The 72,089-nt window shown below is 41.3% G+C and overlaps 6 protein-coding genes across 7 annotated transcripts; 5 read left to right on the top strand and 1 right to left on the bottom strand.

Annotated features, from left to right (window-relative positions):
• Positions 1-3,223: 3,223 nt before the first annotated feature.
• On the top strand, positions 3,224-6,300 carry cUnh3orf38 (chromosome Un C3orf38 homolog; the record flags this gene model as incomplete). Its single annotated transcript, XM_083773220.1, has 2 exons — positions 3,224-4,105; positions 6,055-6,300. 2 exons carry the CDS (start codon positions 3,224-3,226, stop codon positions 6,298-6,300), a joined length of 1,128 nt encoding a protein of 375 aa, XP_083629346.1.
• Positions 6,301-6,313: 13 nt separating this feature from the next.
• On the top strand, positions 6,314-11,794 carry guca1c (guanylate cyclase activator 1C; the record flags this gene model as incomplete). Its single annotated transcript, XM_083773219.1, has 4 exons — positions 6,314-6,508; positions 8,528-8,677; positions 10,636-10,723; positions 11,649-11,794. 4 exons carry the CDS (start codon positions 6,314-6,316, stop codon positions 11,792-11,794), a joined length of 579 nt encoding a protein of 192 aa, XP_083629345.1.
• An 8,375-nt stretch (positions 11,795-20,169) lies between these two features.
• thrsp (thyroid hormone responsive) lies at positions 20,170-20,687 on the top strand. Its single transcript, XM_083772741.1, has one exon. The coding sequence runs from the start codon at positions 20,218-20,220 to the stop codon at positions 20,620-20,622; it is 405 nt and encodes a 134-aa protein (XP_083628867.1). The 5' UTR covers positions 20,170-20,217; the 3' UTR covers positions 20,623-20,687.
• A 2,176-nt stretch (positions 20,688-22,863) lies between these two features.
• ndufc2 (NADH:ubiquinone oxidoreductase subunit C2) lies at positions 22,864-25,427 on the bottom strand. The gene is made up of 3 exons (XM_083773502.1): positions 25,189-25,427; positions 24,306-24,449; positions 22,864-23,030 (listed from the first exon to the last, which is right to left on the bottom strand). The coding sequence occupies exons 1-3, from the start codon at positions 25,325-25,327 to the stop codon at positions 22,981-22,983; spliced, it is 333 nt and encodes a 110-aa protein (XP_083629628.1). The 5' UTR covers positions 25,328-25,427; the 3' UTR covers positions 22,864-22,980.
• A 1,818-nt stretch (positions 25,428-27,245) lies between these two features.
• Positions 27,246-42,849, top strand: rab30 (RAB30, member RAS oncogene family). The gene is made up of 5 exons (XM_083773415.1): positions 27,246-27,429; positions 35,660-35,758; positions 37,325-37,408; positions 37,619-37,802; positions 38,135-42,849. The coding sequence occupies exons 2-5, from the start codon at positions 35,666-35,668 to the stop codon at positions 38,383-38,385; spliced, it is 612 nt and encodes a 203-aa protein (XP_083629541.1). The 5' UTR covers positions 27,246-27,429; positions 35,660-35,665; the 3' UTR covers positions 38,386-42,849.
• A 788-nt stretch (positions 42,850-43,637) lies between these two features.
• prcp (prolylcarboxypeptidase (angiotensinase C)) lies at positions 43,638-64,144 on the top strand. Of its 2 annotated transcripts, XM_083773607.1 has the most exons (9): positions 43,638-43,972; positions 51,791-51,931; positions 52,719-52,820; positions 53,779-53,960; positions 54,885-55,042; positions 56,006-56,178; positions 60,896-61,063; positions 61,621-61,808; positions 63,020-64,144. In XM_083773607.1, exons 1-9 carry the CDS (start codon positions 43,751-43,753, stop codon positions 63,279-63,281), a joined length of 1,596 nt encoding a protein of 531 aa, XP_083629733.1. In that variant the 5' UTR covers positions 43,638-43,750; the 3' UTR covers positions 63,282-64,144. The 2 variants fall into 2 exon arrangements, with proteins under 2 accessions (XP_083629733.1, XP_083629734.1); XM_083773608.1 differs by lacking the exons at positions 43,638-43,972; positions 51,791-51,931 and adding an exon at positions 52,498-52,521.
• Positions 64,145-72,089: the final 7,945 nt, after the last annotated feature.

Raw genomic sequence — 72,089 nt, 5'->3', positions numbered from 1 at the left:
CCATTTTCCATTTATAACTATTAACTAAATTGTTTTACATTCTTGAAGGAAATGAAGACCCAAATTGTGTTCGTGCTTCTTGCTCTGTTGGCCATTATTAATGCCGCTGCATTGCAAAATGTGAAAGCTGAGTCAGGTAACCAGTTTCATAACTGTCACTTCATAAGATGTCGTCATGAGGCCATAACTGTCACTTCAAGGCTTGTCATGTGTATTCACACTTTGCACATGGAAGGACAAGAATTTGCATAGAAACATATAAAGGCAAATCAAAGTGTACTATCATGATTACAGTATATTTCACTATTGCAATACTTTTTTTTGTGATTATTTCATTCTGTTTATTTTTTCTACAATGCCATGGAATCAATTAAATCAAACCAAAGGATATTACTCTTGTGTACCAGCATAGGATAAGAAACAAGTACAAATACTGAAACTTGAATCTCACATGACAAGCCATGGTGTGTTTGAAAGCTAAACTGTTAGTCAACGTGTTGTGGCCGAACCTGCCGATCGATGGCTGCTATTTCATGTTGATAGTAGGCCTATATCTTTAATGCATAACAAATAATATATGGAATGAATTGAGAGCCTCTGTAGAGAATCACGTTAAATCATATCCTGTATTAATCTACACTGTAAACTTACTCTATACAATTCTGTTTCTGCTTATTATGCTGCTTTAGCTAACAAGCAGGCAGAAGACCCCCATAAGGCTGAAGAGCACCTCTTGGAACTGGATTCTGTACAGGTTGAAGAGCCTGATATGGAACTGGATTCTGTTAATGCTGAAGAGACACTGGATTCTGTACAGTCTGAAGAGCCTTGTGGAAGATCCGAGGACCTGGATTCTGTTAAGGCTGAAAGGGCACTGGATGCTGTTATGGCTGAAGAGCCTTATGAAAGCTTCATGGAGATGGATTTTGTACAGGCATAGAATTAAATGGTGGAGGATAAATATTGGGGTAAGAAATGGCCACCTGAAGCCAAAAGTGGCTAGTATTGTGTTTTTGTATAAGTTGTTAGAACAATCAATATTTGCCATTGACAATGAAAGGGGAATTGAGGTCAAATATCCGCTAACTCCCACACAGCTCATATTTGCCATCAACAATTAAAGGAGAAATTAGGTCAAATGTCTGCCAAATATGACGTAGATTTGTGGCAACAGGCATTCTGATTGGCCAGTATGAGATGATGCATGATGAAGTACGATGATAAGAGCGCTCCTCACTTCACATGGGTGTGATTTTTTACAAATAGTTTGGCTGCATTCCACTTCATTTTTGTTAAACAAATGTAATCATTGACACAAATTTGTGAGTGAGTAAATTATTTCGCATTTGTTCAGTATTTATGTGTTTATGTGCATTAAAGGACCCAATGTCAGAGTGTAGGTTTTCGATGGTGAAGTAATGACGATATGTTTGAGTGTTGGGAGGATTAAAGGTAATGCTCCTGTGTATACATGTATGTAATCTGGCACCACTGCCGTATCAGGCACAATTTGCTGGGATTTGCTGGGCGGGTTGGCTGGGACGCGTGTACGGCGCAAAGTAACCACAGTATACCACTAATCAACTTACAAATTACATATACATACTGTATATACATATTATATATGTATAGCTCTCAATGATGACGTAAGAAATATGTGGATTAAAGGACCCAATGCCAGAGTGTAATTGGTTTTCGATGGTGACGTAATGACGATATGTTTTAGTCTTGGGAGGCACTGATTATATACGTCACCATCCAAAGTCGTCACTTATGTATTCATTACAACATTATGTTTCTGAAGTGTATAAAAACAATTACCATTGTTTCATTCTGGCACCACTGCCGTATCAGGCACAAGTAGTCATTACTGAGATTTCACAGTTTTTAGCGGTCGAAAGTACTTGCGCGCTCTGCTTGCGCACTAGTAGGCCATTTATGGCCTACTAGTGCGCAACAAGCAAGTATGCACTCGACAGAGTGCAGTTCTAGTTGTATTTATTTTTATTTATTTTTATTTGTCTTTAGTTGACTAAATATCAGTTTGCAGTGGTGGAAAAAGTACTCTACTGTTTTACTTAAGTAAAAGTATCAATAAGGTTTTCAAATAAATGTAGTGGAGTAAGAGTACAATATTTGCCTCTGAGATATAGTGGAATAGAAGTAAATGTCCTGAAAATTGGAAATAGGCCCACTAAAATAAAGTAAAAATATCTCAAACCTTTACTTAAGTACAGTAATTAAGTAAATGTACACAATTATTTCATCCAAGCCTCTGTCAGAGAACTGAGGTCACTCTACTGTATCTATGACAACAGTATGAAGATGCCAATCGTAACATAATTTCCCCGTTTACCATGCCAATGCCCGCTGTATCCGTTGTCATGGTACTAGTGCAGTACCCTTACTTGGAATTGGAGGGCAGTCTGTGATGACAGTACTGTGACATAATATAGATCTCCATATGAGAATTTTAGGAAATTGTGGTTGCGCCGATGCGAGTTGCGGCCTTGGGGCTCCAAATAATCCGTTCTCGTGTGCAGCTAGTATAATAATAACTAGACAATACTGTTCTTGAAGAAACAGTGTGCATGGGCTCCAGTAGCTCGCCAAGTACAGTAAGATGATGATGATGTATTAGCCTCGGGACAGCAGGCGTTTTGTTTAAAAAAAAAAGAAAAAACCTGAGCGAACCCAGTGGCATAGGAGTTGGAGTGAGCCGTGTATTTCGCGAAACCAATCAGAGTGCACAGGGGCGTCGCTCCAAATTTGGTGACGTCAGCGTTCTCTGCTGCGTTCTACCGGGGAGGGGCGGCGGGCTCATAGGTCGGTTTCCAGCGATAGTTTGTTCCGCCCCTCTAGACCAGAAGAGGCCAGACCAGACCAGGCCGAACCTGTTGTCAGAAGTACTTACTCAGTGGAGTAACTCATTATCGTATAGCTTGCCTCCCAGCACTACATCATAAGGATGACGTAGGCATAGAAGTGACGTTATTACTATGGCTGACTTTACCGCACTCAAGACATGCATGCAGGTGAAAAACCTTCAAGTGAGCGTGTGCAAATTGGTATTGTCAGGCCTACATGGCAACGGTTTGCGCTGAGGGTGACATCAAACCACAGCAGTGCTCAGTCTATAAAAGCTGACATTGAGACACGGACATATACGCAGAGCTGTGGAGACAGAAACAGATGTAGTCATTCAGACAGAACTGCTAGCTTCATGTCGGGACTTTCCCATACAGAGCGTAGTGGGTGCGCAGAGATTCTGAAAACATTGACACAAAGTGACTTAGAGTCACTCAGTAGCACAGTTACAAATAACATGATTGCAGTGGAGAATGCCCCAGACGAGGCCATAAATGTAATTCTCTCCTACACTAATGATGCAGAGGAGTTGCTGAAACGTAAGAAGGTGCATCGCGACAGCATATTCAAATACCTCGCGAAGGAGGGCGTTGTGATCGCCCCCAAAAGTGAGAAACACCAGCTAGTGAAAAGGACATTGATGTTTTGGTCATCAGGAAATAGCCACGGCCAAAGACCAGCGTTGCCCGAGCCGCAGTCTCCCGCACAAAGCCTGTCTGTTGCCACAAGGGAGAGCACTGGGGCCGGGTCTGCCGGGTCTGACTCGCTTGCCATGGGCAAGCAATTCTGCCAGTGGTTCTTCCAGATCCTGAACAGCCAGAACCCCTCGCTGGGCCAGCAACCTCAGGCCTGGGGCCCACAGCACTTCTGGCCAGATGTTAAACTAAGTCTCCTGTCTAACACTGACATGCAGTCGAAGGCGGAGGAGTTTCAGGGGGCTGAGCTGGTGAGCCTGCGTTTGTTGGCCCTGGCTAAGGAGGAGCAGCTTCTCCTTAGCCCCAACGTGGCACCCGAGGGCCTGCAGGTGCAGGCCTCCCCGCACGGCCTGCTGCGCGTGGCGGTGGCCGGGTCCATCCACAGAGACGGAGCCTGCCTCGGGGTCTATGAGCAGGTGTCTGGCCTCATCCGCACCCCGCTGGACAACAGCTGGAAGATCAAGTTTGTCAACCTGAAGATCAGTGGCCAGAATGCTCTGCCTGGACGCCCCGGGGGAGCTCCGGGCCTAGAATGGAACCAGGCAACGTCCACTTAGACCAAACGTCTTAGTGGACTCTCAAGGAAACAAGAGCACTGGGCAGTGCATGATTTTCCAAAACACTAAGAAAGTCTAAGACTAAGGAATTAAATAGTAGAAAATGATGCTGCTATTGGATTGCACATCTCACAAAAAAAACAACAGTTGTCTATAGAGCTACCCCTATGTCATGTATTTTCTCTATTATGTCCTACCCACCCTCAAATTTAACAAATTCAGCCACACATGAGCCACAGAGTGGGTCGGAATATCAGGGCAAGCCAATCAGCAGCCATGTCATGGCATGAAGTTCACTTCTATTCACGCCACGGCCTATGCTGCCTTCAAATGCCTTCACAGACACTGTACCAGGTTTGAAGAAAAAGGGGCAATCTGGTCAAATGGGGTTCTGGTTTAATAACATAGTAATGGTCAAATAAAATAAAAATAAATACCTATTAATTTCATTTTATTGCCCTAAATTGTGTTTTGTGTAGTTAAACTTTTATTTAATTTAAGAACGTATATTATGCAAGCCCACATCGCTTAACACCAACATAGTAGAGATTATAAATGTTCATAAGAGCTGCTTATATTTATCTCTGCCAGCAGTGCTACGTACATTTTGTAAAAGAAATATATATAATTAAAGATGCATTTTATATAATTGGCTTCTTTGTGTCACTGTAACCTATACTAGGCTACTTCTTTCTTAATTTGTTCACTGTAACCTAATTTCTTTGTGACACTTCTTTCTTTGTGTCACTGTAACCTATACTTGTGCAGTCAGAAATATCCCTTTAAGCCCTGTCAGTGTCTCCCTTTATGTTACACATGGAGTCATGGAGGCAGAGACGCATAAGTCAATTATGGGAGTAGGTGCATGGTCCTAGACACGCAACCACCTCTGCTAAGGGAGTCCCCCTCTCACAGTCAAGTACATGTATGTAGGCTATACAGTATGTCTTTGGTAGTGGTTGGAAAACATGATGGAAGAGGAATACATTTACACATTATTCACATAGAAAATGGGTTTATGGAAATCAGTGGAACATAGATTAGACTGAAGATAGTAAATCAGGATTATAGAACAAGCTCTTCTCATCTTTACCTCAAACAGAGTTCATTCACCAGCAGGGCTGGCCCTGAGCAATTTGGTGCCCTAGGGCCTAGGCAAGATTTTTCCTGATATATACTTCCTTAATATCAACTAAGTCCACGATCACAACACCAGAGGGAGTTCCACAAACCATGTTCAACCCAGATTCGGCTCAAACAAGGGGTTAAATTAATTTAGCTCCTATGCCACCAAAATGTGGAACACCCTACCAACACCCGTTAAGAAATGTGAATCCCTGGATCCGCTCTCAAACAGCATTTTAATACTGACTTACTTATTGCATCTGCAATTCTCAACTGGCCCCTGTAAAAGTCCCCCCCTCTTTATTACTTGCGCAAGCAGAGCATGCAAGTACTGCGATCCGCTGGGTATGTATGTATGTACAGTATTGTGGCGACTGGTACACAAAACCCAGGAGACAACCACGGTTGCCGAATAACGTGGCGTTTAATCACAACATCAGGTAATAACAGGAATCACTTTTCTTTTATCTTTCAGATTCAACAGCTCAAGGTAGGTGGTTCAACATAAAGTTATTTTCCTTTTTTCCAGGTGGAGTGGAGGAGTGGTCGTTGAATGCAACAGCAGGAGTGGGAGTCACCTGGGCCACGTTGTCGCCGCTACGTCTGTGACCCAAATATATAAAGAAATACATAATAACAGTTAAATAAATAAACATTTGTAAATTGTCAGACAAATACATTTAATTATTTATATATTTGCATTATTTTTTAAATATATATATTGCACTTATTTCTTTATTTCATCTATTCGTTTATTTTATTTTATTATTAATATTGTAGTTTTTGTCCTCCACACTTCCCCCTCCAAGTGGAGGGACCTCCCTTCCCAGTATTCCAGAGATGTCCTGAGATGTCATGGGAGGACCCTGGCTGCCACTTATCCCATTAAAGGGTTATCTCTGCTTATGGCCATCAAGGGTCTGAGAGATTACCAGGTGTGTCAGTGTGGGACCCAGACTGCCACCAGTGTCAAGAGCTGCAGGCAACCCAACCTCCACCGTCCCCCGCCAGTGCTCTGCACGCTCCTGGACCGCGCTTTTTTAGTGAAGCCTTAGTGGAAGCATAACAATGGGTTCCAATGGCTCTACCCTGGATGATATCCTGGAGCAGGACATGCATCACTGGTACACTAAGTTCATGAGGGATTCTCCCTCGGGCCTCATCACTCTGTTTGAGCTCAAGCTCATGCTGCAGATGAACGGGATGTCAGTGGAGGCCAACAGCTATGTGGATCAGATCTTCATCACCTTCGACATGGACGGGGTAGGGCGACACAAACACCTGCATTTCACACCTTGCTGGGATTTGACTAACCCTTGCATTACACGGCCACCCAGTTGGGCTAAGGTGCATGGTTCTTCCCCTGGATTGTCAGGAGGGTCTTGGGCACTGGTTCTCAAACAGTGGGTCGAGACCCATTTGATGGGTCCCTTCATTTTTATGTTTCCCACATTTCGTTTTTAATTGTTTACCTGTTCCTATCCAATTGTGCCTTGTTGTGGCACATAAGGCCTTTCATGGTGTCTCTCCTGTTTTTTCCGGGAGCGGGTTATCAGCCCTCAGCCCAACCCCTGGGGCCAGTGGAATCACTTTGTCTGGTCTCTACGCTTCGACCTGTTCGGCATGGGGGACCCATGTCACCGGCCCAAGCCGAAGGAGTACTCTAACAGTACGTTTTAACAGCGGGCGACAACCCGGCAACTACTGGCGATAGAGGCGATAGCAGGCGAACAGGCGATGGTTGTAAAGTGGGCGGAGAAACGTCGGCCAAAAAGATAAAAATAAGTAGTGAAAATAGTCGATCTACAAGCTCAGAACACAGCGTGAAGCGATGCGAGTTTGTGTCCCAGGCAAACATCTAATCTCTCTTTTGGGTCACGAGCTAAAAAGTTTGGGAACCACCGGTCTAGGGCGCGCCATGGGTGGGTAGAGAGCCTGGATCTTGCGTTTGACCAGATCAAATGTGTAAAAAGAAAATGTTTATGTCAATGATATAACAAATATATGAATTGCATATAGGCCTGCTACATGAGTGAGTGGAATTCCAGCAGGGAGTTAAACTTTGGCACAGCCCCGGCACAATATTACATGTTGAACATACTGATGCTTACTGTATATCCAGAACAGCTTACAGCAAGTGAACAAGTAAATTGAAAATGGAGGACCCAATATAAACAAGTTATATATGGTGCGTTCACACCTCAGAGTATAAGAGACGGCACTGGATTTCTCCTCCCATTCACTTGCATTAAGTTGCTCAAAAGTGCATGAGGCGATTTCACTCCTCCTTCCGGGTAGGAACAGAGTGCATTCTGGAATTGATTGGGCCAAACACATGAACGAGACTATCATTGCACGCATTCAGCTTGCACGTGTCATCATGAAGTGTTAAAGTGTTGCAAACTGAAGTGTTCCTGGCCACCCCGATATTTTAAATGTTTTACTTACAAAATCGTACACTTGAAAAGGGACTAGAGTTAGCCAACCACATAAACCCATGCTGGACACATCATACAGTAATCTGTGATAAGAGACATACCTGAGCATTTTCCAGGCTATTAGACGTCTAATTGGACGTCTAAATCAGGGTTATAACTGGTCTAAAGTGAATGTTTTTTAGCGGACTAGGCTTTGATTAGAAACAGTTAAATTCTTCAGCTCTTCAGCTAATCTGAGTTGCAAAGCTCAGAGCTTACTTTGCAATGTTGCATGTAACTTTTCTAATCTCATCATTGGCCTTAACATTAAAGGCCGTCAGGGTTAGATTTAGTTTATTTTCATATACAACCCCATAACCATGTGCACTGCCTTAGATCATCGAATAGGGCCCTCCTAGTTCCTCCTGCAACGCGTCTGGTCACTCGGGGTGGCCGGGCCTTTGCGGCTCGGGCACCTTTGCTCTGGAACTCCCTGCCCTTGGCTCTTAGATTAGCAGAATCAGTGCCTTCTTTTAAAACGCTTTTAAAAACACACTTGTATGCCAAGTGTTTTTCCTAATATTGTTTTTAATTGTTTTATTGACCTGTTAGTTTCTTCATGTTTTATTGTCTCTGATGTTTTGATGCTTTGTTCATTTTTAGCCTGCAGGGTTCAGTTACCCTATACCTTTTAATGCATTTATTCCCCTTTTTTTCTTTTTTACATTTTGGGCATTTATAGATGACGATGATCTTATCTAGAACAATATACAACATGTGCACCTAAAGAGCAATTCCAAGTATATAGATGTACAACCAAATCTCTCTCTCTCTCTCGCTCTCTCTCTCCCCCTGTTTCTAAAAGGATGGATACATTGACTTTGTGGAGTACATAGCGGCAGTGAGTCTGTTACTCAAAGGTCAAATCAACCAGAAACTCAAGTGGTACTTCAAGTTGTTTGATCAAGATGGGAATGGAAAAATCGACAAGGATGAAATGGAGACCATATTTAAGGTGGGGGTTTAATAGTATGAATATTGCATTATAAGATCACCCTCTGGGGCCTCTTATCAGTAAGACCTGAATTGCAAAGCTTTGCCCTGGATTGTTCCAAGAAAGGCTATAAACTACTAAACATGACATGTGTTTGTGGGCCTGCTTATCTAATCCCAAACACAAACATAGCTTTCACTGCAATCAGAACGTCCCAATGGCCCGCCCAGTAGTATACTGCCTGTGTCATAGTGTCCCTGAGGCCCAGTGTAATTACTTGGGCGTTAGCCCCTCCTATGCCCAGCTGTGTGTGGGCTAGCCCCCCTCAAAAAGTGAGGACAGAAAAGTTCTCATTCCGGCCAATCACTATTGGCCGAAATATGACGATAAGTATGATAAGTATGATGATAAGAGATGTATGATGGCCCGGACGGTTATCTCAACCCAGAGTAATCTAGTAAGAGAGTAATGACACTCCCGTTGACTCTCATTGTAACAATGGAATGCGGAAGTGCTCATTCTATCTCAATGGAATAGTTCCAGCCATAGGAGCAATGTTTGGAACTATCGCCATAGGCACCTGCTTTGCAGCGAGATCAAAGCGTGTCACCACTCTCTTACTAGATTACTCTGGCTCAACCGTCTGGGCACCTAGGCTGCCCAGACGGTTCACACGGGTGTGATCTTTTTTTTCTTTTTTTAAAAACTTTCCTGGGGTATTTACAATTTACAATACTTTTACTTCTACTCCACTATATCTCAGAGGCAAATATACTTTTTCTCCACTGCAATTATTTGTCAACTTTAGTTACTAGTTACTTTGTAGATTTTTATTACAAAACATACTTAAGCACTGCAGTCCTATATAGGCCTACATGTTTGCCGTTGAGACACGTTGTGAGCTTGTAGATCTACAAAGGATTTTTATACATTTCTTTATTTGAAAACTTAAAATGGGACCGTCTGCACAATGAGTACTTTACTTTTGGTATTTTAAGTACATTTTGAAGCCAATACTTTTGTACTTTTATGCAAGTACATTTTAAAATCAAGCCTTTTACTTGTGTATATCTTTTTTTTCTTTTTTTTTATCCATCATTCTAATCAATGATGGATAAACCACCTAACTCCCCAAGTTGGAGTTAGGTGGTTTGACTGACAGTTTGAGGATCCAATGGAGTTAGGACTTACTGTAGGAGGTTTAATCGGAAGTGCTTGTACAAAAAAGATCTATATACCTGTTTGATTTGAGAAACTGACCTTTGCTTCATGAGCTAAATCACAAGATACATTACAAAACATTTCCAAACAGGAACAGGTCTTACCTTGAAAAGAAACTGCATGCAAAAATGCATGATTCAGATGCAACAACACACTTAAAATGTACTCTGTTTCTATCTTTATAATCCCACACCCCGCTAACAGTCTATTATCACCCCTGTTATAGAGTGAACATTAATGATTACTATGAGAATATAGAGGTATTTAACACCTAAAAATAAGCTTTTGTGAAAGCAACGGTGTCATTCTGTAATTGGAAAAAATAGAGTCTGCAACACTGGTATGAAAACTCAGCTCCACTGGTTTATTTGATTCAACGTTTCGATCCCTTAGGATCTTCTTCATTCTGTAATTGGCCTTATTTGAGTGTTAGTGTATTTACATGTCAGTACTGTGCGTAATCCTGTCTGTCTAATTCAGTGTTATGTGCAAACACCATGTTGCTGTAAGTTAATTACACAGGGTCACTGTGTGCTGCTAGTTTCCTATGACCCGGGTCAGAGGTCTAAATTAGTCCCAGATTACACAGTGACCAGAGGACTGCAGTTGAAAGTCATTTCGAAAGGATTTTCAACTGCACTCCAGGTCATATGCAGTGGTGGAAAAAGTACTATTTGTTTTACTTAAGCAAATTGATACTGCAATGTAGAAAGTAAAAGTCCTGTATTAAAAATGTACATATACACTGCTGTCACCAGGCTGTTCAAGACATCACCAGATGTTATGAACCGCCTCCCGAGGACATAGTGACTCTGGTCTATGACAAGATCGATGTCCATGGAGAAGGTAAGGAAGACAACTCTAAGACACAGATCCAGGAACCACCAGCATCCAAATTGACCCTTACAATTCAATTCAATGGGCTTTTTATTGTCAAAGCAAAAAGTAGGACAATACAATCAGGTACAGATCAGTTATTTCACGTGTGTGTGTGTGTGTGTGTGTGTGTGTGTGTGTGTGTGTGTGTGTGTGTGTGTGTGTGTGTGTGTGTGTGTGTGTGTGTGTGTGTGTGTGTGTGTGTGTGTGTGTGTGTGTGTGTGTGTGTGTGTGTGTGTGTGTGTGTGTGTGTGTGTGTGTGTGTGTGTGTGTGTGTGTGCGTGCGTGCGTGCGTGCGTGCGTGCTGTGAGAACTGAGACCCTTCACAATAAAAGCATGCAGCTTTCACAAGATGGCCCATAATAAAGACAAGGAAAAGGATTAAGAATTAGGTGGCATTTCACATTGCATATGAGCTATTTCTTTCCCCAAAATGTATTTAAAAGAAATATATATAATAAGGAATTAATTTGGATAATGGTAATGGAGATATTGTAAAAGTTGTCACTTTATTAATCCCAACACTGTATGTATATGTATATATATATATATATATATATATATATATATATATATAATGTATGTATATGTATATAGATAGGCCTATACACCGTATGGTGTGCCCCGAGATTTTTAGGCTATGAAAAGTGTGCCCTGGAGCAAAAAAGGTTGGGAAACACTGCATTAGACCACATCTTACCCAAATTATTACCTGTCCTGAGTCTACAGAATTTTTTTTAATTACCTAACTGCCACATTTACACACTGATGTGGAGACATAACAATAATAATAATATTTTGAAAATGAAAATGTCAAATGCTGCTCAACTATATGCACACGTCTTGGTTGCCTTGTTGCTCTTTGTAGATGTTTGTCTTTGTTTGTTTCCCTCAGGTGAGCTTACGCTGGAGGAGTTCATTAGCGGTGCAAAGGACCATCCTGACATCATGGAGATGTTGAGCCAAATGATGGATCTCACCAAAGTCCTTGAAATCATCGTACTAGGTCAAAGGCCGATGCCCAAAGCAATCAAGTCTTAGCATCAGAAGCAGTGACGTAGACTCTGTGGGGGCGGCAACCTTGTTGCCTGTGCACTTGTACACCAGCCAAAATTCTCACACGCACAGAATACAAAACTCTGATGCTGGCATTCAAAGCAACCAAAGGCATGGCTCCCCCATAACTCACAAGTATGATCATACCCTACAAACCTTCCCGCGCACTCAGATCAGCCAACGCAGGGAAGCTGGAGGTACCTTCACTAAAAAAGCCGGGACAACGCTCCACACGTCCCAAACTCTTCTCACTTCTGGCTCCAAAACTATGGAATGCACTTGCCATCACAGTCAGAACTGCAGCCTCACTCCCAATCTTCCGCCGTAGTCTGAAAACCCACCTCTTCAGACTCCACCATGGCCCGTAGCACTTAGATAGCATTTTATGTCGACTTAGATAGTATTTTAGACAGACTTATAGCTCGTTACGTAGACAGCACTAGAATTGCATTTTATGTAGTCATAACACTTTATAGTACACATGTATATTGTATAATATATAATATAGTATAGTATGTATAGTTGACATAGATACTCCACTGTTACGTTCTTAGCTTATACACGATTTATGATAACTACTTTTTATATATGTGATGTATGACACGCTTTGTTTTTGCTTAAATGTAAGTCGCTCTGGATCAAGAGCGTCTGCTAAATGCCTAAATTGTAAATTGTAATACAGATCAGGCATTCAAATGCTAATCTGGTGGCTTGTTTTCACCTGCCAGGTAGGGTATGCATGCATAGTAGGCCTACTGTACTCTGCAATATGCTACTTCAGTCAGACAACTCAAGGAGGATGTAATATATATTTATTGAATATAAGATAATCAATGCAATATATTTATTATGGTTTGGCGATGTATTGGATCTGCTTTTAGGTACTCAGGTCAAGCGCATCAGTCCCAACCATAGGGACTCTGAATCCCCCGTACCTAAACAGTAGATCCAAAACGACAGGTGGTAGCTGGGGTGGAGGTGGGTGAGCACTTGTATACAGCAGCACGGGTATACAGTATAGCAGCAGCAGAATTGAGCGCAGGTTGTATGACAGCAGCACGCTGATACAGCAGCAGTGTAAGCAAGCAAGAAGGCAGAGGAATGCAAACCTCTGGTTCAAGTAGCCGGTATGAGATGGGGTGAGTGTGTGATTGGCTGAGTGAATCATGTGGATGAGAGCGTGATGCTGCGGTGGCCCAATTAACAGCCGGCGCGCTGACTGAGGTTCCCTGACTGAACTTGCTCTGCGCATGTCTACGACAGGCGCAAATGCTCATTTGTTCACAATGAGGAGTAGCCAGATGACTCAGTGCAATCATGGCATTTAAACATGCTCTTCTGTTTATAATCTAAACACTAACACGTTTAAAAAGTGTTACACATACCTTAGGGTGGTTGTATTCCTTTGGCTAACCTTTTATTGCAACAGTTCACAAATCTTACTGCAGTGTTCGCATTGTTGTTTTTCTCCCTCTATTTCTCTATTGGAGTTTTTTGTAATTGGTCATGTTTTCAAACTCACTTTGGGTGTGTGCAATCTGTGGGAAGTATGCGTCTCTGATACCTTTAGGTATCTGATACCTTATAGGTAAGGCAGGTGAATAGAAAGTGTAGCTCCATTTGCCGTTTCCACCACATGTTGTGTGCAGTGGGTGCGCCTTTCTCTATTGCAAGACCACTGTTCTGTAACTAGACAAGGCTTTCCTAAGTTTTGGGTTGTTTACGCATCCCTGTATGTTTACATCTTAACAAGATCGGAGATGCAAGCAATTGTCTGACTTGAGTTTTCTCAGTCGGGTGGCTGGCATCTCCCTTATAGGGATAGAGCGAGCAGTTCAGTTACCTGGGAGAGACTCGGAGTGGAGGCGCTACTACTTTACGTGGGAAGGAGCCAGTTGAATGTGGTTTGGGCATCTATTACAGTCAGATGCTTCCTGGGTGTCTCCCCTATAGGGATATCCTCGGGGCATGTCCCGCTGTGAGGAGGCCCGGGGGCAGACCAATTAAGACCCAGATTATATCCCCATGCTGGCCGTGGAAATGGAATGCCTTTACAGGGTGAAGCAGCTAATGTGGCCTGGGAAAGGGAACTATGGAACTCTGCTGAAACTTACCCCTGCGACACAACTCCAGATAAGCGGATGAAGATGGATGAACTTTTGTTAAAACACATTGACATGTTGCCTTAAAAATCATTACAATCTACTTTATAAAAAACATGCTTCCTTGTCGTATTTATTACCCAAAGTAGAATATGTCACATTATTGACACTGGCATTCTACAACCCATTTTGGGTGGGAACCCCTTTTGGTGTTAGCATTATGTTATGCTTTAGCTATTGAAAAATAGCAGATCTACAAGCTCATAGCGCGCCACCGATTGGCGCACTACGAGCTTGTAGGTCTGCTATTTTTGAAAAATCTACCACTGACATAGAAACATAGTGTCACGGGGCAACCCGTGCCCATTGATGGAGAACAATGCACACACCCAAACTACACAGTTGCATCCAATTAACTAACGTTGCCGGCTGGCTTGGAAGACTGTGTTAATGGACATGAGTGCATATTTTTATTATTGTAGCTCACAGTGAATTGTAAAAGAGAACTTTGCAAATATTGTCACAGCATATATGTTTGGTGTCATTTGGGTTTAATGATTGTGTGGCACCTGGCTCAGTGGCTCTCCTGCAGTACTGGTGATCCCCTTGATTGAGTGGGGGAAGGTACCAAGTGCTATAGAGCAGGAGGGGTGTCTGTCTTATGTTTCAAGAGCTCTTGTGTTATATGTTCTCTTATGTCAATGATTTGGTGCCTGAAATGTATTTGGAATAGGTTTAGTAAAACCGTATATAATTGTGTAAATCATTGTTTTTATTGTTTTGTTGTGTTTTGAATGTTCTTTGGTTGTCTTGATTTGGAGTTTGTGTTTTGTTATTGTGTGTGTTTTAGTTTTTTTTGTATTTGTCACTCTGTTTTTATTTCTCAATTTACTTCTATTTTGTAAAAAACAAAAAATGAATAAACAGAACATAAAAAATAAAATAAAAAATTGTGTAAATCAACTCATGGGCCATGGTTTGCCTTATTTGAGTTAAGTGGTTACCAATTAGTTCTGTGTCTTGGTATGGTCTCACCCAGTATAAAAGCGAGGCTGCAGGATGCCGAGGTTCAGTAGAGGCTTGGGCAACAAGCGGATAACACCCAGGGAGATCTGCTAGAGGTCCCTTTTTGGAAGGGTTTATAGCCTAATACAGTTTCTTAAGTTCTGGGTTTTTGTTGTCAAAAAGACAGTTTCATCTGTCTTTTTGTGAGTTTAGTCTTCAGTGTTTTGTTGTTTGTTAGGCCTTCCACTGTAATTACTGCTGCATCGTGGAGAAATAAAACCCTCTAAATGGTATTGCTGGATTCTGTCACTTTTTGGAGCCTTGGTCACTCGGCCACATACACATAGCTTTTTCAAATAACTGTCAGGATGTAGAACTAATTTTTAGAATCTGATCTCAGGTCAATTACTAAACTATTTACTTGTAAATAGTATACTATTTACTTGTAAATAGTATAGGCCTACTCTGCAGGAATCTGTTTGCAGCAGGGATGAACTGTAATGCACCTTGAATTTGTTTTGGGCACACACATGGTCATTTATTTAGTGAAAATGATGTCCAGGACTCCAGGCTGCAAACATACCAAGTTGCTCTGGGAGATTGTCAACGTCGAAGCTAAATGGACAAAACATGTCATTTTATTCATATAGGCTGTTTTAGTGATTAATTTATTCATCTTTTCATTCATTTTTTATTTCATGAACCAATGTACAACATAGCAGCAAACTGCAGACAATACCCATCAATTTAGTTTTGGGATGCAATGAAGGAAGAAAATAAAAACAATGTAGCCTAGTTCAATTAAAACACTGGTCGTTATCTAATGCAGTGGAAGAGTAGGTTCAGAATTCAGATCATAGACTGTAGGCCTATATTGTTCAACTTCAGATATACTGTACGACGTGGTAGTCCACTCCAGATACACGGTGACTGACTTTGCTCAAGGGCGCCCTCTTCTGAGTATAATAATTAAAGGCCACTTGAGAGGGAGTCATTTTCAGATGGGTTTAGGTTCAGGTTGTTGTCTCCATCAGGCCGAAGGCATGGGGAGAGAGTATATGAGTATGTTTGTCACCATCAGGCCGAAGGCATGGGGAGAGAGTATGTTTGTCTCCACCAGGCCGAAGGCATGGGGAGAGAGTATACATGTTTTGCACTCCGTCCGTGTACGTGTGTGTATGTGTCAGTCCGTCTGTCCTTCCTTCCGTCCGGCCGTTACCAGCTAATCTCCGGCACCGCTGGCCCGATCCATGCCAAACTTTGCACACACACTCCCTGGATGCCAACGACGAACCTCTGTGTAACCCAGGTGAAAATAGCCAAGTCAATAAAATAAGGATTGCAAATGGACTTATAAATGGACTTAGGATATAAACCAGGTTAACATAAAGTAACCAAACTTCTACTGAAGAGCTTTAAATAATGAAAACTAAATAGGATTTGTCTAAAACTATTTTACTATACAGAGTACAATGTATGGGTTTATATTCTATCTGTATTCACATTCATCTACTTGTGTAGTTTGAGAGCCCTGTAAGGTGCTCTGAACAAGCCAATGAACCAATTGACCAATCAGGTCTCTCAATTAATAGACTGCACTTTGGAGAATCACCAGCCCAGGTGATGTGATTCAGCTAATTACATGCTGCAGAGCACAGAATGTTCTGGAGAGAACAGGAGAGAGAAGCCTGTTGAGCAGACAGTTTGACAAACAGAGGAAAGACAAGATTTGATTAATGTGAACAGATTGTTTTCATTTAAAGATAGTTTTGTTTGATCCAGTCTCTTTTTGAGAGAAGATAGTGCTGATTCTTTTGAGAAGTTTGATCCTGGAACCTGTTAATTGTGTGAACTTTGTGAACACTGACTTGGTGAGTTGAACTGTAGCCTACTGTGTTTGTGACTGCTGCAGCAGCAGCAGCCATGCTGGGGGGAGAGTATGTTTTGCACTCCGTCCGTCCGTGTGTCCGTCCGTCCGTGTGTGTGTGTGTGTGTGTGTGTCCGTGAGCAGCTAATCTCGGCCACCGTTAACCCGGTCGATGCCAAATTTTGCACACACACTCCCTGGATGCCAACGATGAACCTCTGCCCCAAACTTTCCAGAACGGACTGTTATAGCGCCACCAGGAGGCCGCTTGGTGCAAAACAAGTTTTTGCACAGTACACCTACAGATTTTGTCCAAACATCACGCAAATTGGTACACCGTCTCTCTAGAGCCGTTCAACAAAACCGGTCTTTCAGATTTCTCAGACTCCATCCTGATTGGTTAAGATTGGCTTCCAAAGTTCACAGGAGTGCTCAGTTTCAAACAAAATGCTGCAAATCATGAACACATCGCGTGATTTCCGTGAAATTGTGCACCCACATTCCCACTAGGCCGAGGACGAAATGCCACATGAACAATTTCAACTCAGCCTCATAACTGGCCGAAAAGTGTTTTTACCTCTAACTGCACGGATCTGTGGATAACTTTTGCCAACTCCCTAGAGGCCAAGGAAAAACCTTTGCCTGGACATTTTCACATCTGCTCATCCTGGTGGAGACCTGTGCCCAGCCCAGAAGGGCACTTTTTCTAGTTGTAAATGTACTGTTAGTAGTTGAACTAAGATGAAGAAAATGTTTTATTTTTGTTTTCTAAACTGTGATCCTAATGTGATTATATGACCTGTTTTATAAACAGGTCAGGTCTTTTGCTTTGATTGGATTGGATTGATTCGAGTGATATTGGCATATCACTCTGGCGAGCTACCCAAGATTCCCCGGATCAAGATCCTCAACACAGCTGTCCCCTTAAACAGATAAGAGATTGAGCCTTTGGTAGTGTGGTGTGGTAGAACTCAACACCATTACCACTGCAGCACACAGTGAAACCCTCAGTGTGCTAGCCATTTGTAGTGCACTTCCACTGCATACACATTGCACACACCTACCATACCTGGATGGACATACAGTGAACTTTACAGTCACAATACACTGAACATATTTACACTCAGACGGACTCTCAGTGAACTCTTCAGAACTCTTAACACATTTCTACTCATTATCACTGCCCCTCAGTGGGAAGTGCATTGGACTATATTACCTTAAAGGAGATTTATGGTTATTATTACTTTTATGTGAATTGGAATGTGAATGTGATTATTTGATGTTGTATGTGTTCCAGTGACTAAGTGAAATTGATTATGCTTTTACTTTGAATACTTTAAAGGTGAAACAAGAAGGTAATTTGATAAATAACAAAAGTATTTTGATTTCATAAAAATACATTTCATTGGTTAAAAACTAATACTTACCGTGAACCTAAAAGAGGAATAATACCTAATAAAACAACTTGACTTAGTTACTTACCTTAAATAGATCTAAAACCTGAAAAGGAAACTAAAATAGATAGTGAATAATAGGACTAAAATAGAGACTAAAATAGCATAAAAAGTATTTACCTGCTTTTCCTGTGGGATCATAGGATTAATATAGGAGGTACTTATCTGGTCTCTCACAACTGTCTTAAGTACAGTTGTTTTGTTTTGTTTATTGTTTTGTATGAGAATTATCATTGTTGTGTATCTGCCATTCTATTTTTATTTTGTGACAATACAAGCCATCAGGCTATTACTAAACCTTATCCTTTGTCTGTGGTCTAAAGTATTCTCCTTGCTTACTGCTCTTCCGAACCTAGTAACTAGTCCTATACCCTGATAATAACTAAGGGGTTACATCTGCCCCAAGTATTCCTCAACGACCTGTTATAGCGCCACCATGAGGCCGATTTAGGCAAAACACATTTCTGTAGATTACTCGTAGGCTACACAAGTACACATTTTATCCATAGATCACACAATTCGGTATACACTATCTCCATAGTCATGTGATCAACACGGATCTGCACCATTTCTCATCTTCCATCCTGATTGGCTAAGATTGACTTCCAAAGCTCACATTTCGAACAAAATGCCACAAATCACAAACACGGTGTGCAATTTCCGTTTTGTATAAAATGCTATATGTCCTGCTCATCCAGAATTCTATCCTCAGAGATGCTGAGGATCTCTGCATTTCCTAAACCCCCCCCCAAAAAATAAAACATGTTTATGTTACTCCTAAACATTTTGCCAAACATCACACACACACTCCTATCCTCCTGGTGGAGGATTTCTAGTTTAGCCTAGTTTTATTGATGCCCACATGGCAGATACACTGAAATGCATGGGCGTCATAATAGTGAAAAGCAATTATTCCAACAACAGCATCTTAAAACCAAATGAAACAAATAAAACAAAATAATAAAATACATTTTAAGACACTAAAAATTGATAGAAATAGCATGAACTTGTTTAAAGCAGAAGCCCTCTGTGCATTGGGTACATGGTCCCTACATTTTCTAGAGGCAAACAGTGACATAGGCCTACAGTGGAAATAATCTGCATAATTGTAAAGCCCATTTGGTGCCAGTTTAGACTAGAGATTGACACGTTCTATGCAGAAGTTTAAAGCATTAGAAGGTTTGCCACAAGGTGCTCTCTCTTTACATTACCCTATAAACCCCTCTCTCTCTCTCTCTCTCATCCACACACTCACACTTTACCAATGTATTTATGTCCACATAAGAGATACAATGTAAGGGCACAAATATTAGTACCGTAAACAATGACAGTCAGCAAATCCTGGACAAATACGTGCACGCTTGCACACACACAATTAAATGCTTCGGTATTAAGGTGACCTGCATGATTATCTGTACACACTACACAGACAAGATAAGAGATAAGAGCAAAAGTCTGTGAGATAGGCTGCCATTTCAAACAAAGTTGGCCTTGGTTTGGGCTCTCTCTCACTACTTATAATCACATTGTTTTGATCTCACGTTTTAAATGACAGTGCAGTATGCTTGCATGCACCTGCACCTGAAATCACCCCATTCATTTAGGCATATACTGTAAATGTTTTGTACATAAGGTTAATAATCCAACTGCACATGGTTTGGTGGACTTTCAGACATAGTCTGTCACCCACTGAGGGTGAAATTACTGCAGGTTGTGAAAATCAAATAAAGATAAGAACTTGACTCTACATAGCACCCAGCATGTAAGAACTTGACTCTACATAGCACCCAGCATGTTCCCAAATGGATCAGCCCACAGCAGTTATGCAAGAGAAATGATCATCAGGCTATCCCTGGCTCATCGTATAAATTCACCGGTTCCTCTCCCTGAGGCTTTGCACTGCACACGGCATTCCAGCGGCCACCACGCCACCACACCATCATCACAGCAGCCAGCCAAGCCCAAGTCCAACCAGAAACCATGCAGTCCGCCGACGCCAACTTCAGCAGAAGCAGCCTCAGCCTGATCCTGTCACTGAGCAGATACAATGACGCCGTTCACGACATGGAGCACACCGTCCTCCTCCCGAGCCTCTTGCGTGACGTGGCCCCTGACGAGGCAGCAGACGAGTCCTCCAAGGACCTGTACGACAGCTACCTGATGCTGAAGTCCATCAGGACCACAATGGAGTGCAGCCTCATGGCCCAGGAGGACCACCGCAGCAAGATCACGAGCGATCTGAACAAGAGCCTGGAGCCACTGCTGATGGAGACAGACCCTGAAGCCCTGTTCCAGTTCCACCTGAGAGGACTGTTCTCTGTGATGAACAGCCTCACCAAGAAGACTCACAGCCTCACCAATAAATACATGGACATTATTGGATGAGCTCAAGGACATTGCTTTTCACATGATGTGCTGTGTGCGTGGACATTAAAGGAAACCCCATGTTTGATGTTTTACGAAATGTATAATACGTGATGTCTCTCTTTGTTGAATAAAAGTGCAGTGACTACATTTCCAGTTGTTAATTGCAATAATTATTAACATTATTATGTACTATGCAATTTTAGTACATTACTATGATGAAGTTCACTGCTAACAGACTAAGTACAATGTTGTGTTTTTGTCATGTCAATTTACTGTAAATAATTCAACCCTTATAATAACAGAATGGGTTCATGTAGGCTTGATTTGACACTTGAGAGAACTGTGCCTGTTTTGGGGGGAGACGTGGTAGGCCTACTAGGTTTTTGGGAGACCCGAAGCTGCTTTATTTTAGTAAGTGTTAAACTGTTAAATATTCTGATATTAATCATTGCTACAGAATGTTTGTTCACTAATAGTCTGGCTGTCTCTTTAGTAAACATAAATCAGGGTCAGGATACCAATTTCATCAAATCAGGTGAGAGAACTGCAGGATACAAGATAAATGTGAAATGGGAAGTGATGAAACAAATAAATAAGCACACAAAACTGGACCACTACACAAATTGAAGCTGATAAGTAATGGACGTGTTAAAAATTGGTGACCCACCTAAAAATGTATGGATTTAGAGCTGGAGAGACCTATGTTACTGAACTCTACAACATGATTAACAACAAAAAAGTTTGTTTTCACCCTAAACAAAATCTCATCTCATCTCAAAACAAAAGCACCTTTAGCATTCAGTTTACATTTGAATTTGATAGATTTTTGTTATACCGGTACTTGTCTTATAGTTATAGCCATAATGGTTCCTAAACCACAAGATGCAGTTTCACCAAATATCTGATACATAATATACAGACAGACAGGATTTGCACAACTCTATTAGAAACAAATCACCTCTGCTTGATATATCCAGAAACTGTACACACATATAAAACACGTGTGATTTGGGCTATTTTAAGCTACTAACTTTCTTTATCTGATCTCGTTCCTATATGACCTGATATCATCTTGCAGGGGTTAGAGGTAAATGGGCTTGACTTGGCAGAAGAACAGTGGGATCTTTGTAAGGGTCAATAATACTTGTGCTCATGTGCTCATTTTAGTAGTTCAATGTATTACACAGGGTTTTTTTATATGTTACAAAAGCTAGACTATTAGCAGCCTTTTTCCAGGGACAGGCACCCGGCAACCATATCCATGTCTGTTCTTGTCCCAAGTTAGCCGAGTTCATTTCAAGTTGCTTTTTCGACACGCTGTAGGCAAAGCCCTAAATATCAACTTAGAACCCTGTCCCTTGGTAGCCTTCTTTGGGGTGCCCCACACAGGTCTGCTAGTTTCTCCAAGAAGGATCAGACGTATCTTTCGCCTCACCCACAAATGTATTCTCCTACACTGGAAAACAAATGGGCTAAATTAGGCAGTTTTTTAGCCCAATAAGTGTTTTGTGCTAAATTAATGCTTGGAATGGATTCAGAATCATGAAACCCCTAGTTACATGCTTCTTAAAGCATAATTCAAATTCGATTTTTTTGCCTTATAGGTTTTTAATGGCACTCCAACTTTCAACCAATTTACCATGGTCCACAATTTATATAATACTCTATTTTTATTTGGATGACCCTAAGGATCACAAAAAACCTTGAACCGATTACCTTTGCAATTTATATAGTTATATATTTATCTACTTTTTCGTTTTTTTTCTTGGCTTATGTTCAGTCTGTGTTTTGTTATGTCTCTTAAACGCGTTGCGTTTTGAGCTTGTCTATCTACTTGAGCAGAAGAACGTTCAGACAAGCTGAATATTTTGCTTCTTTATGATGCAATGTACTGTATAATTGCATAATTATATTATTGCATAATTTATGCATAATTTGCATAATTTATGCAATTAAAACATATTGCCAAATTGTCTTCAGGCTGTGACGTACAGGTGTAGAAGCAGCTCTGTGTAGGAATGTGCAGTGACACATCAGCTCTCTGGCCCTCGCTCTCTCATGCAGCGGTGAACATTTTGGCTACGCTGTGCCAAATGCCATGAAAAACTCTTTTCCATTCTTATCCAGACATGGGTATTACTCAAATCAAATTCCATACTTTCACAGGAACCCTGTATTTCACTGACCTAGCAAATCTTTGGGATCACTAATAAACTGTTTAAATTTTAACATTGTGAGACTTATCAGTGACAATAAGACTTTGGGTAAAAGTATTTAATTTATTATGTACATGACTGTTTTACACAATACGTGACAAAGCCTTCACAAACGTGACACAGCAGACAGATGGTCCTCTGTTACGGCAGCCGCTAATGGTTAGCGTATGGGATGGAAAGGCTCCACAATCTCTGCAAACGTCTTCTTCTCTGGAGATTGAAAAGATGATAACAATTTGATTACACAATTTCTGGAGCAATTTCTGATTGCTCCATGACACGATGTTCTTGCCAGAAAATTGCTGTAACTTTTATCTAAATTTATTACAGCAGACTGACTGGCTAATATTGATACAAAAGGTACAAAGAGAAGTCCAGCGTGCTTCAGCCGGCTGAAGGTAGAAGGGCTCGCACATCCTGGGCTGGCCAGTGGCCACTGCAAACAAGTGCTTTGCGCTTTTAACTATTTGAGCTTGGACAATGTGCAGCATCATGTATGGACTTGCAGAGAAGCGTGCACCATGCAGCCCGGTAATGACTTTTGGTCAGTCATCTTTTTCAGTAAAAGGGATACGCCTGTGTAATGTTCTACCGTCCAACCGATACAATACAATTATCAAAACTATGTAATTAATGAAAAGCTTAACTACTGGTTGAAATAAAAGCAAAGCTAGTACAAACATTATGCACGTTATAAAACGTTAACAGAGTGTCATTTGGGAATGTTATTGCTTTTGAACTTGTGAACTGCGCGGCCTGGTATTCCTAAAGTAACCCAATGCTTAAACAGTTAAACCAAACCTTAACCTCAGTAAAACTACACCTAAACCTACCTAAACTTAACCCCAGTAAAACTATGCCTAACCCTAAACTTATTTCTAACACATAATAATAATAATAATAATACAAGAACCGCGGTCGGCATGAGGTCAAAGAAAAAACAATCGAGGGCGAGCTGGATTATGGGCGACCGTACCCGTCCTGATACCATTGTATTTCACTATACACTAAATCTCATTGGTGAAAATTGTAGATCTAGATGAGCATGTAGATCGTTTTTTCAGAAAATGTTTCAGAAAATGCACCTATTGTCACAGTTCGGATATAATGACAGGGTCAGAACAATTCCATCAATTACTTTTTTGATTAATCAAATAATTGAGAAGTGCATATTTTTTATGTATCGATTAATTGATTAATCACTGAAGCCCTCACTGAAGCCCTATTTTATACTTTGTGTTGTGCACAGATACTGAAAATAGCTGATCTTCTAGATCTGCCCTTTTTTTAAACGTTACACTTATAATGGCAATCATGCCACACAATATGGGATCAATCAATTATATTCAATGCTGCTGTCAAGAAATAGGAACATGGATGACGTGATATTAGTCTGGCCACTCCAGGCTAGTATAGTAGTCCTTATGTTCATTCCTCAATCATCAAAGCAGATAAAAGAAGAAGATATCTCCAGTAAAAAGGCACCTTTCACTGCAAATTCCTCAGCGTGAAGTTTCATATATTCGATCATGTCCCGGTCAAGTCTGGCATAGGTGTAATTTTCATATTTTGTAATATGGTAGCCAATGAACCATCCAATCGTTACTAGCAGGAATTGTCGATGTGCACCTGCAAAAACAGAGGCAGATTGTCAGATGATATGCAATGAAGTATATTTAAAGCTTCTGTCACATTACACTGATTACAGTACAACAACGTCAACATTCAAACTATACAGGCAGGCCAGGGCATCATTAAGTCATGTTGCCACACACAGTTGACACAGTTGACAGTCTTTGTATTGAGTTTGTGCTTAAAATGTACTGTAAATTCTACAAACTGTTAATAAATATTTCAATCAATCAATCACACACACACACACACACACACACACACACACACACACACACACACACACACACACACACACACACACAGACAGACAGAGACACACACACACACACACACACACACACACAGACAGACAGAGACACACACACACACACACACACACACGCAATTGAAATACTTATTAACAGTTTGCAGAATTACAGTACATTTCCAGCACAAACTCAATACAAAGACTGTTAACTGTGAGTGTGCAACCCAATTAAGCATTACACTTGTTTACAAGAGGGTCCACCTTGTTCAATTCATCAACACACACACACACACACACACACACACACACACACACACGCTGTGCATGCTATGCACGTCAGAGAATATGCTGTTGGCCTCCTTGTTAATGCAGCAGTAGTGCTTGCAGGTGGATGGGTAATCATATCCATGTAGAAGACCCATATACTGGCATACTCTAAGATGTAGACTCAGACGGCGATGCTAAACAGCATGCTAACGCGCTAACCTGACTTCAGCGGTGGTCTCTGGTTGATGGAATTATGGAGCATCGCCGAGGCCCAGCCGACCACTCCAAGCCACACGGACGTCCTGTTGAAGATGCCCGGGGGAGGGAGGCCCTTCCCCTCGTCTGGTATCAGCCCCATGGTGGTCCGAGCTGTATTTTATTTAGCCCTCGTACTTCTCCTCACCTCTATTTACGAAGGAAAGGAAGTCACCAAGGGCACGGAGTGCAACCTGGAATAAAGCCCGGACCAGTGTTGCCAGATCTTGCGACATGAAATTAACAAGCAGATCTACAAACAATCTTTCAAGCCGTTTTTTTAAACAAACACTGTAGCCTAACACAAAACAGTTTCCAGGTGGGGTTCCGTCCTTGACATGGAAATGTTTGAGAACCACCGGTTAGGAAACAAGCCCAAATGAGAAACTATACACTTTAACAAAAATACATCGCACCTGGGACGTATCATAATCCTAGGAGATGAGCAGACTTATGACACCAGCACATCAGGTTATGATAGATATAACGGATAGTAATGCTTAATGTTATTAGACAGAGTGCTCAGGATCCATGCTCATAATCATTATTATACGACCTCTTCACACAATAATCCTCAGTGATGTATCCTGAGTTGACGCTATAAGGTCATCGGGTTTCGGGTCTCTTACAAACAACTATATTATATTTACAAGCAATTTTGGAGGAAAACAAGCCCAAAGTCTCGTATAAAACGCGGACATGGCAACGCTGGCACGGAGTGCAACCTGGAATAACGCCCGGACTAAACATTCACTGGCCCCGCTAGTTCCACTCTCTATGTCGTCATTTTCTTCCTATCCATTATAAAGAATAAAAACAATAAATAGAATAGAAATTAATATAAACAATTAATAAAATACAAACGTCCGATCATAGGTGAGAGGACTTGTTTTCAACTCAGTGTATGATCAGTCTTCAAGAAACCTGCCCCCCACTAAAGACAATTAACGACCCTGTCACAATTCCATGGTCTTCTTTTTCTCAAGTTTAGTCTTCCATGTTTCTATGGCCTATTATATTGTGTTGTGCAAATTATTCTTATTGCTTATTGCCTTCCTGCTTGGTCCTGCCTTATCGCTTATTACTTGCGCAAGCAGAGCATGCAAGTAATGTTTTTCATCAGGTGCTACGATGCGTATGTCCCATAGCAGCATATGACGTGATGAAGATATGTACCAATGCCAGGGTATAATTGGCTTTCGATGGTGACGTAATGATTAAAGGTAATGCCCCTATGTATACATGTATGTAATCTGACACCACTGCCATATCAAGCACAAATTAATCATTACGTCATATGCTGCCACGGGACATACGCATCAAACGACCCAAGTAACCACAGTGTACCACTAATCAACTTACAAATTACATATACATATATACTACATAGAGGCATTTCCTTTAATCCACCCGACACTGAAACATAGCTTTATTATGTCACCATTGAGAGCCAGTTATACCAGTTATACCCTGGCATTGGTACATATCTTCATCACGTCATATGCTGCTACGGGACATACGCATCAAACAACCCAAGTAACTACAGTATCCCACTAATCAACTTACAAATTACATATACCGACACTGAAACATATATCTTTATTACGTCACCATTGGGAGGCAGTTATACCCTGGCATTGGTACATATGCCACTTTCGTGTCGAGAAATTGTCATGCTCCCAGAAAATTGTTGAAGTCCTCCTGGCACAATAGTACTTGCACGCTCTGCTTGCGCGGCCTACTTGGGTGCAACAAGCAAGTAGGCACGACTCGACAGAGTGCAGTTCTAGTTATTATTATTATTATTATTATTATTATTACAATTATTATTATTATTATTATTATTATTATTATTATTATTATTATTGAAAGCTTGTAGTAAACTTGTAGATTGCCATCGGCTATTTTCAAATTACGCTGCCATAGACCTTAGTTTGCTCATTTCCCCAAATCTGGCAACACTGGTGGTAATGCATGACATCATTGAAGCGCAGTCCTCTCAGAGCTGCTGCTGAGGATAGGTCTATATAGACATAGAGGATATAGAAATTTCTGAATTATAGATAAATATAATAGAGACTAGAGGATATAATGTCCTGGCCAGCAGCAGCTGCCGTGCACAAGATTAAACAAGCACTTTGATAATCTATGCATCCCAAGTAGAAGTGTGTGTCGTCGGGGGGATCACATCATCCCCATGTCTTGGTAAGTGAATGTCATCATTATTAAAGTGGGATCGCTTCATATTATTTTCTGCATGCATCTTGTGGCCAAAATGGCACACGGCTGTGGTGGTAGCTTTTATTGCTAGATGTTGCTAGCTTCGTTTCTATTCCCTCCTCCTCCAGGTTGGAAATGCAACACTGGCTACAGCCGAATTTAAGTAAGTACCGTTGTCTGTTGTTGTCGCTTGCCGACAAGAACAGATCTGCAAGCTCGTAGCTGATCCGCAGCGATATCCCCATTGTGCGATTAAGTAGATGAAAATGTATAGGCTATTATCAGTTTATAACGCTGCAACAAGCTTCAAATGAAATGGGCCCCCGCGGTGATCAATAATTCTGATCGCTGAGTTATGCTTTTGCAGAGATCGAGTGTGTATCATGTATTATTTTCTTCACAACAGTCGAAACCACCCCTGTGTTGTCCGTGGACCGTGGAATGCATGAATGTCACTTGCAGAAAAAGAGCCTACTTTGCTTTGGGGGGGTTTAATTCAGGGGAAATGGATTGAATTCATCTTATTTTTCCAAAATGCATTAGCCGCCCTACTCTCTGACTGTCATTCTCGTTGGCCTACTCTGTTTTGGCCAATGAGGACAATGCATCACACGTATGAATAGTCATCAGTTGCAGGGGAGATAACAGTTTATTAAAGGACCAGCTATAGCTTTATTAGAGAAAAGAACGTTTGATTTATTGGAACCATTAGAAGTCCGAGGCCTAGATGTGACCTCTCCAAATACTGAACATCACCATGGTACCAAGAAAGTATTTCACCCTGTCTTAGCATAGTGGCCTGTTTAAGAAAACTTTTAAACCATTGTTCTGCACCTTGTGACCACAGTTTCTAAAATGGCAGAGGTTTTATTTTAACTTGTAGGTCAGCAGGAATGTTGAATGTATGGACTGCATTTTCCAGTCTTATCTATTTAGGATGGTAGACCTATTAGTGGACATTATACTATATTATTATAGCCTACTATAAAACCATACAGTAGCCTATGTATAGGCCTATCAAAGTATTCTGTGAAACTAGATAAAGTGCCCCTCGGCACAGGTCTCCACCAGGGTCCAGGGCAGGTCAGGTTTTGGCCTCCTGGTGGCGCTAATAGGCCAATGTGAAAAGGGTGCCATTTCTTCTTCACCCTTTGTCAAGTCCCGCTTCCCGTGGTTGTGCCCCTCTTCGCATCCATTGGTTGCCGTTTCGTAGTTGGACAAAAATCCTCTCTCTCCATCCACTACCATTGAAATAACATGTTTTTCAGTTGCTTCATATTGATATTCTGTGCACTCAATTATTATTTTAAACTTGGTGTCAGTAAAAAGGAACATCACAGTTGCAGCACGGTGACTGGGCATATCATGTTTGTTTTTTTCCAATAAAGATGTTTTAGCAAATTCAACATAAACAAGGCGGAACCAGGGCGGAACAAGGCAGAAAGAGCCTGCTGGTTAGTCAGTCAGGGACCAATCAGAAGGCTGACAAAGGCAAAACCCACCTGTTGGTGGCGCTATAACAGGCCAATGTGAAAAGGTTGGGATATATTCCTGAGCCTACTATAGGAAAGTCTGTGAAAGATTTAACGTAAATTGCATCCTGCGTTCTTAATTTGAGGCTTTTTGTTCAAAACAGGCCAATCCTGCAAACTTTGAAAGCCAATGTTAGCCCATTAGGATGTAATATGAAATATCGGACAGATCAGTCTTGAACACATGACTATAGAGATAGTGTGTAACAATTTGCGGGATTTTTGGACAGAATCTGGAGTCGGCCTCCTAGTAGCACTCTAACAGGCTGTTCTGGATAATTTGGGGCAGAGGTTCATCGTTGGCATCTAGGGAGTGTGTGTGTGCAAAATTTGGCATCGACCGGGTTAACGACAGAATATACTATATTTATTACATGTGTAAGGAATGCATGTTTTGTATACATTGTGTCCCTATTTTGGAAATTTCATAGGCGAAGATTTAAACAAATATAGGACATAGCAGATCACAACGATCACAATACGGCACGCCGGGATGTAATGTGTTGTGAGCCTGAAGAGCAGGTATTTTGGTGTGTGACACAGTTGTATGAAATATAGAGCTTGAGTGTCACAGTTACGTATATACCATTCACAGAGGCTATACCCATATTTTAACGTGAATAAGTAGCATTGATATGTATCATGTAAGTCTAGAGATGTGTAGCTTATAGGGCTGGGTATTTGTGAAAAATACAGTTTCAAATATATAAAATTCTATCGAGTAACGCTGCCTTAGAATAAATATTGATATCAACTCAGTACAATATTGTATGAAGCTTATATTATCACTTCTTAAAAACCTGAGAACATTATGCAAGGAACATATTTTGTACCTGGGCCCTCAAATTAGGGCTGTGCTAAGAATAAAAGATAGAGCAAATTGTCGGCACTCCTTGCCGATGCATGTATCAATAAGCCAAGAAATGCTGTATGTGTGACGCAGTTTTGAAAATAATTATGTGTGTGAGACAGAGACTCAGAGATACAGAAAATGCCAAGCTAAAAAATACTTGAAATCACTTAAACCAATTTGTTGACTGGATTCCTCAGGGGTCTCTATACTTCTTACTTTTCCCCTACACCAAATATCCTAGATGAAATAGCTGATCTACAAGCTCACAATGTGTCACAACCAGTGGTGTCATGCTCGTAGATCGTTTAACTGTTTACCTGAGGCGCGCGTAGCCTATACGGTAAGCATGCACACTTACAGCAGTAGGCTATTGCTCCAGTAGGCTACTGCTGCTGTGAGGTGTTCTGCACACAAGAAGAATGGCGTATATCTATTCTACGTCCGAGCATAGACATGGTAACGCCCTGCCTGTCTCTGATTGGCCACTGCCCGTCTTGCCTGTCCTCCGAGATGCAAGGGTACTCCGTGGTGGGAAATAATAAGTACAAGAGAATGGCAACACGTGACAGTAACTTGTAACTTTAACTTTTGTAGAAGAGGCAAACTAATGTTGTTTGTGCCGTTTGCTTTGATTGAATAATTGATTGAACACGTATGTACTATGTACTATGATTTATGATTTGGCTGTGTTCTAAATTAAAGTGTTAGTTAGTGTTGATTATCGTGTATCAATCTAATTATAGTAAACTAATACTATTATACTAAAAAAGATAAAGATCAAGGTATTAATCTAATTATAGTAAACTAATACTGATATACTAACCTCGCATCACCAGGCTTTCCACCGCCTCGGAGGAAAGCCTGGTCTCTGTTTCAAAAGTCCGTATGATCCGTGCTGGGGCCGGATGATGTGGTTACGTCATGTTGTAGTATTGTTTTGTAGTCGCCAGACAGGATGAACAGGCGGCGGCAACTTCCTTTTCCCTCTCAATAAAAGCTCTCGGAAGTTGTCGCCGCCTGTTCTTCCTGTTTGTTGTAGGCAAACCATTGCCTACAACATGACGTAAGCATATCATCCGTCTCCAGCCCGGATCATATACCGAAATGAAATGGTGCCCAGGCTACTGTTATACTAAAAAAGATAAAGATCAAGGGAAAAGAGACCTTTTTACAGTACAATAATGTTGCAAGTTTACACAAGTTCACACCATAGACTGTAAAAAATATGGACAAAGCGTTCCCCGGGTCTAACATGAACGTAAAATGAAGCCTGTAATGATATGCTAATTCCTGATTCCTAAGTCGCCATCTTTTGGTACCAGCTGGCCATTGGCTGGCTCCGTTTTGTACCAGCTGGTCATTGGCTGCCCAGACAACGAGGCGGGACTTCCCCCCTTCTTCTCCGTTGGTTTTTATTTTGACTCGAGTGGGAGGAGAAGACTCTTGAGTGGGAGGGGAATCCCGATCATAGACTGTAACGGTAGCCACGCCCCTCAGAACATACGCGACTTTATGGTCATTTTTTTAATTAATGGGACCATCATTTTCCAAAAAGAATATTATGACATTAGAAATGAGACTTTAAACTAGTGACTGGAAGAAGAAAGTATTCATGACCATGTTTATTAAGGTAATACAGTCTAGGTGAAGTTGGGCCAAAATACATGGGCCTCTATGGAGCTATGGGGCTTTTTGGGTCCAGTCCAGCGCCACAACAGGCCATTATATGAACTACCGATTTCAAATGAGGCTTCACGAAATATCTGGCTGACTGCCCCCCTGGTTCACACACAATATTTGTTTGCCTCTTCTACAAAAATAAAAGTTACTGTTGTGCATGCCAAGCTGTCATTCTATATCGTACTTATATCGTATTATTTATTTATTTCCCACCAAGGAGTAACCTCACGGCATCTATATATCTGGACTATCCAGCATGTATTTTCCACCTCGGAGGAAACTCTGGTAAGGCCGGCAGTGTCGGTAGGCCAATTAGAGGCAGGCGGGGTGTTACTATGTCTATGCTCGGACGTAGAAAAGATATACGCAGAAGAATGCCTCCTCTTCGTCCAAAGCAAACTTTTTAGTTTCGCTATAGTGTGCAGTAAAGATGTTTGTCTGATTATTTTAAGTCTACTTTTGTGTTTGTGTCTAAAACTCTCATACACTATTTAACAATATAGGCTTATAAGCTATATCAGCTGTTCTGTGTGCATGCCGTGATGCGCACATGCACGCACATGCACACGCGTGCGCACGTGACATCATTAAAATGCTGTGGTACCTGTAAAAAAAAACACCATGACACCACTGGTCACAACACCAATCTCTTTAGTGAAAATAGCCGATCTAGGAGCTCACAACGCGTCGCAACGTGAGCCGCTGTGAGCTTGTATATCTGCTATTTATGCTGAAAGTTCGCCTTTTATGACATGCCCAGAAAATGGACGCTAGGGTTAAAGTGGGTAAGTGTGCACATTTATTGCAGGGGTCAACACTTACTCATTAAACCTACACATTTATTGTAGGGGTCAACTCTTACTCATTAAACCCACACATTTATTGTAGGGGTCAACTCTTACTCATTAAACCCACACATTTATTGTAGGGGTCAACTCTTACTCATTAAACCTGCACATTTATCGCAGGGGTCAACTCTTACTCATTAAACCTGCACATTTATCGCAGGGGTCAACCCTTACTCATTAAACCTGCACATTTTACCCCTGCGATGAATGTGCAGACTTAATGAGCACTCCACTGTCTTTATGGGTCATCTATTTGAAGTATTCAGGCATATGGCTCTGATAAATATGTATCTATAATCTAAGAGCAGATTTTGGTTATGTCCCGATCTGTGTTTCTCAACCAGTGGGCCATGAGAGATGTTCAAAGAACCTTTAATCATATTATGTTTATTTAATAATGGACCCAGACTTCATGGTCAATACAAAATTTGAGACCCGTGAAACCAGTTGAAAGCCATAGTTTTTGTTTGCTATTTCGAGCCCCTGTAGATTGGGCCTCCATGTTCACTTGATTAGACTAATTCAAACATAAATCATTCAGGCACAATCAAACGCTTGACTGTCTAAAACCCACACAGTTTCCCTGCATCCAAGAGTTAAGGATTGGTGCCACTTTTCACCCACTTTTCACCCTTGCTGTCTTTTGTTTCCTATTTGTGAAGTGAAGGCTATTAATGACAGCATGTTGGCTAATCTGCATTATCTCAAGGCATTGCCCGGCGGCTTGCGGCAATTCAGGAGGACATACGTCATACTGACATTTCTCACCTTTATTTATACTCGGAATACAGTTACAATACATACTGTCATACTATCATGTCTTTACTGTGTAACATTCATTTTTGTAGTAAAAGAGGAATGCTGAAAAATTAATGCTGCAGGGTATTAGCAAATAGCAAGTGCCTGATGAAACTCAGTCAGATACAACATTTATTAACGGTAAAATACATGTTGGGGGCTGACACAAAAATTGTGTTTTAATGTTGTCAAAAACACATTTATGTGAAATGGCTTTTCTGGACAAATTACCAGTGAAAGATGATTAAAATTTGTTTTTTATAGAGCATATTGGTCCCTAGATCAGTGGTTTTTGTCTAAATAACTTTTTTCATCCATTGCTCCCCTGAATTACATTGTTACTTTATAGCACCTTTTTGTTATGTTAAAAGGATAGTCTGTCACCAGGAAAACTGGAGAGAATATTAGTTTCCATTATAGGACAGACTGAAAATAACTTTTATATTTGGCATTAAACCCCAGCATTCTATCATATTCAGGGGGGAACATTCACCAAAAATAGACTATCTACAGTTTAACTCAGGTCTGTTTTACTAGAGGGTCTAAAACGGTTAAACTGAAGTGACATTGATAAATTCCAAATATTCTGAGGCAACCCTGGACTTGCGTCAAGGCACTCTAGGGTGCCGACCCACTTTGAGAAATCCTGCCCCAGATGGCAGTAGAGTGACTACTGAGTGAATTGAATTACCTTTTTAATACAAAAAAGAAAGAAAATGAAAACACCATAACTGCATCAAAAGTCATCAACAAACTATAGCCTACTATAAAACTGGTAGGCCTATGCTATTTTTGTAACAGCCATATTGTGAGAGAACCTTTCACTTGGTGATACAAGCGTGAAATTTGGCATGAACATGCCTCTGGGTCACCTCTTTAACTTTTTTAACCGAGCCAGCGAATAATCCAATAAAAAAGGCCTTTTGTGGCGGTTCTGGACAACTATAGGTGCGGCCGACTCGAGACCGGGCACTGCACTCCCTGTGGGTGTGTGGAACGTGTGTGTCGAATTTGAAGTCGGTGGGGCGAACGGTTCTCGGGTTACGTGGATTACAGATGTACACACGCACACAAAATTCGTGCAATATAGCAGATCATTGGAACGGTTGTTCGCTTGGTGATACAAGCGTGACATTTGGCATGAACATGCCTCTGGGTCACCTCTTTAACATTTTTAACCGAGCCATCCAAGAATCCAATATGGCGGTGCTATTTCAAGATGGCCGCCACATCTAAATGTTAGCCTATGTCTACATTTCTTACAAATTTTAGGAAAGATTTCACCATTATAGATAGATAGATAGATTTATTTTATTTTGTTTATATATTTATTTTATTCTTTATATTTTTTTCTTATTTTTTTGTCATTATTTTTAGTTTTCATACTGAACATGGTAGCATGCTAATGCTACCATTTTCTAATGCTAATTAGCATGTTAGCATTATCATGTTAGCATGCTATGTTAGCATGCTAGCATATTACCATGTTAGCATTATTATGTTAGCATTAGCATGCTACCATGTTAGCATTAACTTAGCATTAGCATGCTACCATTTTCAGTATGAAAACTAAAAAAAAAAAAAAAAAATATATATATATATATAAAGAATAATAATTAAAAAAAAAAAAAAAACTATCTATCTATCTATAATGGTGAAAAATTTCCTAAAATTTGTAAGAAATGTAGACATAGGCTAACAATTAGATGTGGTGGCCATCTTGAAATAGCACCGCCATATTGGATTCTTGGATGGCTCGGTTAAAAAAGTTAAAGAGTTGACCCAAAGGAACGTTCATGACAAATGTCACGCTTGTATCACCAAGCGAACAACCCACAGGGAGTGCAGTGCCCCGTCTCGAGTCGGCCGCACCCATGGTTGTCCAGAACCGCCACAAAAGGCCTTTTTTATTTGGCGGCCATCTTGAAAAATGACCGCCATATTGGATTTTTCGTTGGCTCGGTTAAAAAAGTTAAAGAGGTGACCCAGAGGCATATTCATGCCAAATTTCACGCTTGTATCACCAAGTGAAAGATCGTTCCTATTATCTGCTGTACTAATTTAAGTTGTCTTGAGGAAAAAATGCTATTTGTCCCAAAGTGACGGCAAAGAAAATGCTGATATTTGTTTAAAAAAAAGCTTTATACCCTATATAACATATACATAACGACACAATGTGACATAGCTCTGTTTACAAAATGCTGTACGTCCTCCTACTGTATACTTTCCCCATTTTCAACAGTTTTTATTATATTTTGACACTTGCTTTGGCAATGTAAACGTATGTTTTCTCATGCCAATAAAGCTCTTTTGAATTGAATTGGATTTAAATTAAAATTACAAAATGTGATTTCAATGGGAGTGGTTAACCAGGCTATAAAGCTGGTCAAACATTGGCCAAATTGTCAAATAATATAAGAAGTGACAAAATTTGTAATAAAAAAACAAAAGCAATCTTTTTTACTGAGCCTCTGCTTCTCCCTTTATTTTCTTTACATCAACAGTTTAGCATGAGCATGGAAGATTATGACTACCTGTTCAAGATCGTACTGATAGGAAATGCTGGCGTTGGGAAGACCTGTCTCGTCAGGCGCTTTACTCAGGTATGTATAAGAAATGTCTTGAACGTTTTTTAGGCCAAGGACGTTTTTCAGGCCAAGGACCCCTTAGCTGAGAGAGCAGGGACCCCCACACCCCCCCCCCCCACACACACACACACACACACACACACAGTGACACACACACACACACACACACACACACACACACACACACACACACACACACACACACACACACACACACACACACACACACTACATATTGAATTACATTGTGTTTACTTTTTCATTTCATTAGTGTTGTGTAGCCTAAATTAAATGTTTTTTGTTTGTTTGTTTACACATATTTTCTATAAATAATAAATATTCATGTTAATTTAGACATTCAGACATTTAACCACTTGAACCCTCAATACTTAGTAGTAAACTTGACCTTTGGTTCTGTGCTTGGTCTGTTCTTTTTCCCTCTACACCAAACCTCTTTAATGAAAATAGCAGATCGACATGTAAATCACATGAAACCAATTAAAACGTGTTAAGATTAATCAACATTTCCACTTTTACAAATGGGTGGAAATATGCTACAATTTATCTTTAGAAATCGATTATATATCTTTTCAAAATATAAAACAATAATATTTGGAGATCTACATGTTCACACACATCGCTATTTTCACAATTTGTAATTATTATACAAAGTATATTGGGCTTAAGTGTGTAAGAAAATGTTGCCCATCCTGTTTTCTTTCTTCTTTTTTTTTTTTGAAATTCCAGGGTTTTAACTGCAGCCAGGTTTAAATTGGTTTATGAGAAGGCTAGAATGAAAACCATCTGTATTTCAGTGCCAATGGTGGAAGAAGTACTCAAATGTATTACTTAATAATAGTATCAATACTTGTACAATGTAGTACTCTGTTACAGGTAAAAGTCTTTGAAAATGGAAGATCTACAAGAGTTTGTGGATTGGCTATTTTCAAATGTCTGAAATGTGTATAGGGCTGAAGTGCCCTATATGAATGTTTTGTAATATAATCAAAATCTATAAAGTAGGAATGCGCCGAATATTTGGCCATCAAAACTAAATGCATATTCGGTATTTGGTTCGGTTGATTAGATTTAGAGCCTAAACCGAATAGTCAAAGAACCGGAGTTACTTTAACCTACCGTTTTGTTGTGATGACGTACGTAGCAACAAAAGTATGGCGATGACAGCAATGGTACAAAAACTGGTAAATTTTTTTATAAAAAAGATACATAATAGTAATCATATCAGTTATTTCGGCCAATAATTTCCCATTCGGTGAATTCCTACTATAAAGTAACTATTAACTAATGTGAGTAAAAAGTACAATATTTGTCTCTGAGATGTAGTGGAGTAGAAGTAAAAGTATTAGACATACAAGTACATACAAGTAAAAGTACCTCACACTTGTACTCAAGTACAGTACTTTTAAGTACATGTACTTAGTTACTTTACACCACTGAGAATGAAAACCATCTGTACACTAGCTGGGCCCCCATGACCGGAGCTGAGATCTGAGTCATTCAATTACTGCGAGGACCTCTCAAAAGTATACATGGATAATTGTTTGTGTTTTGTATTTTAAGGGTCTATTCCCGCCAGGACAAGGGGCTACCATTGGAGTTGATTTCATGATAAAAACTGTTGAGATCAAAGGGTTAAAAGTCAAGGTAGGTAGAGTTTCTAATTATATATGATTGTGTTGTTATTAGTTCACAGTTTAAGTGTTCTGCTATGTCGGAAAACTAAGCGAAACTTTCATGTAACTACTTGCGAGATGAAACATGACAACAACAACATTGCACTAGCATTAGTTTTCTTTTAACTTCTCTTGGAAACAGTGTGTGGATGGCAAATTTCCTTTTTAATTTGATTTACAGCTGCAAATATGGGACACAGCTGGACAGGAGCGGTTTCGATCCATTACTCAGAGTTATTACCGTAGTGCCAATGCCCTCATCCTTACCTATGACATCACCTGTGAAGACTCCTTCAGATGCCTTCCGGAATGGCTGAAGGAGATTGAGCAGTACGCAAACAACCAAGTGGTGACTATATTAGTCGGTGAGTAGGGGTGCATCTAATCGATTTAATAAATCCCAGTAGATGTTTCTTGACATGGTATAGAGAAGTAGTTCTCAACCTGTTGTTCTCGGAGGTACTCTGCTTATTATGAAAAAAACACACACGCACACACACACACACACACACCTACAGTAGCAAGGAGTTAGCTAGGTTGGGATTATACTTCAGTGTAGGTAGACTGTATTACGAGTTGGATTGATAGCATTGATTGCATTGAGAACACAGGTAGAGATAGTGAAATAGAATAAAAGTGTCTTTATTTAGCTGACAATAACAAAACACAGCCTCACCACGTTTCATCTTGCTCACAGGTAATAAAATCGATCTTGCTGAGAAGAGAGAGGTTCACAGGCAGAGGGCAGAGGACTTTGCAGATTCTCAAAGCATGCTGTACCTGGAGACCTCGGCCAAAGAGTCCGACAACGTGGAGAAACTCTTCCTTGACCTGGCTTGTGAATTAATCCGAGAGGCCAAGCAGAACACGCTGGACAACAATGACACTGCCCCCATGCCTGGCGAGGGTAAAACCATCAGTTACTTGAGCTGCTGCAGCCTCAATTAGAGAGGAGCTCAGTACTGCTCACTCAGTCTTAACAGCCATGGTAACTGGGAGGCCATTGACTGGGGAGGCTAGTGGGCCTCCATCCTTATGTGCTGGCATATAGCCACCTTTTAGTATCTTCATTCTTCACTTGGTCCAGTGTGTCTCAACCTTTGTCTTTTTATTGACCCTCCAGTTTCATAATTATGCATTAGGCACAGACCCCCATTTAATACTATTTTATCTCTGGGACCCCAATCAACACTGTAGAATCCTCAGTGTTAATTTAACTCAGAGAGTTAAATTGCATTTGGTTCCGTTTGCACACTCTGAGTTACAGACCTGTAAGGGTCAATTGTGTTCCTAAAGTATCAATCATTTAGCCGGGAACCCCCTCAAGGACCCCTGGGGGCCCAAAGTCCCCATGTTGAGAACCAATGACTTAGTCCCATGCCTTTTTAAAACTTCCACTGTTGAAGTTAGTGAGTCAGCCTTAGCTTGGCCTTCCAGGATACTAATATATTTGATGGAAAGATTTAAAGCTTTGGAGAGCAAAGTACAGCTGGCTTCTTTTTGGCCGCTTGATGCATCCAGGGACTCTCACATTTATGTGTTATGAAGAAGCTCAACCGATTTGTATTGACTATTTTGTCCATTTCATATGACATGGCAGTCAAGTAACTCCCTGGTTAATTCATGAATACTTGACGTTTCACCAGCAGCGTTACATTATGTCAGTAAAATCTCTTTCAAGGGGCTGCACTGTGCACACACTGCATAACATTATGGTTCGATAGTCATTAGTACGCTCTCACAAATTTCAAAGGCTTCCACCTACATTGGAAGCACTGAAAAATGCATATAAAGTAAAGCAGGGCGTCTCCCACTCACTCCCGTTTTAGCCTTTGCGATCATGTAAACAACTCTTGCCGAAAATCTCATTAATCGAAGCCTATCTAGCTTGCTCCTTAGCAGAAAAGGACATTCAAACGTTTTATTTTGTATTTTTATTTATGTATTTTCGTCAACGGAAAAAAATCACAAACAGATGACATGAATGGCATTCCCTGTCAGAACTTTTTGCGAGGCGGAGTTGACTCTGTAGCAATCTAAGATTGTGGTAGAGTTGTCAACTTGTCTGACTTGAGAGAATAGCAGTGGTGGACAGTAACGAAGTATATCCGTCGGGAGGAAACTTCTTTATTTCCATATTTTAAATGAATGCCCTACTTGATCATACTACACTACAGCATCACACAAAAGCATCAAAAGCAGCAGGTCCACAAGCTCGTTTTGAGCTTGTAGATCTGCTATTTTTTGCTACTTTTGAACTTGAATCCTGAAAAGTGACAGTTTTGGACATATGAGGTTTCTACCAGACGTAAACGATATTTACTTGACTACTGTAAAAAGAATTACCCATACTTTACTTGAGAAAGGTACAGGTACTTTACTAAAACACAAATATTGTACTTTTGACTCCACTACATTTTTAGGTTGGAAAGGTAAAAGTACTTCTTCTTCTTCTTTTATTATTTTTTTAATTTTTTTAGACTTATTTCAAATATAGTAGTTATATAGTGGAAATAGATGTGACACCTTGAGCTTGTAGATCTGCTATTTTCACTAATTTTGATATTTGTGAAAATCTTTGAAAAATCTTTGAATTTTGAGGGAAATTGTCAAAATTTAAATTAAGCAACACATTGATATTAAAAGGCAAATGTGCTTTTAATTTGTACTTTGGAATACTTAAGTATATTTAAAACCATTCACTTTTTAACTCAATTTTTTTGACCAGAAGTATATCTATACTTAGCCAATCTATACTTTGATACAAGTACTGGTGTTTTGTACGTTGTCCACCACTGCTAGATAGTCATCTATTGTGTGAAAGTTAATGGTTATAGTTAAGGGTAACAATGTGTTTACATTGTCAACTTGCCAGAATGTGAACCCAGACATTTTGTGTACCCTAACGTTTTATGTTAGAAATGTTGAGTATGGGACCCCAGCATTTAGAAACTGCCGGATGCTAACTTGCGTATGTTGGGCATTTCTCATAATTAGCATAATAAGCTGGGCTACCATTAACGACCTATATAAGGCAACATCTTCTACATTTCATTATGCTTTAAGTAGCATGTGACGGGTCAAACTAGGGGTTTTTCATGATTCTGAATCCATTACAAGCATTAGTTTAGTTTTGCACGAAAAACACTCCTTGGGCTAAATTCGGCCATGGCCACTTGCCCAAAAGTGTCAAACTGCATTGCATCATCAGTAATTACGGCTATGGACGTTTTTAGGCAAACATCATAACTCATAACATAACTACGGTGGATTTTACTGAAACAAAAACTTTACAGATTGAAAGAGGGTAATTCAAACTTTCAGTACAGCTGCAATGTTGGTGAGTTTGACGTTGTTTAATACAATTCGATTTATTTTCTGTTTGGATGAATGGTCTGTCAATGGGAAGTTGCACCTAGTTAGCGCCTTGCTGGCAAGATGGCTGCGGTCTGAATATGTCAATACGTCAATGCGTATAATATATATCTAGTGTGCGGCCGAGCGTAGGCGTGGTAACGCCCCTCCTGCCTCTGATTGGCCTACCGACACTGCCCATCTCAACTGTCCGAGATGCGAGGTTACTCCGTGGTGGGAAATAATGCAAGAGAATGACAGCTTGGCACGCGCGACAGAATGCAGCCTTGTAACTAACTTGTACGTTTTATTTTTGTAGAAGACTAACTAATATTGTTTATGTCGTTTGCTTTGATTGAATAATTGATTGAACACACGTGTGCGTTGAACTATGATTTGATTTGGGTGTGTTCTAAATAAAGTATTAGTGTTGATTATCGTGTATCTAATTATAGTAAACTAATACTATTATACTAAAAAGGATAAAGGTGAAGGGAAAAGAGATCTTTTTACAGTACAATAATGTTTCGCGTTTACACATACAAATAAATTACACAATAATCAACACAAACACTTAATTTAGAACACACCCACATCAATTCATGTTATGGCGTACATGTTCATTCAATTATTCCATCAAAGCAAACTGCATAAACAATATTAGTTTGCCTCTTCTACAAAAATAAAACTCACAAGTTACAGGCAATTCTCTTGTAACATACCGATACCGTATTGTGTTATTCTTCCACCACCTCGCAGCAGAGATCAGACTATCCAGCATAGTTATATCCACCTCAGTGGACAGTCGAGACGGGCAGTGTCGGTAGGCCAATCAGAGGCAGGCGGGGCGTTCCCTGCATGCCTATGCTCAGCCGCACACTAGATACGTATACGCATCATCAATGGGCTGACAAGTAGACTATTATGTAGAAATGACCAACTTTGCAACTGAGATAACAAGTGATCCATTTCATATTACAAGCATAATCATTTTGACCTTTTTCGGTGCCAATCAACTTTTTAACATTCATAATGATCATATTTGGTCCCATAACTTCCTTGCGCCTGCCTGTTATTACAGACTGTGAATTTTTGTTGTACACAGCGAAATCCAGTGTTCATTTACTTCTGAAAGTGCAAGAATTGTAAATTTTTACACGTTCAAGTTAAGTTTAGACTTCCGATTTTACTGTGTACCTGCTGCTACAATACATGGTTTTGTTTTTGTCCTACAAACTCACAACATAAACGCTCATTAAAAGACTACCTTAAAACAGTATTCTGTAACATTTATGATGACAGCGATGATGATGATTTATTTAGATATGTGAGGATATCTATGTCATGTGACATCAGAAATGTAAGATGTGTTATTGTACTTGTTTATAATGGAGAATATTACATTACTCATAGGCTCATACTACAGACTTGATACAATCTGAAACAGGTGAATATGTCTTTTAAACAGTCAATCATTATAATATTAATCTATTGACTTTTCTATTCAGAATCCAACTCTTATCCATGTTAGAAGAAGAGTATGTTACTGCTTTTGTTATTGATGCTGCCTAGCCATGAAATTGTAACACTTTTTTGTTTTGTTTGAATGCATATGTTCAGCATGTTCTGCCATAATCTTAATGTCTAACTTTATTTGCTATATACCTGCCATACTTGTAATCTACTGTATTGCACAATGCCATACTTCACACCTAATTTGTAGCTTTTTATTCTGACTTTTTGTTGTATAGGCTTGTAATTTTTGTCTTGGCACTTTGCTTTTATATTGGTAATATTATTATTATTATTTTCCATTAATCTCTTTGTAAAGTCAGTTGTGGATAGTTTTTTGTGTGTTTATTTGTTTGTTATTTGCATTTCACTATAGATTTATTCATGATTTACTCATTGTTAAGACCTTAATTGTCTCATTTTTCAACATGTGCGTGTTGAAATGTGGGAAATTAAATTGAAAACACTAGCAGGATATTGTATTTTCCCCCTTTTATTATGTGTACAAAATAATACCTAAAAAAACCTCTACTCTGCCTAACATTGAATTAAATAATGACACTATAACTCATGACCAACTTGTTGCATTTCTTATCCTGTCCTGTTTTGAAATCATTCATTAGGCTGCCATCCCGCACCTGAAAATATTTTGTGCTAGGGACCTCCATACAATTGTTCACATTTATTTTGAAAATATCAGAGCTCAGTGGTATGAGCTGGCGGTAGGGCTATCCAGGCCGCCGCCCCGGTGGTTCAGAGTCAGACACCGCCCGCACCGTCGCTCAGGGATATAGGTCAGGGAGATAAGTTGCATGCCAAAAATGTGGCTTTGATATCAATGATATGAATCTTTATTCTTTACACAAAGAAAATATGGGGCGCCAATGAGGTTCCGTCGTCCTTTGCGAGACTGTTTACAAATCCTCTCCCATCTGCCACATGTCTGAATGCTCTGATTCTGACTGTCTGTTCCAAAATAATCCATCCAAGCGACCCGGGTCATCATCCTGATAAGGTGCAGACGCGGGCTACACAATAAAACACACGGATTGCCAATTTGCCATGCATGGCCCATTATAGTGTGACGTTAAAATGCACACTGCTCGTGAGTCGTGTACAGATCTATACTTTACTTGACACACCTCTTTAGTTTTGCTGACAAGCGCGTCTGGCTTCTGCCTCATTTCATAGTTTCCGTCTCGGGAAAATAGCCGATCTGCAAACTCACAGCGTGTCGTGGACGTGACATGATGTGAGCTTGCAGATCATCGGCTATTTTTTAAGCGACACGATCGCACGACGAAGTAAACACAGGGGCTTCCTCTTTCCTTCTGTCTGTCTGTCTAGTTAGTAGACTCTAGTCTACTGTACTACTCTGCAGCCAGTTCGGGGAAAACATGCCCGTTGTACCTTCAGTAATAACATTGTTACTACAGCGGCAGCAGAGATGAAGTGTGCATTATTTAGTGGTAGGCCTACTGTTGTGTGTTTGGAAAGAGTCCTCGTGGGCATTTTAATGTTATTGTGTCTCAACCGCGTCCACGTGTTTGCTCTTAAATCACAACTGTTCACCCGGCGTGCAGCGAATCTACACCAACAACACCACCACCACCACTCAACCCAGAGGAACACCACCATCAGCTATGAAACACATTACTTTGACCAAAAGGTGAGTTTATAAACTTCATCCACCTTGACTGCACAATTGCCAGAATGTTTTAAACGGCTGTAAACTGACACAGTCATGTGCTTTCGTTTCCATTCTTTCAATATCCCCTGTTGTTTGCCTACTTTTTTATGAGCTGTTCTGTTTGTGACGCTCTAACAATAACCGCTTGCTCTTTCTTTAATTTTCAATGTACATAAACCCTTTCACAGTTTGTACCGCTTGTTGACAATAGGCTTCCTATAGTGACGGGAAATCCATCTCATCAGGCAACTGGTTCAGTTCCTTTTCAGCAACATCATTCTTTCTGGCTGTCTGCCTAAAAATATCTCCAGGGTCCAGTGAGTTTGAAAACACAGACCCTCGGGGGTAGAGACTACTTTCTTTCAGCAGTTTTTGTATAAGATTACTTCTGTGATGTCCTGAGTTATTGTTTATTGTGTTAACTTGGCACTGGCAGTGACATGTGGACTTGACTCATATAGTCACGAGGCAACAGTGTTTGTCCTTGACTCATGCACTCACAAGACTGTCATACACTTTCTTATAACTGAATTCAGCTGGCTCCATCCTGGGGTGTAAATGTAGGCCTATATGTTTTATTATAGTCTTTATTTTCCCCGGTAAGACAGTTTGTTTAATGCCGCAGTGGCTGAGGGGACAATTAAAAATTCCTGCTAAAATAAACCTTTTCCCACTTCAAGGTTCCGTATCCAGATGGCGTGAGTTTGAAGTAGCGACACAGGGGGGAAGTTAATAACCAATTATAATAATTATAATTGCTCTTTGTTCAACACCTGTGAAATCATTTTGCAACCCACATTTCCTGACCCAGTGATTATTGTCTCCTCCAGGCCGGAGGCATGGGGAGAGAGTATGTTTTGCACTCCGTCTGTGTGTGCACGTGTGTGTCCATCCGTCTGTTACCAGCTAATCTCCGGCACCGTTAACCTAGTCGATGTCAAACGATGAACCTCTGCCCCAAATTTTCCAGAACGTCCTGTTATAGCACCACCAGGAGGCCGACCTTTGCTATTACTCCTCGAGATTCTGTCCAAAAATCCCACAAATCATTACACAGTATCTCTATAGTCATGTGTCCAAGACGGATCTGTCCGATATTTCATATTCCATCCTAATTGGCTAACATTGGCTTTCAAAGTTTGCAGGATTGCCCCTTTTTGAACAAAAAGCCTCAAATCATGAACGCAGCGTGCAATTTATGTGAAATCTTCCACAGACTTTCCTACTAGACTGAGGAATATATCCCAACCTTTTCATGTGGGCCTGTTATAGTGCCACCAACAGGTGGATTTTTGCAAAACACATTTTTGGAACAAAATGCCTCAAATCACCGTTGCATTCCCTATTGCCATCCAAGGCATAAGAAGAAATAAAAATATATTCATGTTGCATTGCATCAAAGTGACTCAGCTCTTGTTGCAGTGGGCTATAGCCTGAACATTATGCTGTACATGTTGAAGCAATCAATCACATGTTGCTATCACGCACTGCATGTTAGCCTACATAACATATACATTGAAGTGACACACTAATCCAGATCAAGTTACCATGGGGATTGGGGAAGCAGTTAGGGGGTCAGTCTCCTCCTCAAGGGGGTTGAACCAGTGACCTCTCTGCTATGGGATAACCCCTTCAACCACTAACCACTTAAAATAGGATCTACAAGCTCACAACGTGTCACATGGCATCTGGTTGTAAGCTTGTAGATCTGCTATTTTTGCTGCAAATGATATGCCAAAAATAGTGGTAATCTTCCTTGCCACAAACCAATCACAACTAATGATACTCTTCACATTTTATTTTTCATTGATGTTTTTATTGACAAAAATGTATACATTACCTGAATGAACATACACATATCTCTCACAAGGATTTCCGAAGCTTTTTTTTTGCTTTGGTCCACAATGAGAACATTAGTGATCACATGAGGTCAGTATTCTGTTGTGATGATGTTTTACAATGTTCCATCTGGAAATATGATTTTCCAAACCCCACATGATGAGAGGTCGGTAATGTTTTTGGCGCAGCTTCTGATGCACGACTCGCCCTAATGTTTCCTTTCATGTAGAACATATTTACAAATTTAACGAGAGGATTGTCTGAGCACAGAAAGACTTTTTGAAAACACATGATATATTTTCCCATAGTGCAGAAGTGCTGTCTGTGCAGAATTGCAGATGTGCTTACTGGTTACTGTTATGATTCTATTCTAAGTACTTGGACCCTCGTCTGGTTCTGGTGTGTGACGACCTTTGGCATTTCCATGGGCAAGACGGACAGACCGGCCCGGGAGAAGAGATTAACATGACACGAAGACTTGGTCACATTAATTCATTCACATAGTTTATTATACATACAGAATCATATATAGCCCTGGATCTCCGTGTCCTGATGACGTGCCACTGAGACATAACAATAACAACAGCTAGCAGCAAGCCGACCTTGCTCTATGAGCTGTCTCCAGTGGCTGATAGACAGTCAGTCTATTACCCTCCAGGCGTACACAATACATCTCAAGTACACTGCATATTAACGTACAAGTACCTGTTATCAGTACACAGCATGTTGTATATCACAACAGTTACTTTTTTAGGTTTAAATATTATTGATGACCTGTAATTCATGCATTTGTCCAGTTTTGGTCATGGAGACAATGATCTCCACCATATCCCACCACCACCCACACTATCCTGTCTAGTCTGGCAAGATGTCAAGAAGATTTATACTGCCATTTCCTTGTCTTCCTTCCCATATGGCCATTGTCTTGTCTGGGTGTTTGACCCAAGCTCATTAAAACAGCCAACCACTCACTTACACCACTCCCTTACGGAGCTATGTGTGTGGGTGGCTGGCTGGCTGCCTGGGTCTGAGCACGAAAACAGCATGGTTGTTTTTCACCTCCTGTGCGCAACCTAACACACACACAAACACACCCACATATTAACTGTATATGTGATGATTTCGGGTGTGCCAGTACAGTACAGTGACGGTACAGTACAGTAGAGGGACCCCACACGGTAACTCTGTCATTTCTCAACTACTCACTTCACAAGGGTGTGATTTGTTTTCTTTTAAACAGTCTCACACCGACCATAGTTGCAACTGTGCTTGGTATGCTTTTTTTGCAAATATATTTGCTATTTCTAAAATAGCCGATCCACAAGCTCGCAACATTACGAACTGTAGATCGACTACTGTATTTTTCATGAACATTGATTTGCTGTTTTAACAGATGGATTTTCATATCATGGAATTTGATGTATTGGCCAAAAAAGAGATAGAGATATAATTGTTGTGTCGAGTTGCTTACATACTGTGCATCCCATTAAAAGTAAATCAAAATGTGTGAAAGTGGAAGGCTTAAAACAAAAAAAATAAGACGAAAGAAGAAATTAAAACCCTTCAGAATAGAAAATCTCTGACTCTGGTTGTTGTCACAGATTCTGTGGTCTAGGCTGGGTGTGAAAAGAAGTACAAGTGATTTAACAGTAGTTCAGAGGAAATCCTCTTGATTGCTTCCAGACAATGAATGGAAGTTTAGCTTTTGCATCCTTTTGGCAAACTGTCCTATAGATAGTTCACTGGCTCTCAAAGTGGGGTCAGGGACCCCCCAGGGGTCCTTGAGGGCGTTCCAGGGGGTCCTACTCCCCAGCAAAACGGGGAACACTTTAAAAACTCACCTATTTTACTTTCCATCTATTCTGTGATTCTATTTTGTCGATCTGATATTTCCAAAAAATCTTGACACATCTTCTGTCATGGTGCCACAAAATCTTTTCAAATGGCTGTGGCTATCAATTTGACATGAACATCTTTGAGAAACAGTGCTATAGTTGTCTCCACCAGGCCGAAGGCATGTGGGGAGAGTATGTTTTGCACTCCGTCCGTCCGCGTGTGTGTCCGTGTGTCCGTGAACAGCTAATCTCGGCCACCGTTAACCCGGTCGATGCCATATTTTGCACACACACTCCCTGGATGCCAACCATGAACCTCTGCCCCAAACTTTCCAGAACGGCCTGTTATAGCGCCACCAGGAGGCCGCTTTGTGCAAAACAAGTTTTTCGATGCCATATTTTGCACACACACTCCCTGGATGCCAACCATGAACCTCTGCCCCAAACTTTCCAAAACGGCCTGTTATAGCGCCACCAGGAGGCCGCTTTGTGCAAAACAAGTTTTTGCACAGTACACCTACAGATTTTGTCCAAACATCACGCAAATTGGTACACAGTCTCTCTAGAGCCATTCAACGAAACGGGTCTTTCAGATTTATCAGACTCCATCCTGATTGGTTAAGATTGGCGAAGAAATCGCGTGATTTCCGTGAAATTGTGCACCCACATTCCCACTAGGCCGAGGACAAAATGCCACATGAACAATTTCAACTCAGCCTCAAGGTGGCGCTATAACTGGCCGAAAAGTGTTTTTACCTCTAACTGCACGGATCTGTGGATAACCTGGTGGAGACCTGTGCCCGGAAGGGCACTTTTTCTAGTTTACTATGTTTTGTTCTTTGCTTGTTTCCCATAGGACTTAATTGGTTGTAGCCATAGACTGTAAAAATATGGACAAAGCGTTCCCCGGGTCTAACATGAACGTAAAATGAAGCCTGTCAGTCCTTGTATTGTAAGTCGCCATCTTTCTAGATCCGTTTGGGCCCAGCTGGCCCATTGGCTGGCCCAGACAACGAGGCGGGACTTCCCCCCTTCTTCTTCGTTGGTTTTTATTTTGAGTGGGTGGGGAATCCCGATCATAGACTGTAACGGTAGCCACGCCCCTCAGAACATACGCGACTTTATGGTCATTTTTTTAATAAATGGGACCATCATTTTCCAAAAAGAATATTATAACATTAGAAATGAGACTTTAAACTAGTGACTGGAAACAGAAAGTATTCATGACCATGTTTATTAAGGTAATACATTCTAGGTGAAGTTGGGCCCAAATACATGGACTTCTATGGGGCTATGGGTTTTTTGGGGCCCAATGCGCCACAACAGGCCATTATATGAACTTTCAGGAAATCCCGATTTCCATAGTGGCTTCACAAAATATCTGTCTGACTGCCCCCCTGGTTGTAGCATGGATGCAGTATAACAGGCTACAGCAGATGTGCTGTGGATTTGATTTTAGTTTGTAAACCATGATTCATGTTATACCTGCAATGGCCACAAGGAGGCACTATATAGCAGGCTATATGATATTATTCATTATTCAAATTATAAAACCAGTCTAAGATGTTGTGATGCACATTCTGATATTGTGGTATAGTGGCTAATATACGATATTGTGCATAGCCTATTAATGGTACGGTAGTGTAACTTCTATGTTAAAATTGCAGTTTGGTTTTGGTTTCAAAAAGAAAATAATTCTTTCATTAAAAAAAAAACGACTTTGTAGCTTTAAAAAAAGTCTTTACTTAACAAAATTACATACATTTTATAGACAGTTATTAAACTCATTGTTTTTGCCCAAGGTAGCAAAACATAACATCCTGTAATAGCAAAGTGTCACAACTTATGCTGATTGCGTCAGGACAGAGAGCCAATACAGTTCAACAGAGGAATATTGTTATTTAACATTTTGCTGGGTTTTGACTCCACCACACACTATTCCAAATTTGGACCACGAAACAAAACCAGTAAAGAACCACTGCTCTAAACCCTATGCTCCCCCGAGTACCCCCACCCACACCCAATGCCCCCCTCACACTTAAACCCAGTGCCAAAGCTCTAAAGTGGAGAAGGATGAATGAGCACATTCAGGCCCCAGAATCTTTTAGCTGTCATTGGCTCATAAAACTGCTGGCTCCCTTTTGTATCCTCCTGTGAAGGGAGAGTAAGCAAGAAGGGGGCTGAGGAGGGGAGGGAAAAAGGCCCCACAAAAAAACATTTTGTATTAAAACGCTGGATCCATTTCAAGGCTTGGACATGTTCTCCGGGGCTCGCAGCAGCCTCGCAGGGCAGAGCCTGCTCTGTGGAGCTAGTATCTGTTTCCTCTATGCCCGCCCTGTTCAAAGCAGTATGGATCAAGTGCCGTTTGAAAATGGCAAGAATCCCTGAGGCCGGATCAAAAGGACACCTCAGAACTCTTCTGATGTGGAACTAATGTGGCATCTCTTAGACTGGCTCCAGAGTTTTATACAAATTGAGGCTAATTACCCCTAGTATCCAACTCCTGGGGTTTGGCTTCCCTCTGCCGGAGGCTTGGCTCTGGGCCAGGTACCTACTCATCACACCCAGGTCACAGGAGTGCTGTGAAGTGGATTAGATCGTCTTCCAAAGTATAGGCTAGTCAAGATTCTGTCTTTGTCTCGTTAACCTTAATTAGCTTTTTTGCCCATTTTCATTAACAATTTATGTTTTGGTATTTTTCCCATGTGTGGTTTTATAATTTATGAATATTGTCATTTTTGCTGAGAAGCGTGCAAACTATTTAAATGCTCAGTTCTCTTCCTGTTATTGTGGTTATCTATATTCGTATGCTGCCACTGGGTTGCTGCAGCAACTCAGTTTCTTTATTTACTATTGCCCCTGCGGGATCAATAAAGTGTCTTCTCTGTGAAAATGAGATGGGTGAGCTGGTGCTCTTGGGCAACTTTGTAAACTTGTAACTCTTGCATACTGTAAACCCGCCGTTGTAAAATAAGTATTCACATTTTCGACTTAAAAGCTGCACTCTGTAACTTTCATGTGCTACCCCAGATTTTAACCCCTGTTCTCCTGTGCAAGTGCTGCATTTCTTACACTGAACTAATAATAGAGCCTAGCTGAAAATCTTGATCTGCCACTCGTAACTAGGTCGTGTCAAACCAGTGAAATAATCTCAAGCAAGGTCTCAATAGAAGAGCAGAGAGACCACATACATCCACCCCAATTGTATAATTTGTTACATTTGATTAACATACTCTACCATACAGAATGATACATTTTATTCTCTAAAAAAGTTACATAGTACAACTATTCTAAAAGTAGCAATAAAAAATGCTGTTTTGGTTTTATATTATTTTATGCTTTTTTGTTGTATGCTCTGATTTGTAGTTTTTCTGTGTTTTTAACCTTGATGTCTTGTGTAATGTGTATACAATTTTCATGGCGGCGTCATGGTGGAACTTCCCCCTGTTTTGAGCGCCTTGCTACATTTACATAGTTAACGTCTACATAAACGTTCAGATTTCAAATATTAAGTGCTCACTGCTCACCCTCGGGGCCACGGATGTTCGAATTGTGCACGTATGGGTATTAGTACTCGTGCATTATGTGTTGTTCAATAAAAAAGCATTTTCGCCGGCCAAAATGGGTACGTTTCGAAATGCAGCACACCGGGAATGTCTGGCGCATTCGCCATATTAGTTTGTATTGGCAGTGCGCTCAGTTTGACTATTATCCGAATGCACCCAAAATATCAGACTGTAATACACTGTAATACACCTCCCAATCGTTTAAATGTCAGACTGTAATACACCTCCCAATCGTTTAAATATAAGACTGTAATACACCTCCCAATCGTTTAAATATCAGACTGTAATACACCTCCCAATCGTTTAACAAAGGCTAAACTTCCATTCATTGTCTGGAAGCAATCAAGAGGATTTCCTTTGAACTATGAAAGCATATGGCGAAAAAAATGTTTTTCATTGAACAATACGGAATGCACGAGTGCACTGCTAATACCCGCCCGTGCAAAATTCTCTGTGGTACAGTAAACAATTTGTTTTACTTAAGTACAGTACTTGACTAAATGTACTTGGTTACCTTCCACTACTGCAAATACACTACTGGCTTTCTGCTGTCCCAGATCGATCACTTTGGGTTCTTGGAGGACGGCACTTTCAAGCAGCGATACCTTGTTGCTGACCAGCACTGGCATCGAGAAGGAGCTCCCATCCTGTTCTACACCGGCAACGAAGGGGACATCACCTGGTTCTGCAACAACACGGTAGGGGACATCACCTGGTTCTGCAACAACACGGTAGGGGACATCACCTGGTTCTGCAACAACACGGTAGGGGACATCACCTGGTTCTGCAACAACACGGTAGGGGACATCACCTGGTTCTGCAACAACACGGTAGGGGGGAGGGGACATCACCTGGTTCTGCAACAACACGGTAGGGGGGAGGGGACATCACCTGGTTCTGCAACAACACGGTAGGGGGTAGGGGACATCACCTGGTTCTGCAACAACACGGTAGGGGGTAGGGGACATCACCTGGTTCTGCAACAACACGGTAGGGGGTAGGGGACATCACCTGGTTCTGCAACAACACGGTAGGGGGTAGGGGACATCACCTGGTTCTGCAACAACACGGTAGGGACATCACCTGGTTCTGCAACAACACGGTAGGGAACATCACCTGGTTCTGCAACAACACGGTAGGGAACATCACCTGGTTCTGCAACAACACGGTAGGGGGGAGGGGACATCACCTGGTTCTGCAACAACACGGTAGGGGGGAGGGGACATCACCTGGTTCTGCAACAACACGGTAGGGGGGAGGGGACATCACCTGGTTCTGCAACAACACGGTAGGGGGGAGATATTTGTTACTGCACATACTTCTATAGGCTGCGTCTCCTACTGGAAACTGCCGGTGTGTAATTGATAGAAAATAAGTCATTTTGCGGTGAACTATCCCTTTTAGTGGTTTAAACATTGTGCCGTGAAAGCATTGCATTTTATTCCACACGTGTCTATTCTGACTATACGCTTTGTGTGTTTCCAGGGTTTCATGTGGGACGTTGCAGAGGAGTTGGGTGCCATGCTGGTTTTTGCGGAACATCGTTATTACGGAGAATCCATGCCGTTTGGAGAGCAGTCTTACAGCGTACGTGAACATCCACACAATCATTTGACAGGCCGTTTTGTCATGTATGGTAATAATACACTTGACGGTGTAATACACCACGTCTCTGTCTGTACATGTGTACGACTTCCTATTTGACACACGCGTTCCACACTGCACAGTGCAGTGCTCGCTCGGTGTCGAGTCGGTCGGACCCATGGTTGGCCACAAAAGGCCTCTGCCTGGGCTCTGGATAGGGCCCCTGCCCATGGCCCATATATGGTAGCCTGGCCTGTTCTGACATCACACCACTCTGCATAGACTCCATGTTTGGGCATGCCTGACAAAGAACTGGGTGCGTCATGCATTTCCTTTCTTTTAATATTTTTTTATCCCACGATTTTTTCACCTTGCAGTGTCAATTATCTAATGTAATCCTGGGCGCTACACTTCCTCTGCCAGCCTGGGGGGGGGCAGCGGACTGACCTCATGCCTCCTTCTTTGCATGAGGAGTCCAAGCTCCTTTTCACCTGACGGGGGAGAGTTTCCCCAGCTGGAAGTAGCGCGTGGAAGGAACACGTTATTCCGACCAGTTCCTTTCCCCTCCATTGCGTTCCCCGGCTGGCCAGGGGAGGTAGTTTAGAGACCAGGATTACTGCATGTTTTTTGTGTGGGTACCTACCCTAGGGGACACGAGGAGAACATGCAAACTCCATACAGAAAGGCCCTTTTGCCAACCCCACCTAGGGTATGGGCACTGATGACGTGGAGGAGAGAACACGCACCCAGCGCCCACAGTGTCCCACCAGGAATAGAACACATTACCATCTAGCTGTGAGGCGACAGCACTACCACTACCTGTGCCAACGTGCCCCCGTGCATGCATTTCCAACCTGCATCGTTCCAAGTAGGCCAGTGCCCAATAGGCACCGCTCTAGTACCACTACAACTAACCAAAAAGTATAAATCAGGCATTGTTGTGCGCCGTGGTTCCTTGCAGGACACCAAACATCTGAACTACCTGACGTCGGAGCAGGCCCTGGCGGACTTTGCGGTGCTGATTGAAGCGTTGAAGAGCAGCACGCCTGGAGCTCAACTCAGCCCCGTCATCGCTGTGGGAGGGTCCTACGGAGGCATGCTCTCTGCCTGGATGAGAATGAAGTACCCCAATATAGTTGTAGGGTAAGGTGCTTTGATATGATTTATTACAAAACGCAAGAATGTTAAGAAATTACTGGTTAACCCATTAAGACCTGAGGCCGACTCTAATGTCTTCTAAATATTTCTATATCAGTGGTGCAGCTCAAATTCTCAAAACGATTTCAAGTCAAGGACCTCCAAAATGATGTATGTATTTGGCTGCCGATCCCCATCTCAAAATATTTTGTTCCAGGGACCCCCAGAGGCAAAGATTTCCATAAATGTTAACAATGTTTGAATAACCAGTAGTATACATTTTAAATATTTTTTTTTTTAATTTTTAAGTGACACAGATTCGTTTTAATGGGTTAACAACAAATTAAGTGGTTAATAATACATTTTCAAGGATAATACACAATACAGTCCAGGAGCTATTTCCATTGTGGTCCTCAACATAAAACAAAACATGACAAACTAGAAATGGGCTCTCTCTCTCGCCAACTTGCGCCTTGCACACAACTTATTAGCACGCCGCATTTCGCTGTGAGCTTCGTCAGGTGCTATAAGTTGATGATGCAGTAAGTTTTCCGTCTTTGTTCTCTAGAGTGTGCAGTCCCTTCCCTGGAAGGTTTATCTCTCTCTTTGAAGTATATGCCTGCTATCTAGACTTGCACCTCCCACAGGTTTTTTGGATGTGGATGTTTTTTGTCCCCTTTTTTGTATCATATATTCTCTTCTAAATTGCGGATATATAATAGCGGATTGAGTGCTTAAACTTATTTTGATGCAATATGTAATTTAGCTGGGGATCCCCTGGACTCCCTTTCCGGACCTCACTTTACAGTAAAACGTGGGTTACATGTTGTTTAGATTATTTGAAACGACAGGGCATGCAGCTGTCTTTCACGAAAGCATCTAATAAACGTGGAAAGTCAACTCCCCAGCTGTCTCTTCCTATATTCCCAGAGCCCTGGCTGCCTCTGCTCCGATCTGGCAGTTCCCTGGTATGGTGCCATGCGGAGACTTCTATAAAATAGTAACACAAGACTTCGCCCGGAGCGGCTTCGACTGTGCTGTAAATGTCAGGCGGTCATGGGAGGCTATTGATAATGTCTCCTCCAGCGGTGAGTCACAGACGAGTACTGTACCACTTCTGTATGTTATGGTATCTATTGATAATGTGGTGAGTCACAGACGAGTACTGTACCACTTCTGTATGTTATGGTACTGTGTGCCCAAATCTGCTCACACAGATGCAAGGAATTGTTGGGGATCACAAAATAAAGTGGGTGTAGCCATATATCATCACTGCCGGGTGGAAACCTTGTATGTCTAAAACCATTGAAAATGATAATAATAATAACCTGTAGTCGCTCTTGAGTCTTGTTAATACTATCATTTTAGGCAAACATTTTTTAAAAATCTACTTTTGCGGGACACTGTCATATAATAACAAAACATAAATAAAAAAGATATGGAGATATAAGGTTCCTGCCTGACAGCGACAGTATACTAATACTATAATGTGGTATGTGGTTGCTGGGAAAATCTAACTGGGTCTGAATTTAAATCTAGTGCAATATATTTAAGTGAAATATTGTGAGCTAGCTAGCAGTAGTGCCAACCTTAGTTTTTGGCAGGAAACCTGCCTGCTAGTGGCAGAGATGGCACAGTTTTATTTAATTATTACATTTTTATCCCATGATTTGTGTTAGTTACTTAGTTGCTGCGAGAGTGAGGTCACTCCCTCTGCCAACCTGGGGAGAGCAACGAACTGACCTGAATTTATGAGTCCAAGCCGCTTCTTTTCACCTGATAGAAGGGAGTTTCCCCTGTTTGACGTAGCGTGTTATTCAAAACAGTTCCTTTCCCCTCCATCAGGGTTTCAATTTATCCCCTGAGCAAGCAGGCAGGCTCTATTAGCTCAATAGTAAAAATGTCAGCACTTGTGAAGGAAACCAGGTTAAAATCCAGAGTAGTAGAGGAAAGTTACATAGTGCTGCATTAATGGTTTATGCTCATCTTGGTTATCTTGTCTAATCTCATGTTTTGTTATTTAAGTTCATTTTTGTTGTTCTCTTGCAAAGATCGTGGTCTTCAGTGGCTGTCAGAAGAATTTAGTTTATGCTTCCCCCTCAAGAAGAAGGCGGATTCTGTCAACTTCAAAGCCTTTCTTCAGGAAACCTGGGTGGATTTAGCCATGGTGGACTACCCGTACAAAGCCAACTTCCTCCAGCCACTGCCTCGCTGGCCCATCCAGGTAAACCTAAGATATGGCACAAATACCTCCAAATGCAATGTTTTAATTTCCTCATTTCCATTTTATTTCAATGGATAAATTTCCTCAAACTTAATTTGCGGTCAAAATGCTCATGAGCATAGTGATGAAAGAAGTACAGTATCAATGTAAAATGCTTGTGTTCAAAATGTAAATTAAAAGTACAAAGGTATTGGCATCAAAATATACTTTCAGCACAACAATGCGTTGTGAGCTTCTACATTTGCTATTTTAGAAGAATAAAATAGGTTTTAAGTGGTTATTGTATGTTTTGAAATAATCTACCGGTATTCTATATTGGAGAACTTGTACCCAACACATGGCAAGAAACCCAAAGCCACAACAGCTACGTCGCTATTGCAACACCCACAACACCATCTTACACACTACACCCACACACACTCACACGGCAGTGACGTCACACACTTACCTTCGCAGTGTTGCAACGCTATCTCCTCCTATCGCGCCGAACGCCAAAACTCGACACCACCCGCCAAACACTGGCACTGGCACTGCCACCAAAAATGCCTCCCGTCCACACTCACGCCGCCAATGCATTTGTTTACTACAAACATTATCGCCCGAAGCACCCACACCCCCGGAACACTGTTGCCCTTTCACCACGCTAAATTCGCCAGGTCTATGCAAGTGAGCACAAATTACATGTGAGAAAATTCATTCACAAGTCCACAAATGCCATTCAAATGCCATTCAACACACACTACGACTCGCTTACAATTCGCCAACCTGGCAACTACTACCCCGTCTTTTAAGCCACTCCCCTGTGCTGCTCTGATAGTCTCCCTGACAGTCCTGTCCGCAGGAGAATAAAACAAGGAAGGAGAGGAATCTTCGCCTCACGATTTTGCTTATTCCTTCTAAATCACTGTATATAAAATATCGCTTACTCAGCGAATCTCTTAGTTACGTCAACATTGTTCTTCCACAGAACTTGGTTTGTTCCAAACTATTACAATTACACCGTTCGAATTCGCCATTTCGCCTGCCGAGTACTTTTCATTGTGCACACACACACGCACACGCACACACACACACACACAGGAATAGCCGTGCAGCCTATACACTGCGCCAGCGAGACAGGACGTTATAATCTTGAGTTTCATTAAATAACTGTCTTTCTCCGCACGTGCACGTGCGCACACAACAATATTCAACTGAAATGCGTAACGCCAATATTGGGATAATATAGGTAATATGCTACCAATATGTGGGTAGCCTAGAGCCAGGGATTTACCCACGGAATGAATATATATATATATATATATAATCATCTATACCAGGGCTGCCCACACTTTTTTTTACTTCAGAGCTACTTTCAAAACGACCAGCAAAATAAAACTATCATCCCATTGGTTTTTATTTTTGGTATTTGACTTTGCTACTGATGATTGTACGCAACAACAAGTATTGCATTGTGTGTTTGAGCTGACAGGCCCTTTTTGATGTCAATCAATCAAGTCATCTCAGGTCATGTCAAGCGGCAGATGCAAAAATCGTTTTTTATATTAAAATTATATATATTTTTAGGGCCATGTCATGTGGTCTACCTGCAAAGCCTTTGTGATCTATACTGGTAGATCCTGATCTACCTTTTGGGCACCGCTTAACGTCAGATCAGCCGTTTTGTTGGTCAGCGCCAAAAATGCTCCCCGACAGCATAATCGGAGCAAATACCGGGCAGTGTGTATGAGCCATAAAGTGTTGACTACACTACACTAATAAGGACACATAATAATAACTAATAACCCATCCGTTACTACATGTGGAGTCAACTCCCGCAATGTCCTTCTTCCCATAGTGCGCGGCAAGGTAACTCTGGGAAAGGAAATTCTAGTAATCTATATAACTAGTAACTACCTAATCATTGTAGTGGTGTAAAAAGAGTAATATTTTCCTCTGAGACGTAGTGAGTAGAAGTACAAAGTTTTGAAAGATGGAAATGCTCAAGTAAAGTAAAATACAATGAGTAAATGTACTTCCCACCACTGAAATCTGCTCATGCACATTGCAACATTCCTGTTTCTGTCTCCTGTTTGTGTTCATTTAAACGCCTGGCTTAGCATGACGGTCCCTTCTTAATTGACATGATGGTGTCATTGAGAGCGACTGTGTGCTACAAGTGTTTGCTCTGCTCCTCCGCCCTTTTGTTTACAGCAGCCGTGAATTAACCTCATCAATATTCATAAGGATTCCTAGTTTCCTCGAGATTTGAAGTTTTTCTTTAGATAAGGCAGCTACAAGCCCTTTTCTTCTCGCTCGCCAATGGCCCTTTCATTTGCACACTCCTTCAGATCTCTGAGGTGTTCTTTAGAGTCTGGTCACATGGCGAAGTGGAAGTGGGCACATTTTGCCCGGGGCGACCCATGATCGTGACATTGAACAAAGGTTCACAGCGCTCAGTTGAATGGTGTGGTAACCGGCAGTTGGCTAAACACTTCCTCGGGCAGGAACATTAGCCAATTATTTTTGGTAATTTGGCAAACAGAACACACCTAAGCTGTCTTCCACTTTTATTTTATTTTATTGTTGCTGTGAACATTACAAACATCTTTTGTTCTTCTTTGAAAGGCACTTGTGACAGTACAGCGGCTGTTTTGAGAAGCATCTGACTTGGGCGCAGTGTGTGTACTTGCAGTCGCCTGGACGCGTCAGCGTCACGTGCATAAACCAAGTCCTGCTATTGACCCTAAACTCTCAGTGTAGTGCTTGAACACCCCTCTGCGGTGCCCCACAATCCAGCCTCACGACAAAAACTGTTTACTGTCGCCATAGACTGTTTTTCTGGCTAATTCATCCACTCTATACATCTGCCACTGACTTAACAATATACCAGTGGACGCCTTGAGCTGTGGGGTGTCTCTTGGTGCAACACGTTTGGCAAGATGAACACTAAATGGCCATTTTGAGGCTCTGCCCATTTAATGTATGCGACCCCTATGGGTGGTTTAAGCGGTTTAGGCAGTGGGCGCAAAAGAGGAGCTTTTTTTTAATGACAAAGCTAATGTGATTATGTGAGTGACTGTGAGAACGCAGTATTGAGGGCTTAGAGGAGAGAAATCTGTTGGCATAGATGAATGTTTAAGCCTTAATCCTATCTGAAAAGTAGGGAGAGAAGATGCTTTGGAGCAATTGTACTTTTTTCTTCTCCTTTTCACGGTATAAATCTTTTAGTTGGACACGTCTGTGGCTTTCCTCATCCATCGACCACCAACTCCTCCCCGGCCCCTAGACAAAAGCCCCAGTGACAGACTCCGCTCCAGAACAGCTCCAACCTCCGAAACAAGCAAGCCCAGTTTCTGTGCCTCACAAAGAGTGTGGCCGCGGCCAACTCTGTCGCTGCTACCATAACGACAAGCAAGGCCATGTAGCTACAGTGCGAACAAATACAAGCTGAAACTGTCAATTTTAATATAAACACATAGTTTTCACATGGGGATAACGAAGCCTCGTCGGATTTGCGCTGCATGTTTGAAGATTGAGTATTATTGTTGTTTTGTGTGTTTTCATGCAGGAAAATAAGTGTAGATGGGATATATTTCCCCTGATGCCAAGTTTAGACCAATACATTTAAGTCTGGTCTACTTTTCGTTCTAGTGAATTGCAGATGCAAATCAGGCACCACCACTTTCTGTGTAGAAGAAAAAACACCCTGTGGGCCACAGTAGGAGCCTTGTAAACAGCTCAGATCTAAGAGAAACTGCCTTTGTGTTTGTCTGTTTTTCACTCTGATGCTGCATTACAAGTATTATACCTCTTCTGACTTTCCGTCACTTTTTTTCCCCTTTTCTTTTTTTTGCATTATATAAATGTATACTGTCTTCAGCAGGTGAAACATTCTACATTCTCAACCTTTTTTATTGCAAGGACCCCAGTTTGATATGCATTAGATTAGACCACTATGCTCTGGTGCCCCAATCTACACTGCTTCCTAAATATCACCATATCAGGACCCTCTGGGACCTCCACAAGGACCTCCGGGGGTCCACTGGATTGGTGTTGGTTCAAATCCCATCCTCGACGATGACAGTCGACAGCTTAACTGTAGAACACTACAAGCCACTCTGAATCGCAGATTGAGCATTATTTCAGGGTTAGAAGCAGAACTGGCACTGCACAAATGAGGTGGTCAAGGGCTGGCAATGGACGACTCACGCATAGTTTTTTAGATAATTTAAATTATTTTTGCATAATTGTTATAATCGTCGATTTGTTTTGCATCACTTTGTGACACGTAAGCTTTTTGTAATTATTAAATATGTCAGTAATTTCTTAGTATATTTAATTATTTTGTCATGTCTGTGTCTCCCCTGTGCAGTTTTTGATGGGCCTTAAATGCAATCTGAAATTAATTGTTTTATTCATATGTTGTCCAATATTCAACGTTAATTAAATTAATTAAATCTAATTAAATCGTCAATCACAATTATTTGTAAGACAATTAATCGTCAACATAAATTGGTAATCATGACAGCCCTAGTCTTGAGAGATTAGTTTTCACCAACCTAACCAAGATTTGTAATTGTATCAATCTCTTGTTGATCTGCAAGCTTACAATGATGCGTTGTGAGCCTGTAAATGTACTATTATTCACTTTTGTAGGTTAAAACTATGAACAATTGACAATGAACACAATCTTACCTTGTTGCTGTGTATTGTTTTATTGTGTCCTATGGCCAAGGTGGTCTGCAAGTACCTCAGTTTCCAGTCGACCGTATCTGACTACCAGCTTCTGCATGGCATCTCCCAAGCAGTCAAAGTGTACTACAACTACACAGGAAACACTCCGTGTCTCAACACCTCCCAGACGGCCACTGGAAACCTGGGCATCCTCGGCTGGAATTACCAGGTATCAGCATGAGAATATAAATGCAACTATTAATCGAACTAATCGAAAACAAGCAAAACTATTTTGACTAGAGACACTATTGCACGATGAAGTCTAAACCAAGCTGTAGTTGTCCCAGAGATGGGTATTTTGTCATATTTTATATTATTGTATATTTTTCTGAAAATGTGACAAACGTAACGGTTAACTACTCCTAAAAGAATCTGCAGAAGCGCACATGGTATTTTACCTGTTCTCATTGCATCATGTGTTTAGTGTGTTTTTATGCAACTTGTACAGGGACATATTTCATGTTTAATATGGACATTTCATGGACATTTAAGAAGATGGCAGCCATTTGCTGCAAGGACATTATTCATGACATTTATAATTCATTGTGTTAAAATATATTTGTTTTGTTTTGCAGTTTTTCACATGGTCTCTTGGGTATAAATAAATAGCCCTCGTGATATCAGTGGGAGTGTGGTCTTATTCTGCCTCAGATGAAGACGGTTTAAGAGCGCTTACACAGGCTTCACCTTTCAGAATGAATGTTAAGTGGAGTCTGTTCTCCCCAGGCGTGCACAGAGATGGTGATGCCCATGTGTACCGATGGCAAACAGGACATGTTCGAGCCTCAGGACTGGAACTTCCAGGCCTTCTCAGATGAATGTCACACCATGTTTGGAGTGCGGCCACGGGCTGAATGGTCACGCACCGTCTACGGAGGAAAGGACATCGCCTCGCACAGCAACATAATCTTCAGGTCAGTGATATACGGGAACATGGCACAAGTTTGTCTGAACTAGAAAGATGTGTGCTCTGCATGGTTTAGTGACGAGTACATTCTTCCATGTCCATTATTTGGGAAAATGATACCATCTGCCTAGCATCATCGGTTTAAAGTCCGCTTTCCAGGCACCGCTGGGTTGGACTTGACTCTCGATATGGCTTTCTTCCACTGGGAACGGTTCATGGCCACCTCCTGATCGATGTCGAGTGCTTTCATGTCAGCCAACACGGTTGCCTGCCAGGTCTTCTTAGGCCGGCCACTGGCTCTTGTCCCCTCTAAGTTAATTGACATTACTTTCTTCACCTATCGTTTTCTTCCTTCCTTACTACGTGTCTGTAGTCTGTACCATCGCAGTCTGCCTCTCCTCACCACATCCACTATGGCCTCCACTCCCATCCGCTCTCAGCTCTGCATTGGTCTTTCTGTCCTTCAGCGACATACCACACATCCATCTGATCATCCTCATCTCTGCTCTGTTAAGATTCTCTTGATGCTCCACCTTCAGGGCCCATGTCTCACTTCCATATGTCATGCAGCTTCTGACGCAGGCAGAGTACACTTGCCCTTTCATCTTATGGGATGGGGCCTTGGATGTTTAAAATGGCATGAGTTCCCTGAACTTCTTCGAACCACTTTGCACCCTTCACTGCTAGGTCCACCCCCCATCAGCGTTCAGCATGTCCCCTAGCCTAGGTAGCAGAAACTGTCCACCATCGCATACGTCTCCCCGTCCATTACAAGCCCTTCTTGCTTGGCTGCATCTGCTTGTGGGATGTCTCCCCTGCACCGCTTGCACTGGAATCATGTCTCATTGCCGCTTGCAGGCTGCCTTTTACTCCAATGCATCTCCGATGGACCCATTTGTAAGGAGAGAGTAAGCCTGTACTGCCTTCCCACAGACTCCACATGCCCATGCTCCTGACTACGGTATCACTCCCAGGCCAGCACAGCCAACCATGACCTTTGACTTCTCCGCATTCACCTTCAACCAAACTGCATCTCATCCACCTCAACCTGTGTCCTCACTCTCCTTTCCAATACCCTCTCTAGCACTTTCATTCCATCGATCTTATCAATTTGTGACAGTGATAATCATTAACTCTTACAGTTAATGTTACTTTTGTTCTGTATAAACATGTAGGTAATCTCATATTCAGTCTCGTCTGCTGGTGTTTCTGTTTCAGTAATGGCGGCCTCGATCCGTGGTCAAGCGGCGGAGTGACACGAAACATTTCGGACTCTCTGATCGCCATTGTGATCCCTGACGGAGCCCACCACTTGGACCTCCGCTACAACAACAACTACGACCCACCCTCCGTCCTGGAAGCACGGGCTCTGGAGGTGAAACTCTTTAAGGAATGGATCAGGCAGGCTAGGAAAAAACACCCTGAAACACGTCATTCAAAAAACATAGGAAACAGGGCAACTCGTGTAAATATAGGTTAAGGTTAATGGTTAAGTGCTGAGGACTAATTTGTAAACATTTTGAAAGGCTCAAATCGTACAATCATTTGAAAAAGGGAAATTCTTTAAATATTTTACTGTTTTAATTATTTGACTATTCAGAAGTATTTTCTTTTACACCAAAACAAATCTCTTTTATGATACATTTAGCTGGGACTTTTTTGAACCTTTTTTAAATAAAGATATGGATTGCTTGACATGATGCTCTTTGCTAACTGCCAAAGATTATTCGTAATAATGCCTTTTGGGGATGATTGCTGTTTTTTAACTGTTTGAAAGGTCACCTTTTGTACATCATTCAGTAAAGTTATGTCGCCAAAATATGAACTTTGTTCTGCATTAATTGTTTGATAATGTAATACCAAAAAAACTTAGCAACTCTTTCCCTACATATTGTCCAGAGCTTTGTGTCAAACAGGATCTATTATGCTGCCCAAGGCCTGTGTAGTCTTTCTAATTAGACTACTACACACCTACCTCTACTGCACCAGGCATATTAGTACTAGCATGAGTTAGCCACAGACCATGAAGAACAATGCTTATTCAGACCTCTGCTGAGCTGCAATGTGTGACTGTGTCGCAGTTGTGAGATTGTAGATCAGAAACTTTAGGCATGCAACACTATAAATAAAGTATAAATCAACCTTAAAACAGTTTTGCCTCTGAACTAGGCTTTGGAGGACAATGCAGTGTTGTCTTGGCGGTTCAACAACAGCACACTTCCAATGACCAGACTTAATGTCTCACTTCATCCAGTTATAAACAAAAATGGCACTGTTGCTAGCTAAAAGATAAATGTAACAGTTAAAGAAATTGTGAATAACATGTAAAATCCAATTTAACACAAAAAATGCTGGAAACGTATCCATACGCTTTATTAATATCGAACGCCGTACGCGCGAAGCGTATGTATACGTTTTATACGTTTTTTTATTGCTTACTGTACATCAACGTCCTATGCTCCAGGACACCGAGGAAAATAACAGCGATCGTCTCCAGGAAGCTCCAATATGTGATCCGGGAGTAAAAAGCCCCTCCCTCCTGAAAAGAGGTCTGTCTGTGGCGAAGACGCTCCCTCCTCCAATGCCTCCATTACACGTATGGGTCTGCACGGCAACGGCATAGACCAACGCAGATGTCAGGGCATCTAAAATGGAGTTACCCATCTAGTAGTAGTCTAGTGTCTGTGAATACACTCGATTCCCCCTCCCCTCCTGTTTCTACATGGTTTCTCCCGAGGAATCTTTGTGGGGGGAGTCTGAGTCTCTTCTGCCCGGATCGCATTGCAGTTTGAGTTCCCTGGCCCCAGGCCACACTGCGCCTTGTAATCGCCTTGCACCGCTCTCTCATTCTCGGAAAAAGATATAACGCAGTCGTGTCGATTTGCCCTCTGCCAGTATATAAACCAAGAATAATCTTCAACGATCGCCATTTCATAACGTTTTCAACACGCACACGGCACACGCCATGATCAACTAACTGCCTGGCTACGTCTTCAGTCTTCACCAGCCATCGCTATCCGTTGTGTGGATCGCCATCGCGTCTTCACTTTGTTTGTTTGGGCAAGAAGCACGATCAGCGATGGAAAAGAGCTTTATATCCACGGCAGATAAGTAATGACGTATTATCGAAGGACCGCCATGATCAACTTACTGCCTACGTCTTCGTCAGCCAATGCAGCCATCATCGCTATCCGTTGTGTGATTGTGGATGTAGGCTATATCCACGGTATCGAGAGAGACGCCCGGCTGTGATATAGGTCTTATCACTGCAATTATAATGAATAAAAAGGCTACAATCACACAACGGATAGCGATGGCTGCATTGGCTGGTGACAACGTAGCCTCGGTCCCAGGCAGTTAGTTGATCATGGCGGTCCCTCGATAATACGTCATTACTTATCTGCCGTGGATAAAACTCTTTTCCATCGCTGATCTCTGCTTCTTTGCCCAAACAAAGTGAAGATAGCGTTGTCCAACAAAGCAGCCAGTTATTTGATCATCTCTCTCTCCTGTGCTTCTTTCCTCAAACATGTCCAGACATGTCAACCTCAACCACTAAACTCACCGATCCAGTAACGCATCTCACCGTTATACTATCGTTCTGAAGGCAGATATAAAAATAAACATAAATAAATTATTGTCATATACATACTACACACTGAATGAAAGCCCTAATTGTCTACTTTTAGGAGGAAAACAAATACATAATATTGATCCCATGTACAGTTTGTCAGTAGGATATTGAATGCAGTTGTTCAGGTCCAACTATTATTCACAAAATAAGGCCTATAGCGACATGTACATATTATATACCGTATGAAACAGAAGACCCTCTGCTTTCATAAGAAAAAAACTAATACTGTAATAATAATAAAAATCACACCCCTGTGAAGTGAGCATTTCCTCATGAAGTTATCATAGCGAGTTATAAAGGTTTAAAGTCACAGAGATTGACAGGCAGATATAAACATAAATAAATTATTATCATATACATACTACACACTGAATGAAAGCCCTGAATGTCTACTTTTAGGAGGAAAACAAATATACAAATATATACAAATATAGTTTGTCAGTAATTGGCTATTGAATGCAGCTTGCGCCCACCAGAGAGGATTTCAGAAAATGCATGGACCAGAAGAACTATTATTCACAAAATAAGGCCTATAGCGAAATGTACATACTATATACCGTATGAAACAGAAGACTCTCTGCTTTCATAAGAAAAATACTTCTACTGTAATAATAATGAAAATCACACCCCTGTGAAGTGAGCAGTGCAATGTTGCGCAACATTGCACTGCTCACTTCACAGGGGTGTGATTTTCATTATTATTACAGTAGAAGTATTTTTCTTATGAAAGCAGAGAGTCTTCTGTTTCATACGGTATATAGTATGTACATTTCGCTATAGGCCTTATTTTGTGAATAATAGTTCTTCTGGTCCATGCATTTTCTGAAATCCTCTCTGGTGGGCGCAAGCTGCATTCAATAGCCAATTACTGACAAACTATACATGGGACCATGTGTATTTGTTTTCCTCCTAAAAGTAGACATTCAGGGCTTTCATTCAGTGTGTAGTATGTATATGATATTATTTGTGTTCATTTTTATATCTGTCTGTCAATGTCTGTCAACTTCAACCTTCCATATCTCTGCTGTTTTTTCAAGCGAGCAGCGTGCCTTCAAAAGCAGGTTTTAGAAAAAGGTAAATATCTCCAGAATGGAAGATGGTAGAATCATAATTTTTTTTTTAAATTGAAGTGGACATGTTTGGCCTACTTTTTATTTATGCGATGTGATTCTCGCTATAAGAGGCCCCTCGCTGTGGGCCCCTAAAAAGTTCAAAAGTCCAATGTTAATCGCTTAGCACCAGCAAGCCTGAGCAAATAGAAAACTCTAGCATACAATGTGTTAAGACCACAAACATCTTGTTTACAATAATCCCCCCCTCCATTTAGATATGACATAATTGTCTACATGCTGAGATCAGCATCTGACAGCTGTGAGTGTTTTCTCAGTATTTTACAGTATTTGTAACTAATGTGCACTGTACTGTATCTTTTATTTTTTTATGTTTTTAAAATGCTGTAATGGTTAAAACAATGTCCAGTTTATCCACCAACAAGACTGATTAAACAAATAATTTAACAACGATAGCTTCAGTCAGTGTCCTTTGAACTGTTGCATTGACATGACTCTTGTGGTTGTCAAACATGAGTGTGCCCAGGGCACACCAAAAGGCAAGTCAAAATATCAAACCACATTGTAATTATTAATAATTATTATGCATAGTTGTATACATTGCCACAATAATGTGTGTGATTGTAACAACGGCACCCGACGGTAACCATGGGTGCTCTAGAATCTCGCTCTTTATAGGTTTTAAGCCCGACTGGCAGTGTTTCAGTGTCTTCCAGTAGGAACAATTACTTCGTGATTTAATAAAACTCCAATCGGAGGAGGCCAATAAAGAGAGTGGTGGGAGGCTGACCTGGCCCCTGCAGACCGACCGGTGGGATCCCCCCAGGCACACCATTCATCCCCCCACACTCTTTAAAGCTCTAAATTGCTGCACGAAGACAGCCCATGGATCCCCGTTTGTTCCCCCCTGCTAGTAATATTATTAATACTGCACATGGGGCGCCGAAGAGGTTGGGAAGGGTTGATGGAAGGTTAAGAGTGAGGCTGAGAGTGTGTAGGGGGGACTGTTGAGACCAAAGACCCTTTTGTGATATTTTTTTTTAAGTTGTGAGAAGTTTAGCCACTTGAACTCTAGCGTCCCTATCCTGGGGGCAAACATTCTGTGAAATGGGTAGATCTACAAGCTGACAACGCATCGCAGGCAGCTTGTAGATCTCCTATTTTCAGGCAAACAACATTCGGCCAAAATGTCCTCTCAGTACAGGACATTTTGTGTTTTTGTGTTTTGTGTTTCCTGTGAGGACTGCGGATGGAAATTATCAACTGTGCTATATCTGGTGTATTTACGTTCATGTGACGTCCATTAATATGCATTGTCCTGGCCCAGGCCGTAGCGTAACGGTCTGGGCACCGGACTGGTAATCCAGTCGCAGTGTGCCGCGGGTTCGACTCCCGGACCCGACACGGCCTTTACTGCATGTCATCCCCCCATCTCTCTCCCGTTTCCTGTCAGCCTACTGTCTGTCCCTTCAAAAATCAATAAAAGGCGTAAGCCGCAAAAAAATAAAATAAAAAATAAAATAAAATATGCATTGTCCTGTCCAAATAAAGATGAAGATATAGTGTAGAGCAAAAACAAGAAAGAAGAATAAACATGAACTCTGGTCAATATACAACAAGTCACATGAGAGAGAATAATGCAGTGCCTCAAAGAAACCAGGATACCAGATGTACCAGCTGAACAATTAAAAATATTAGGTAACTCCCCATAAAACACACTCGCCATCTTTTTTTTTTCTCGCCGACCTCACGCCAACTGCTCAGTGGGGCGGACCTTGTATTCTTGTATTTGTTTTACTGAGAATAAGTTTAGAGTTAGGCATAGTTTTACTGCTTGTTGTTTTTTATCTTGCTTACTGTAAGTCGTAATGTCTAATGCCTAAATTGTAAATTGTACTGGGGTTAAGTTTAGGAATAGGGTTAGGTTTGGCACAGTTTTGAGGTTAAGGTTAGGAATAAGGTTAGGTTTAACTGTACCATTCTAGTATCCTCTAAATAACACATTATTATATTTGTGCTCAAGAAAAACAAGTCACATGAGAACAAGTGACCAACATACGGTATATCTGGTAAACATTAACACATTTGATGCTTTAGACGACTATACTTTAGACGTCCTATCAAATAAATACGCTTGGTGCTCAGGCCGAGTATACTAGTTTTAATGCGCTTTATATCGATACAATAATGCCTCACTGTTTTCCATTTTTGGAATCGCTCCAGTTGCTAGGCATGGATGCTAGGGCCTCACCTGCGCACACAACTACATTAGCTTCTGTATTAGCCACGGTCTCTCCACACTGTTTTCTCTGAAAATACGGCACTGTTGGTTGTTTTGATCAGATTGGTGAGGTTAAGAGCTCAATTTCAAATTTTGGTCATCACGATTGGAATATTGGCGTTTTCTGGAGAAAGGATGGACTTTGCCTTAGCTCGCTAGCATTGGTGCTATTGTTACTAGCATTTACACCAAGTGTTAATGCTAAATTAGCACGTATATTGAATTGAAGGTAACTATGTCCTTTTGATGTTGTTTTGTTGTGCACAACATTGATACAGGAGCTTTAGTGTCTTTTAGGGGCAAATGTGAGTGAAATACTCACGCATTTGGCACTTGGTTGCTTATTTCCTGTACCCTTTGAATCAGGAGAAGGTTCCTCATAGCATGGTGATACTTTTCAAAACTAGCTCATGTGTTGTGAGCCTGTAGAATAGCTTTTTATGGCTGTAAAATATACTGTGTATAAAATATTTTATATCAAAATGATGTTATTGTGGCTGGGCGTGGTGGCCGGGCACCCTAGGCTGCAATGCCAGCCTGACAGCGTGTCGCTGGTTTGGATCCCGACTACCGTTGCTGCGTGTCGACACTCCCCATCTCTCTCTCCATTCCCAGTCAGTCCTATCAATAAAGGCATAAAAGTCTCACACAGTCAGAGATTCTTGACGTGTATGTGCCGCTACGGAACAGAAGGCGGAGCGTGTTCCTTGAGTTCATTTTGTGCCATGAAGCCAGACATGTCCACCAAGATCCTCGTCAGAGGATTGGACTGAATCGGTCATGATGACGCCCCTCTTCTTGGATACATGCAAACACAGCTGAACATGGGGGAGGAAGGTCCCTGTCACAAAAAGCCCCCCCTTGAAAACTTTTCTCAGGACTTTGAGGGGTCATTAATTTCGCTGGTCCTTTCTTAAGTCTCTGACACTGCCATCAATCAGAGGTGTTATTAGTATTCGGATGACCCCGGGCCCGAGTGTGTCCCCTTGCATAGGCGGGGACCACACAGTAGTAGGAAGAGATTAAGCCTGTGGGTGTCACATCACGTTGCCCTGAGCGGCAGGGACAGACCCAGGCAGCCGTAGCTCACCCAGTAGCACCCATTGAGTTTGGGTGCTGAATAAGTAACATTCTGGGAATTTCCTTCTCAATCTATCTAGGATAGGATCTGACGTGGTTCTCAAACCTTTCCATGTCAAGGACCCCCAAATGCATCTGCATTTGGCTGTGAGCCCCCATCTGAAAAATATTGTGTTGTTAAAATGTTATTTTTTCCCCCACAATTTTTCCCCAAAGAAATTAAAATAGCAGATCTACCAGCTCACAATGTGATGTAATGCATGTTGAGCTTGTGGATTGGCTATAGATATAAATGAATAATATATTAGTCTAGATAATGCAATAAACTACTCGCTTGCAAGTACCCCCACCCACACACCCATAGACATTCACACCAAGCAACTATACTATAATTATTGTCTGCCATCTGCCATCCACTTGAGCACAATTTCCTTTATAGTTGTAGTTGTTATTTGTGTGAATATTCAAAGTCTAAAAATGGACCCTGGATTTTGCTGAGTTTTGGGTTACTTGCTAGTTGCTAGCCCTCTGGAGTCTCAGCAATTTGCATAATTCAGTCTGTGATGAATGCTGGGCCAAAAAAAAGAAGAAAATAGAAACGTGTTGGGAATTTGACAATTTCGAAGTCTTACATGTTTGCGAATTTAAACCAAGGCTACAGCTTCCTCCATCGCTCCCTTATTTTACCTTATTCTTTTTCTTTATCCCATCCCCACCCCCCTTTCCCTCTCGCCCTCTCACCCTTTTGGTGACAATGGAGGCTTGTTTCCGGAATCCGTGCGTCAGCCTCGGAGATGTGAATAACCCACCAGCACAAAAGCCCAAACGGGAAAGAGGGGATAAGGCTGCCATGTTTCTGATGATGTCACACTGCCAAAAACCGGGCTACCGAGCTGCTGAGACTGGGAGAAAGTGTGCAATGGGGGTTAAAATGTTTCCAGCCTATAGTATCCAGGGAGTCCATGACTGTTTGTTCCATGGCTATCACAGGCTTCCATTTAAATTTAGTTTCAATAGTGCCCGCTGAGACTTGAATTTCACAATATATTTCAGAACTGTATTTCAGAATCTAAAACCAAAATGCAGATGACAGAGCAGGCATTTGCAGCGGCAACATGAAATAAAGAACCCACAAAACACCCTTCTTTGGCAACTGTACGTTGTGTTTGCATGTTTAGCTTTTCTCGGGGTTCCTTTCAGGCTGCGGTGGCCTGTGTTGTGCTGCAGATAATTAGATCAGCACTATCAGTTTCACTGTCCCTATTGTACTTGGACATTTACATAAGAATAGCACTTTTTTAACGGCCCCCTCGGTCTCACCGCTTCAGCGTTCTTGTTTTCTTTTCTTTCTTTTTTTGCCCTCCGACTTTTAAATGATTCACTGCCGTACCTCACCGTGTTCTAAAGGAGAGGAGGAATGCCTCTTTTCACTTCTTCTGGGCCAAAACAAGTACGAAAATGCAATACAAAAAGAAAAAAGAAAGCAAGAAAAAAGAAAGAGAAATGTATCTTCTTTTTTTTACATCAGCATACCTAAAACTAAAAACTAAAAAGAAACAAGAATAAATAATGTAAAACATTCTAAAATCTCACAATCCCTCCCCCCTTGTTTTATCTTTATTACTGTATGGAGCAAATTCAATATTACAAAACACTTTTATTGCCTCACCGAAATTTCACTTAAACTGGAGTAATACCCTGGCACCGTGTAAATACCACACTTGGGATGTATATCAGCGATTTGAATTTACTGTTTGCCAAGACGCTAACTGCAAATGTGTTATTGTACACTACAGCAACAGAAGTTTCATACCAGGGATTTCTGCGGGTCAACATTTCTTCTGGCACACCGAGCGTGAACTGCACTTTATTCCCCTTTAATTTAACAGCTCCGGCAGCTTTTCTAGTTAAATCGACTGTTCATTATTGAGACCCATTTTACGAAGGGGCTGTGAGGTGCAGTTTAATGAATCTCTGGCACAAAGCTCCCTTTCACTGGCGGGGGAAGAATGGAGGCTATTTAGACCCTGTAGGGCTTTATGTCAAAGGCAGCCCATAATAGTTGTCAGGCCAGGGCAGAAATTCCCACTGGCCTGGGAATGCACCAGAAATCAACTTTTGCCATGTGCAGATTAAGACGCAAGGAAAGCAGTTGGGAAGATTCTCCCCCAAACAGTGACATCTGTTTGTGCACAAAGATTTTTCCCACAGAAAAAAGATAAT

The sequence above is a fragment of the Protomyctophum parallelum genome, assembly GCF_964188405.1.
Source record: "Protomyctophum parallelum genome assembly, chromosome: 9".
Taxonomy (NCBI): Eukaryota; Metazoa; Chordata; class Actinopteri; order Myctophiformes; family Myctophidae; genus Protomyctophum; species Protomyctophum parallelum.
This window is presented reverse-complemented; position numbering and strand designations above follow the sequence as displayed.

Bases quoted from the DNA above. Each gene is read 5' to 3' on its own strand.
- thrsp (XM_083772741.1), top strand. From the start codon at position 20,218: ATGCAGTCCGCCGACGCCAACTTCAGCAGAAGCAGCCTCAGCCTGATC.
- ndufc2 (XM_083773502.1), bottom strand. From the start codon at position 25,327: ATGGGGCTGATACCAGACGAGGGGAAGGGCCTCCCTCCCCCGGGCATC. The intron at 24,450-25,188 runs GTTAGCGCGTTA...CTGTTTTTGCAG, and splicing joins GAGACCACCGCTGAAGTCAG to GTGCACATCGACAATTCCTG. The intron at 23,031-24,305 runs GTGCCTTTTTAC...TTCAATCTCCAG, and splicing joins TGAGGAATTTGCAGTGAAAG to AGAAGAAGACGTTTGCAGAG.
- rab30 (XM_083773415.1), top strand. From the start codon at position 35,666: ATGAGCATGGAAGATTATGACTACCTGTTCAAGATCGTACTGATAGGA. The intron at 35,759-37,324 runs GTATGTATAAGA...TTGTATTTTAAG, and splicing joins TCGTCAGGCGCTTTACTCAG to GGTCTATTCCCGCCAGGACA. The intron at 37,803-38,134 runs GTGAGTAGGGGT...TCTTGCTCACAG, and splicing joins AGTGGTGACTATATTAGTCG to GTAATAAAATCGATCTTGCT.
- prcp (XM_083773607.1), top strand. From the start codon at position 43,751: ATGAAGTGTGCATTATTTAGTGGTAGGCCTACTGTTGTGTGTTTGGAA. The intron at 43,973-51,790 runs GTGAGTTTATAA...CTGCTGTCCCAG, and splicing joins CACATTACTTTGACCAAAAG to ATCGATCACTTTGGGTTCTT. The intron at 52,821-53,778 runs GTACGTGAACAT...GGTTCCTTGCAG, and splicing joins TTGGAGAGCAGTCTTACAGC to GACACCAAACATCTGAACTA.